Source organism: Nuphar pumila, chromosome 1 (assembly GCF_984573655.1).
Source record: "Nuphar pumila chromosome 1, dmNupPumi1.hap1.1, whole genome shotgun sequence".
In the NCBI taxonomy this organism is placed as follows: Eukaryota; Viridiplantae; Streptophyta; class Magnoliopsida; order Nymphaeales; family Nymphaeaceae; genus Nuphar; species Nuphar pumila.
The window spans coordinates 4,568,414-4,640,502 of NC_143249.1; the positions used below are offsets into that span (position 1 = coordinate 4,568,414).

Sequence of the window (72,089 nt, forward strand, 5' to 3'; positions counted from 1 at the left end):
ATGCTAAGAATATTCGAACACTCTCACTTTTCATAGACATCCTTTTAAGCTCTCTCACTTTTCATATACAACCTTTAGAGTGATTGCTCTATTCTCCGTATGAGTGAGAGATAAATCATTGTATACGAGATTCATATTGAAAAGGTAAATGTGAGACCCCTTATTATTCACCTTTTCTGAGACAAACATAATTGGGTCATTATCCTTACACTTTGGTGGAAACAATAATACTCATAGTTGATTTGTCTCCTCAATTCACAAGGAATTGACTTTAATTGGTAAAACTAGCATATCATGTAATTAGAGGCAATTCAACACTATACTTTTTTGGTATAAACATGCTTCATGGGCTGATATACACATCTATTATTGCACCCTGTGTGAATTTGAAACACAACGACCTACCTTTGGGTAAAATCACTGTTTTATAAAGTCACATACAATCATAATACTGAATCCTAACACAGTCATGAGAATCCTCAACCAGCAAAACTCAGATCACGTTGATGATTACATGAGTTAGTTGATCGAGATCTTTTATTGCAAATATATTCGTATTACGGAGCATGTCCATGCACACATGATAATGCATCTATATTCATGACGAAATATGCATTATATCATAAAAAATATGGGTTCATGCTTTAATTTATATGCATAAACTAATTTTGATGAAAACACATCACAAATGTCATAAATTTAGTCATAATTCATGCTTAAAATATTATGCATAACTTTAAATAACATAAAACACACGTATTAGACATGCATAAGTCATGCTTCCTTAATATTAAACACTTATAAATCATGGAAATTAATAAAATATACTCTTATGGGTAAAACCCGGGGTTCTCAAGCTGGAACCGGTCTAAAAGTACCCTTAACCGGTCTGAAACAACCCCAAACTGGTCATCTAAGGGTCTGAACTGGTTCTGAAACTTATGAACCAATCTAAAATATAAACAAAAGCTCATAAAACCCTATAACTGAATGAGAAAATCCTTGTTCCTTCACATATTCATGAAAACATGATCTTTATATCTCGAAACCAGTGCAAACCCGATAAGAACCAATCAAATATGGCTTTGAACCGATGTCAAAAGGTGCCGTATCGGTCACAAAACTGGTTCAAGTGTAAATAATGCCTGGACCCCTTTTCGGATCTAATTTGATTCAATATAGATCCAAATCCAATTACAATGGGTCTTGTGTTGGGTCCCTTGGTCAGGATCTAATATGAATCCAGACCCATAATGATCGTGTCTTGGGTTAGATCCCACGATCCAAAACTCAATTTGGATCAAGAAACTTGTTCAGATTTGGACCCAGTCCAAACAGAACCCAAGTCAAATCCAGATCTCAATCCAATCTCGGTTTGGATCCTGTCCATGCATGACCTAGGTCAGATCCTGTAATATGACCTGGTCTAGAACCAAACTCAATCCAAACAGAGCATAGGTCGGATCTAAGAACCCAACTCACACAAGATTCAGACCCGATCCAAACAAGACTTGATTTGGATCCAGAAATCCAACATGGTCTAGACTCGGACCCTGTCCAAACAAGACCCGGTTTGGATCCAGAAATCTGACACGATCTAGACCTGGACCTGGTCCAAGCAGGACCCGGGTCGGATCCAGGAAGTGGATCCAGTGTAGACTCAGATGAGATTCGGGAACATGACCTCGTCCGACCTAGACCCGGAACCTTAAAGGGGTCCAGATCGGATTTGAATTCAGTTGCCGGTCTAGAAAAGGATCCGATCTATAATGGATTTGGTTCTGATTCGGATTATGGGTCCAACAAACTAGATTAGACCCAGACCCAGAACCAACATGGGTCTGGGTCCGATCCAGGACCCTAGGTCCGATTCGAGCATCAGGAGCAGACCTGATCCTTGTTCCTTCACATATTCATGAAAACATGATCTTTATATCTCGAAACCAGTGCAAACCCGATAAGAACCAATCAAATATGGCTTTGAACCGATGTCAAAAGGTGCCGTATCGGTCACAAAACTGGTTCAAGTGTAAATAATGCCTGGACCCCTTTTCGGATCTAATCTGATTCAATATAGATCCAAATCCAATTACAATGGGTCTTGTGTTGGGTCCCTTGGTCAGGATCTAATATGAATCCAGACCCATAATGATCGTGTCTTGGGTTAGATCCCACGATCCAAAACTCAATTTGGATCAAGAAACTTGTTCAGATTTGGACCCAGTCCAAACAGAACCCAAGTCAAATCCAGATCTCAATCCAATCTCGGTTTGGATCCTGTCCATGCATGACCTAGGTCAGATCCTGTAATATGACCTGGTCTAGAACCAAACTCAATCCAAACAGAGCATAGGTCGGATCTAAGAACCCAACTCACACAAGATTCAGACCCGATCCAAACAAGACTTGATTTGGATCCAGAAATCCAACATGGTCTAGACTCGGACCCTGTCCAAACAAGACCCGGTTTGGATCCAGAAATCTGACACGATCTAGACCTGGACCTGGTCCAAGCAGGACCCGGGTCGGATCCAGGAAGTGGATCCAGTGTAGACTCAGATGAGATTCGGGAACATGACCTCGTCCGACCTAGACCCGGAACCTTAAAGGGGTCCAGATCGGATTTGAATTCAGTTGCCGGTCTAGAAAAGGATCCGATCTGTAATGGATTTGGTTCTGATTCGGATTATGGGTCCAACAAACTAGATTAGACCCAGACCCAGAACCAACATGGGTCTGGGTCCGATCCAGGACCCTAGGTCCGATTCGAGCATCAGGAGCAGACCTGATCCACCCGGTCCTGAGAATTCGGGTCCGAATTGGGCCTTCAGACTTAGTTTCGATACCCGATCGGCACACTGTCCGGGTCGGTTCACGTCCAAAACCGACCCGCACAGGAACAGTAACCACCTGATAAAAATGGATGCATTAGGTTTCTGAGAAACTGAAGCCTTCGGTTTCTTAGAAACCGAAAGGCTCATACTCACCCCCACGTCGCCATACAGTGACTGACACTGGCGACTGGCCGATGAACGTCACCCCCCGTCATTTATGCTACTGGCAACAACCACTCAATGTCGACAACATTTGTAGAAATGGAAAATCAACCGACGACGACATGGTCCCATGTACCTGCAAAAACAAATGTGATCGACCGTTCTGTTATATGCACCAGTGGCCTCTGGTGGCCAAACGCCGACAGAAAACAACCCGTTGCTCAGTGTAAAAGAGGGAATCATTCGGTAAACAAAAATCTGGTGAGTACCGTAAGAACATCAGCGCTCCTATATATGCAGCGGAATGAGCCCATAACCCAATGATGGCGTATACTTCAAAATTAGAACCAGAATATTAATCCAACACATACGGGTAGCTGTCATGATCGATGCGACATGCGAGTGCTTGACGTTCTCCTCAACCTATCGACACCCAGGATGAGCTCAGGCCTTCAAGTTAATGATGAGCAGAACCTTGAACGAGGACACAGGCTATATATAAGCTTATTCTTGTAACCCCTACCTTACTAAATCCTACTAATTGCCAATTAATCACCCACTAACCTCTCATTAATGTCAAACCTGGTCATACAATGAATTAGACCCAAACCTAAATATTCAATAAGATATGTTTTTATAGACAAGCTTGGTGATAACGAGTTTTAGAAAGAGAGAAAGAAACCTATGATAGGAGAATACACCCAGTCCTTACACAACGAGAATTTGCTAGTAAGAAAGCCTTATATATTCACGATTCTGCAGAAATCCTCCTTCCAAGATCTCGTTAAAGTTAGATACCCTTTTAATTCTTATAACTAAGGGTCGGCAATCAGGGGCGGCTCAAGAGAAGTTGAGGCCTGAGGCATATTTCATTGGATGCCCATATTTTTCCATATTTTTTTTTCATAGAAGGACTTCTGCATGAGGCACATTGCCATGTTTCAAGGGAGGCCCTCAGCATGTGAAATATAAGCGTTATATATTTTTTTCATTTAAGGCCCTAGGAGGTAGCTTCAAACATCATAAAGGCCAGCCAGACCGTGGGCCATAAGCTGGGCAGCTCGATGGGCCAAGCTGACCTAGTTTGGGTCAAGCTTTTAGGCTCTGACCCATTAGTTATCATGTCAAACCCAGCCTATCATATACATGGGTCGGGCCTGGGTTGACTCATGGGTTAACAGGCCGATCCGATGGACCTGAGCTACCTCATTAATTTTTCAGTAGCTGGTTGTATAGTAACTTGATAACTATTAGTATGAATTCAATTAGTTGCATTGATTATATAGAAAACAAAAAGATAATTAGATGGGTGCATTAATCTTTCATTTAATTTATTGCTTTTGGTATTATATGAATTAATTTGTGAACTTCATTGAAAAATAATCTACAAATGGGTTTGGATCTCCAGCTGAACCGACCTGTTTGGCTTATTGGGTTAATGGGCCGGGTCATGGGCTGCTCTTCAAACCCAATGGGCCCAGCTCTAAACGGGCCTAGGCCCGATGCCCACCCCTAACTGTAACCGCCTTGGACACCCCGTTTTTGTCCATAGTCGGATTTTGTTTTTTCACCGAATCCGACCCAGTCGAAATAGGGTTGAATATCGGATAACATCCCTCCCTATCAGAGAGAGAGAGAGAGAGACGTATACGACGGCATAAAAAATGCATTAATCTGTACAAATCACCGACTCTCAAACGTGCGCGCTAGAAAGAACCCGATCCGGTTCGTTCATGTTTCATGAACCGTACCGCTTTGCGCTTGGCCTTTTTGAGCGTGCCAAGGATCCGACGCAGGTCTATCCGAACATCCTGGTCTCCCAATTTTGCCTTATTCACGGCAGGCCACCCTTGCCTGTGGATCTCGCCCTGGTCTCTTCTCTCCGTGCCGTTCGGATCGAACTTGTTCCTCAACGTGGTCTCGTTCGCCAATGATGCGTTGTGGCTCAGATACTGCAGCCGCAGCCTCCTTGCTGGGTCTGCGTAGCGGATCTCAGATTGCCGGTCGGTCCCGATCAAGGCGATCTGCACAAACACAGCACCGGGTCGCATGAAGATCATATGGGTCAGACCCGCCCCGTTAACCCCCAACATAGCATGGCACCGGTTCAGAATCAGATACGCGTCCTTCAACTCGGTCATCCAAACTGGTTTCCAAACCGTGACATTGAACCCGATCTGAGTCGCGAGGGACACCAGCCCGTACAGGTTAAGTATCCGCCTGGAGTTGTCGCGCACGAGGATCACGAGCTCAGGCATCCGGCGCTTCGGCAGCCGCATTCTGGCCGTCTCCGGCGAGTAGGCTTGGCGGAGCATCGCCTGGAAGTCGGCGAGGCCCTCGCCGGCCGGCATCCGCGAGGCATTGACGGCCACATCGCCGTGGATGACGAGGCCTACCGTCGCCTCCGGGAAGCAGCCGCGCTGCCGGTCTCCAGCGAAGTCGACGACGTCGTAGCGGCTGAGCTGCCGGAGGATCTCTCGGTACTTCGCCATCCACCACTGGTGGTAGTCCACAATGACCAAAATGACCTCGCCCCGGAGGTGCTGCGTCGTTATAAACAGAGGAATAATTCCGTCATTTACGTCGTGGAAGAAGTTCCCGGTGTACCCCCCGGTGCTGAACACCACCGCCGGAACCCGGTGGACCACGTCGCATTCCCACGACGCCTCGCCGTCCCTCAGGCCCCTCACTACCACCTCCGATACGGTCTTCTCCATCATCCCCACCTGGAACTTGCGTGTATAGGGCCGCACGCGCTCTTCAACCCCGCACCGAATCGGGACTCTGAGGATGACCGAGCCGGACTCCGGATCAATGACGGTCTCGCCGACGGCCGAGCATAAGTCAGTCTGCCTATCGGATCCGTCGCAGAAGATTCCCTCAGTGTCCGGGTCGTACATTCCGGGGAATCGGAGACCGTCTCGGCTCTCTGCAAGAAATCCAAGAAACGATGATCTTGGAACGTAAACATAAACGAGGGAGTGCTAAAGCAAAATTCTTACCGGAGCAGTTTTCTCCGTTAAGCTGTTTCGGATCAGTCAAGTTGGTGGAGTTGTGTGCAATCTTCGGGAGCTCAATTTTGAGAACGGTTGTCGCCGGAAATTCAGAACTCCCTGAAATGCGATAGATGGGAGCATCAAGAAACGTATGGAATGGAGAAAGAAGGAAGAGAAAGATAGAGAAGTAAGAGAGGAGGAAACCGACTCTGAGAGGAGGCGAGAAGGGCCATCTGGTAGCCGAGTAGCGCGAAGAAACCCAGCGTGATGATGCCGGCGGCCACCTGAATCGGATCCGGCCACCCGCTCCCCTTCATCCTGAAGTTTCTTTTCATCTCTCTCTCTCTCTCTCAGGTTCTTGAGGATTTCTTGTTTCCGCTGCGCGTGAGAAACTGTTCTTGTTTCGCGTTTTCCTAGTTTTTATCTCTGTGCTGACGTTACTTCTGTCACCCTCGTTGGAATTTTGTTTACATATTGAATGAAACAGTAAAATAACTGAAAATCAAGCCAGCGATACTATGCTACCGCGTAACCATAGTTCGGGCCATTTAAAAAATAGTAATAATAATAACTGGAGAGAAACCTTGGATTTTTAAAAAATAGTAAAAAATAGTAGAGGAGCTTGTTTTAGATATACTACTAGATAACTAGTGGCATTCCCTTTCCTTTTTGTTTATGACGATATGAGACCGGTGGTTCTGTAGATTGCTCAAGCTGTGGCCTATAGGTTTGGGTCGCAACTGGCCGCACCAGATCAGGACCCATGTGGATCCAAACTCGGATCAAACTTTGATGTAGTTGTACACTTGTCTTACAGGATCTGGCTTCAACAGATGAGATCTGGGTCCGACTTCATATTGCAAGAACCTGGCTTCCCTATTTGTGCGAGTCAATGCTAACGTGAATTTGAGATGAATAGAACATTATTGTAATACTTTCGATAAAATGTGTGGATATATATATATATATATATATATATATATATATATATATATATATATATATATATATATATATATATATATATATATATATATATATATATATATATATCAATAATAGTTTTTTATTAAGTAAAAATTTTAAAAATCTCAGTCATTGTATCTTATTTTTCAAAAAATTCTGAATTTGCATGATGAACTCTACTAGTGTCAACTGGTCAGATCTAGGCATTAGCAAATCCGGCTTAGTTGGGAAAGGGTTCCGATTAGAAGTCGGACAGAATCAAATAAAACTAGGGGTGTCAATGGGTCGGGTTTGGTTCAAGCCCAGGTAGAACCAGACTTGAACCATATTTTCGGGTACGGTATGGGGTTTGAGTCTAATCGGGTCCATTATAAGAAAAGTCATACCCCGACCCGATAAGAACTACACGAACCAAACTCGATAAAATCATATTTTTTTATCATTTTTACATTGAAAATTTGTGGGTCTTAATTGAAACTTGGGTCGGGTCTAGGTTTGGTATAAAATTTCACAAACTATACCCAGGTCCATGTATTAACAGAACCTGGGTCCCCGTCAGGTGGGGCCGGCTGGCAGGGCCCGTCCCAGACCAGGGCACTTGCGATGCGACGCCAGCAGCTATGGCAGGTGGCCATTGCCAGCCTCACCCACACCATGAAACCCTAAAACAGTTTCCTGATGTGGGTTGGACAGGCCACCTGTCGGGTGACCAAACCGGTTCGGGCAGTAAACCAGCTCCCAACCCGTTTTCCAGCATCTATACTCGGATTCGAACCAGTTTCAACTGGTTCCAAACTACATCACTCTGGTTCCATGTTCTATGGGTCTGGTCTAGGGGGTACCATCTCTCGATTGGGCCCAATGCTTTGATTCTTGTTCGAATTTTCAGATCCAAACAAAAAATGGACCTAATCGGACCTGGACAGAGCTCCAGCTTCAATCTGGACTCGGTCAAAACCAGACCCATACATGTTTTAGATCTGGGTCAGGGTAATGGGTTAAACCAGACTCATCCCCATCAAACCCCAATCCAGTATCCGACCCAATCCATTCTGGGTCCGATGAATCAATATATTCTTGATCTAGTAGACAGATATTTCCAGTGACCATGAACCTGAGAGGTCGCCCCTGAGACATGCGGATCAAGGAGATTTTTTGAAGCAGTTTATGGATTTTGATGATGATAAAGATTTTTGGTACGAGCACCCTCAAAGACCAGTTATGTGGCAATATGGGCAGATGACTGGCCAAATGAACACTTACAAGACTAGGTTGGACCTTCCTGAGTTCGCAGGCCAACTTGATCTCAATGCTTACTTTGACTGGAGGATGGTCATGGACGTTTTCTTTTCTGCTCATCGAGTTCCAGATCACCGGCGGGAAGAGTTTGCACTGACTCGTCTACGAGGATTGCCCTTGTTGTGGTGGACAAATCTATAGCAGATTCGAGAGGGCCAAGGTCTTGAGCCCATTGAGACATAGGAAGAGATGCGGCAGGCCATGGAAGCCAAGTTCGTCCCCCCTCATCTACTCCCAATAGGCATATCGGCAGTGCCTCTTACTTCGACAGGGTTCAAAGTTCATTGATTGAAAACTTGTTTTTTGCTCAATAAACATTGCAGATGATATTTATAGGTTTCTTTGACCGTTTGATCATATGTGTGTGGAGAGAGAGAGAGAGAGAGGGGGGAGTCGCATTTTTATACTTAGCTGGTATTACGCTTTACATACAAGCGTGAGGATGTCTCGGGAGATTCAAATTTGCATTGGAAACAGTATCTGAACAGTGATTTTCACTGTACTGCACAAACTTTTTTTATTCGAAATTTCAACTAAAGGTGAAAGGAAAAAGACAATTATTTTGAGTAGTTGCAATGTCAATTGGTCAAGTTTTTTCTTTATGAAGACGGTGGTGGAGAATTGCAAAAAGGAGAGTTTCCTTGGACTGGGTTTTTTGGTTCGCAACTTGAACGGTCCTCCTTGCAGTTGAAATGCCAAGCATACTTGGAAAAAGGATTCTCAGATTCGGAAGGCTATTTCTAAGTCTTTTCAAGTTTTTTTAAGAATTTCTGGTTCTTTCTGAAAATGATGACATTTAAATGGGCGTCAGAATCGGATGATTTTTTTTTTCAGTTGCGTCTTGTTATAAGGCTTTTGATGAACTGGGTATGGACTAGTTACCAAAGGGTCTGATTTGGGGTAAAGGCACATCTCATCGTGCACAGTTCCTAGTCTGGTTGTTGTTGGCTGGGCACGTTAACACACTTGATCGGATTTAGTAGTACACACTTACATGTAATAATCAAGAGATGTGAAGGGATTTCTCCTAGGAATGTGCCCCAACAGTCAACACTTGCCGGCTTATAAATATGGCTCCCTGAAGCCAAGAACTTACGAGAAATCATATGCAAACAATACAGTGCAGAAGAGAGAATTCTCTGGGTTTACAGAGAATCACTGCACTCTGTGAGAGGGTTTAAAAACTGATCTCTCTGGCGATTTCGAACGTAACACGGCACACTTCAACCCACCATTTCCGCTTTCTTGCTTTTACACTTTTGCATACGTAGGTTCTTACATTGGTATCAAAGCGGGTTCGACAAAACTCTGCCGATGATCCTATGTGTCAGTCGGCATTGTGTAAATCATTCGAAAATCAAAATCCAAAACAAAGAGCAAATTCAAAAAGAAAATTTTGGCGAAGAAAGGTCAATTATATATATTTATAATTCTAGAAAACAAACAACGATCGAAATCACTGTTTCTAAAACCGAACAAGGTTTTTTTTTTTCTGTAATTAAAAAAAAAATTTAAGAGTCAAGAATACCCTGTTTCTCAGATTTCTCAAATTCGGTAGATGGCACCCTGCGGTGACTCACCAGAATTAGAAAGAGGAGAAAGAAGAAGATCCAGCGCACTATACTGTCCCCACCAAAGTTTTTTTTTGCACATAATATATATATAGTGGCGATAAAAAACTCTGAGCCTACGCCGACGAGCAAGCGGTCTTCCTCTTGATCCCTGCACGGTGTGAATCACCAAAAAATCCTTTAGAGAAACCCCAAAACCACAAACTCCATTTGAGAAGGGAAAACAAAGAAAAAAAGGAAAGGAAACCCTTTCTCATTTTGAGGGTTTCGACTCATCTCATGAACAAGAAAATCTCTTGGCCACAAATCAACAAAATCCGGCTAAATCGGACGAATAATCCCCAAATCCAAGCACCTAGGGCTGAGATCGGCTTGAATCTCCGACCTGCAAAGTGTTGACCGATACTTTGGTGGAGGATTCATCAGTGATGGAAAGCGCTCGTTCTCTCTGATAGGCTGCCAAAAAATCCTTAGTGGTGGAGGCACATGTAGGGTGCTTAGGGACAAGGAGTCGTCAATTGGAAAACCCTCCACCATTGTGAAATCAGACTCGTCCCCACCGGCGGATTATTGTCAGAAAATTACTAAAAGCAGAAGTGTGAGGACACAATTTCCTTGAAAGAGCGCCACTGTCGGACCACCTTCTCTCAGCTAGTTCCATCGCGGAAAAGGTCGCCCAAAGAGAGAGAAAGAAAATATGAAAAAAAAAGTAAAAGAAAGAAGAAGGGTTGAGACCCTTCTTTGATTCTTTAAAAATGAATATTTTTATATAATTTAGGGATGGCAGTGGGGCGGGGCGGGGGACAATGTCTCCACCCCTGCCCTGCCTCAAGATTTTATCCTCCACCCCCGCCTCCATCCCAGGCGGGGAATGGATTTTATCCTCCATCCCCGCCTTCATCCCCGTTTCATGTCCTCCATCCCCGGTTCAAACGGGGACGAGGCAAGGCGGGTCGGGGGACAATGTCTCCACCCCTGCCCTGCCTCAAGATTTTATCCTCCACCCCCGCCTCCATCCCAGGCGGGGAATGGATTTTATCCTCCATCCCCGTTTCATGTCCTCCATCCCCGGTTCAAACGGGGATGAGGCAAGGCGGGTCGGGGCGGGGAAAAGTGCATGTCCATCCTCGCCTCCACCCCCAGACGGGGATGGATTTTAACCTTTTCATCCCTGGTCCAAATGGGGCGAGGCAGGGCGGGGCCCCGCTTTCCCCCGGTCCACTGCCATCCCTAATATAATTTGTTACTTTTTTAGTTTAGCACAAATTATCTTATATATTCCATTTAAGGGCCCCCTTAAAATTTTGAACAAAGGTTTTTTTTCTGGAAATTCTAGAAAGAGATTGATTGATTTTTTTTTTTAAATAAGGATTTTGCTTATCATTTTTTTGAAATAGGTTTTGTACTTTTTTTGAAATTACAAAAAGGCACTTTATTCTTTTTATTTAACATAGAAAATTACCAAAATAGGGTTCTATGTCTGTTTTATTTTTACTACGCAGAACCATTTTTTCTGCTTTCTAAAAATTACAGAAAGGGGTCTTTGGCCTACAAAATACCTTCTTAAAGTTCGTATTAATTTCAATTTGTTTATTATTTGTTAGATTATATTATAAATTTTATTGCATGCCTAAACTTTCATAAGTAACATAGAATAATCTTTGTATTTCTATTTGAAAATTAGTTTAATATTAATCCTAGCATCTCTAAATTATTTAGGCATATGAAAAATTGTATCATCGTGGCTGAACTTTTCAAAATTGAAAAACTTAACGAAATAGATTTTGGAATGTGGAGAAGAAAAATGAAATACTTGTTGACATGTGACAAGACCCTGTATGTGATAACAAAAGTAAAAACTTCTCTAACTAATAAGTCTAGTGAAGAAGAGAATAAAACTTATAATAAGTTTATAGAAGATAATCAACTTGCTCGAGCAACTCTCTTCACTTTTATGCAAGATGACCTCATATGTGTATTTGAAGATTATGACACCACAAAGAACATGATGGAGGCAGTTAAAAAAAAGTATGATATGATTCCAGAAACTCACATTCAACTCCTCTTGAAACAATACAACTCATGCAGAATGAAGAAGTCAGACAACGTAGTCGATCATGTAAATCGTATGTTGGTAATGGCTAAGGACTTAGCCATAGTTGGAAATGATATTCTTGAGAGAATGCAAATTTTTACCATATTGAACAGTCTTCCTTCATCATAGAAAATGATGTCAATTGCCATGAGACTAAACCAAAAAAGTATATCTCCAACTGAGCCCCTTCTGCAACTGTCTCTTGAGCAAGAACACATTAACAAAGACAATAAGAAAGAAATCATGAACACACAATAGTTCTTTCCTGTAACTTCTCGTAGGCTCAAGCCTAAGGGCATATTTTTCAAGAAATTCAAGAAGAATAAGTTTAACAAGAGGCGTCCAGTGCAAACTAAAAACCCTAAGAATACAACCAATGGTGCAAGCTTCTCTTATGAAAAAGTTAGGCATTTCAAGAAAGATTATCCAAATAAATCCAAGAAAACAAGGAATTGAAGAACATGAAATTGTGTGTATTATATTCAGGGTGAACCGAGCCATCACAAGCTGCTTGGTTCATTTACCAGCCCTTGGTGATATATTTCTTCCGTTTATTACACAGGAAAACATGCAGTGGATCAAGACCTGCCACACTGAAAAAACCTAACTATAAGGGTGTCAACCGGTCGGGTTTGGTTCGGACCAGGTAGAACCAAATCAGACTTGATTTGAGATAATGGTAAGAGTTCGAAGTCACCATAAGAGAAACCATATCTGGATCCTATAAGGATTCCATGAACCAGTCCCGGACTATATATACTCGATAAAAAAAATTATCTTTTTTTACATTGAAAATTTGCAGATCTTATTAGTCGGAACTCAGGTCGGGCCCAGGTTTGGTATAAAATTTCGCAAACCATACCCTGCTTCATATATTAATCTGACCTTTCGGGCAGGACCTAGATTCTAATCAGACCTTCATGTTTATCACCAAACCCTAACCCTATAGAGTATCTTACTGGTCAAACCCGATCCATTGACACCCCAGCCTGGCGTGATGACTTAAAATTCCGAGCCGGCTCTCCTTTACCACCAAAAAGTTTACTGTTTCTGCTTGCAACAACGGATGCACACTCCAAGCATTGAGCATTTAATTCTTGACATCCTTATGCTTGAAGGTCTTAATCTATCCCATTTAACCAAACATGCGAAGCTCCTGTGGGCTTATGGTGGCAATGCATAAATTTTGAAAAGTTGATTTCACAGTTGTAAAATATGTAAAACATGGTCAGTGTATTTGTGATTTTGCTAAAATTCAATAGGCCAATCCCAATTACTCGTAGTCATAGGGTTGAGAAAAGATGAAGAAGGTGAAAAGAGAAGAGCAATATGACAGTGCTGCTGGAAGGATTAGAAGAAAATTAAATATAAAAAAAAAAAACAGGAGGAAAATTGGCGTGTGAAATTGTTTTCAGGTGCAATAAACAGACTGGCAAAATGATAGGTAAAAGAAGGTACGGGTGGATGTTGCAGGCAGAGAGACAGCAAGACAAGACCCCGCCATTATGTTCAACTAGGCCCACCCTTTGAGAGTGAGAAACAACCTGAAAATGACCCCCACAGACACCGACACACACTGCCCTCTCCCTCTCCCTCTCCCTCTCTCTCTCTTCAATCCCCATTACCCCCACACATTAGCCTCTCTCGGAGTAGTGTTATATGTTTACATGGTAGACATATATGATATGCATCATGCATCTGCAAATGATGTGAGCTTTTCTGTCTTCAAGATGGAATAGTTCTCATTTGTAATGTTCCATAAAAAACATTTTGCCGTGGGCAGGTACTAGGGAGCAAAGAGAAGATGAGGAGGGCGGATCAGCAAGAGGATCCTTCCTTCACCCCCCTCATCTTTTCTCAAGCCTCTTTCTTTTCTTTCCCATTCCGAGTTATTTCCATGGGCCCGGCTAGCTCGGTCTGTGTGCCTGAATCCTGACCAAGGACAAAAAGCAGACTCCACAGTCCACAACAGTGTCACGCTAACACTCTTTATCATCATAGTCTTGAGGCATGCGTATGCTCATGCTATGTTAACATACCACATACGTATATGGTGATTATCATCAAATAATATTACATTCCTTTAGCCAATATATGCTAAGACATGGCATGTATGTACAAAATCTTGTGTATATTGTCATCAATAATATGCAAAGACATGGCATGTATGTACAAAAGCTTTGGTAAATGTGGCCCAAGTGGTGCATCATTGTACTGTTTGGAGCTTAGTGAAATGCATCAAACGGATGGTTTGTCTGTGTTATGTGTGATGTCTCATGTGGTCTCTGTAATTGTAATGAGCGTGAAAAAAGGCTGTTTTTGGTACTAAGTAGCGAATTAAAGACCAAATGCAAATAAAATTTTGTTTTTTTGCTTCCTTTGTTGCATGGTTCGGAAATTCAGCGTGGTGACTTTTCTTCTGTTCCTTCTTTTCCCCTTTTGGTTTTATTTAATTCTCTCTGACCTCTGCAGCTAGAGAGAGCGAGAGAAGCAAAAATGCCTTAAAAACGAGTACTCTTCTTCTACACAGAGGACGATGGCTCAATTCAATCTCTACTGTGCAGAGGATGGTTGGGATGAGGAGGACGACTACCAAGAAGAGACTTTCTCTCAAGGCAGCCAAGCCCATCTTCTTCACAACCATGTTTTTAGTCAGTTGGACGAGCAACTCTCATGGGAGCACCATGAGTTGGTCTCTCTGGCATCAAAAGAGAAATCCCAAAAAAGAGTTGGCCAAGAATACCTTCAGTCTCTAAGATATGACCATCTTTTGGCCTCTGCTCGTAGAGAAGCGGTTGAATGGATCCTGTCTGTGAATGCCCACTACAGTTTCACACCAAACACAGCTGTTCTCTCTGTTACTTTTCTCGATCTCTTCCTCTCTTCTCTGCAGTTTCAGGTATGCCATTAAAAACGAATCTTTGTTTTCTCTATTTTACTTCTTCTAATGGACTTGAAGTGATGATTGTATCGAGATGGTGTTGTTCTTGTAGAGGGAGAAGCCATGGATGACACAGTTGGCTGCTGTGACTTGTCTCTCTCTGGCCGCCAAGGTAGAAGAGACCCAAGTCCCTTTACTTCTAGACCTACAGGTGGAAGGAACCAAGTACATATTTGAAGCCAAAACCATTCAGAGAATGGAGCTTCTGATTCTCTCAGCTTTAGAATGGAAGATGCACCCTGTCACCCCTCTCTCCTTCATCGATCATATAGTTAGAAGGTTGGGGTTCAGAATGGATCGGCATTGGGAGTTCTTTAGGAGATGCGAGCAGCTGCTTGTCTCTTTGATCAGGGGTACCATAACAGAACAGAGTCCTTCGTTTCTTGGTGTTTTCTTTATTTTTTTTGTGATTTTCTTCACTGAGTTGCATCTTTTCTTTCTTCTGTTAATCATAATCAGATTCCAGATTTGTGGGTTATATGCCATCGATTGTAGCAGCGTCCATAATGTTATATGTGATCAATCAGCTGGAGCCTTTCAATCCTATAGAATATGAGAATCAGCTTCTGGATGTCATGGAGATTAGCAAGGTAATAAAAACTGAAACATGCACACGAGTGTTTTTAAAATCTGAAGAAAACCACGAAAAAGTTAGGTGGCCACATGAATTTATATGTTAATATCTGAGGAAAACCATGGGAAAAGTAGATGCCTACATGAATTTTATCTGTTAGTATCTGAAAGAATCCAATGAAAAAGTAGGGGATGTTTTTGTTCTGCAATTGAAATACCCTGAAATCTACTGCTTTTAAGCAGGAGGACGTGAGAGAATGCCTCCAACTCATCAAGGAGTCGGCAATGATGGGGCACAAACGCAAGTCCCCTTCATCACCAGGTAGCCCAACGGGAGTTTTTGATCTATCCTTCAACTCTGATAACACAAACGATTCATGGGCATCGTCTTCCTCCTCTTTATCACCATCATCGCAAGAGAAGGTATTAAAGGCAGGCAGGCTGGATGATCCACAACTCCACGTTTCTCCTTTTAACCAAGTATTTGTCGACATCCATAAAAGCCCGTAGCCAATAAAAAGGAGAAAAGAAGGTATCAGCTCGGTCGTTTGTGTATTTTCATAAGGAAAAAAAATCCTTGGTTATATATACGAGCTGCATATAAGTGTTTATAATTTTTATTCCGTTTTTCACTTTGATGCTGCTCTCTCTCTCTCTCTCTCTCTCTCTCTGTATATATATATATATATATAAGCTTCAAATGTTCAAAATTTGGTTGCTTTTTTCGTTGATATCTAGTGGAAAACAAGTTTTGGATAATGTGATTGTAATACATGTAGGTGACTTAAGATCTTCAAAAATCAGTTCACAATATACCAAAATTTCATGACTTAAAAAAAGCAAAAAACATGGTTCCTATCAAATAAACTATGTTAAGTAATGATGTAACCTACATGTATGATTTCTAGGTGATCTCGTAGAGCACTGTAGCATTACTTATATATATATGTGTGTTGGAGAAACCACCACCAGTGAAATGAGAAAACTAACCTTCCCGTCAAATCCATGCCTCTTTTTTCTGTCTCTGCTACATTGATCGAAAGCAGATTGTAATAGAAAATCATTTTTTTGTTCTCATGTGCAGTGCAAAGATATGCTGTCGGCCATTAGGCTTTCGTAATTTGTAATTGAGTTGACCTCCTACCGGGGCCCCTAGTCTTGGCATCTCTTGTTTTTTTGGCTTGGCATTGTGTGTGTGCGCGCGCGCGCATGTCCACCTCTTTGTTAGGAAACCCCTCCAGGGATTGCAGCCAAAACTAGGGATGCAAACCGTTTATATCCGAAACAGCTAAATACATGGAGTCTGCCATGTATTTAGTTTGGAAAGGGAAATTCGCAGATTTGTAAGAAATAGAATACCCTTTTTTTTCCTACTTTGTTTTCCTTTTGATAAAAAGAGGAGAGGTATTTTCTAAAAATCTTTTTCTCTAGAAGATTCCAGTTGAAATGAGTTTCCGGTCAATAAATAAGGGTGTCCAAATCTTTACTATTTACCAATCCTCATCTGGTTTACTTGGTACTCTTTTTTCTCATTTTATATGGCCCTCCAAACAACATAAAGCATTAAAAAGAATTGTTTAAGCGTGAATACTTGGAAGAATTGAAGGTGCTGCCAAACATGATGGATTCTTCAAATTCTTTCCAATTTCATTTCTTTTATTTCCCACCAACTCATTTCCATCAAACCTGCCCAATTACTATCTCCCGCACAAAGATTTTCCACAAATCCTCTTACTCTTTTGGCCTTGTGATTACCCGGTCCCAAACAGAAGCTTTTGGTTGCTGATCCAATTATCCTTTGCCATCCATTTATCACTCGTCCCATTCTCGTTAACCAATCAATCATACAACATCATTGTAAAAGGAGCCATCTGAGGAGGGCATTTTGGTCATACTGGTGGCCTCTTTAAAGCTCCCCCTTCCTCTACTGGTACACTGTCGAATTCCAATATGGATCCATGTGTCGTAGCGCTAAGATCTCCCAGTATCAATGAATGTTTACTAAAATGCCCCTTGGCATTAGCCAGACTAACTTGCATGTCTTTGTAAGGTGGACACCATAGTGACAAATGTTTTTTTCTGCAAAATCTCGTTTTTCAAAAACACGTGAGAAATTGAACTTTTTTCACAAATCCTGCATTTTTTTTTTGCAAAATCTCATCCATAAAAAACTTAATAATATAAATATAAAAACTATTTTTTTATAAGAAATTATTAATAAAATTTATTTAAAAATAACAATACATGGTTTTTTCATGATAAATTACAGTTTAAAATATAAATATCCCGTTTAAATTATGGTATTTATGTTTTTTCATAAAATCTTAAGATATTTTGAAAATCTCGTGAGAAATTGGAGTTTTAAACTTTCTTGTGCAATATATCTCGAAATTTTCATAAATCTCGCGATATTTGTTACTATGAGGTGGAAGCCGTGGCCGTCTATACTGTGTGGTTTCTGGCTTCTATTTTATAGACCAATGTTGTCAGTATCGCTGTCGGCTCTGTATCCTTTGGCACCTGAATCGGCTGATAAAGATATTCAAGTGAATGGTTCTGAATGGGCCAAAAAAATAATTTTACAATTTTAACATATAGATCAGAACGTGACACGTGTTAAAACTATTAAAATAATAAGAAAATAATTTTATGTATTTTTTATATTTATTAAAAAGTAATCGATTCAGGAGTCCGGATCTGGGTCTGTCAAAAGAAAAACTATACCCCAGTTTTATAAGGATTACAAGAACTAGACTTGATCTATACCCGATAAAATAATTTTTTTAATTGTTTTTAAAATTGAAAAATCGTAGGTCTTAATCGGAACTTGGGTTAGACCCGAGTCTAGTATGAAATTTCACAAACCATACCTAGCTCTGTGTACTAATCGGGCTCTTTGAATCTGACCCTGGTTTTAATCCAACTTTCTTCTTTATCACCATAACCTAACCCTATAGAGTTTGATAAGGATCGGGTTGGGGTCAAACCCGATCCATTGACAGCTCAAATGTCAGGGATAAGCCACGGTTGACGGCAAAGGCAGAGCAAAGTTGATTGCGGTTCGGGGAGTGAAATGATTTAATTTGAAGCGGGGGGGAGGTGGGAGCCTTTTCCCAAGATTCAACAAGGCTGAATGCAGGGGGTCCCCCTAAATAATTGCCGAATAATATATATGATGGCAAAGCCTCTTTTTTGACCAATTCCCTCACCTGTCTGATGAGAAAATTAATAGAATATCAAATGAACATAAAGACAGACCAATATGAGTGCCTCATGCATGCACGCGTGCATGCATAGCTCAGAGATTTTTCTAGATGCAATCCGATGGTGGATGTGTTGCCTGCCCACTTTTCTCCTGATAGAAATGATGGGTTTTGATTCTCTGCTTTTAAAAACCAAGAAATGCCGTCACAGTGGAAACGCATGCCCGTCGATGCATTTCTGTGTGGCTCACAGCGGCAATACAAACGACGGGTTCTCTTTTCGTAAGGAAAGGAAGCCCCCTTTCAATGGAAATGTTTCCCATTGGAGGGAGGATTCCTTTTCAATGAAAGACAGACTCAGCGGAAGATGTGCTACGGAGCCCTCTTTCTCGGCACACAAACGCCCCTAGTGAAAAACTGATCAAAGATAATGTGTCTAGTGCTTTTTTAGGGCGTGTCCATGTGATTAGTATGGGTTACAACTTGATTGCTTTTTTTTCCATATGCATGGAATTGGGGAAAGGGTATAGTTCTCTTTTAAAAGGCATTGGGCAGCGGGTACTAGTTATCTTTGTTAAAGGGGTTTTGATGATAGAGAGTGACCAAGAGTGGTCGTACACTGATTGGTCCCCGGCCATCCATCTCTGAGATGGACAGCGATGGTGGGGACACCTTGGCAGGTTCTGACTGTGGTCATGAAGCTATGAATAAGAGTGGTACTGAGGGCCTTCTTTCATTAAATCTCATAAAGTGTTGTTTTCAATCTCTCTCTCTCTCTCTCTCTCCCTTCCATTTTCTATACCAATGTCGCCTGTTCCAGTATCTGCTCTCTCTCTCTCTCTCTCTCTCTCTCTCTCTCTCTATATATATATATATATATATATATATATATATATATATATATATATATATATATATATATATATATATATATGTGGAATTTGGCTCAACCCATTTTTGAACCAAGGGGTTAATGTGTAAGCAATTAAGGAGGCAGAGAGGTGGGAGTTGAGAAGAGTAACTGGTGCTTTAAAAAGCTTTTTGATAAGTGATGGCCACCACATTGCCTGGGCAGGGTTGCCAACCGGTTCCTAAAAAAGCTTGTCTCAGTTTTGTTTACAGACCGACTTGGTCTGAGTTTTCTAGAGCACTCGATATGAGTTTTCTAGATCGAGTCTGGTCATTTTCAAGCGAAAGTGAGAGTTGGGTCTTTATGCCTCGGCCCATGGGACAAACATACTCGGTTTGGGTTTCACCCAGACCCAGCCGAGTCACCTAAACAAGGCAAGACAGAGAGTCGAACTCTCTGTCCTGACCTATAATATCGATCGTCTCAATCTGGACTTTTGTTTTCAGATCGTGTCAGGCCGGATAGAGGCAAGACATAGAGTTAGGCAAAGAGTTTGAGATCAGAGTTTGGTAAAGAGGTTTAGGGGTATTTTTATAATTTTACACAAGCAAAGATTTTAATTATATTGATTGTTGAGATTTTTTGTTCATTTCATATTAGGATTTGCAAAAATGATATGGTTGATTCTTAGTTTGAAACTTAGGTGATTCGAGGTAAGTGAACATTTGCAAATAACTCACTAGATAAATAAGATAGATAATTGTTTGTAAATACATCTTGTTATGTGATTTTATGTACTTTATAAGTATGTTGATTATTTCATTTATATAAATAGATTGTTTGAATTGCATCTATATTTGTGATGCTTTCAATAAGATGCATGAGGATTGTGGTACATATTACATGTTTATTTTTAGTACTTTATCATGTCATATAAATGTTAACGGATGATATGATTTGTATCATGCTTGTGTTTGTTGTGGAAATGAGGATAATGGTTGTATATATGTAATATGTTGTAAACAGTAAAAAATAAATGTTAGGCTTTGAGAAAAGAAAGTAGAGATGAAAGGTTATCAGAAAAATGATTTATTATAAGAGTGTCATGGTTATACTTTGGGAGGGGTATCGTAAGTATAGTGACATGATTAATTGATAATGTGTCTCTGTGATGGATTGATATCCATATAACTATAGCATATATATTTGATTATATGCTGAACATTAATTAGTAAACATATATTTAAAACTTTATAATATATTAATATTAGAAAATAAAAGAAAATAAAAAAAACAATGCATTTAAGGTAACAATACAAAAAATGATAAAGAACTAAGGATATGGTCTATGGCTTTGTTAGAGTTGCGTGTAATTTGTTTGTGCCTGAGATTTTTTAGGAATTCCTAAGTAACCCTTAAGGAGTTTAAAATAGAGTCTATTAGACACATGTACGAAATAACATGAACCATAAAGGCGGCAGGTATAACTTCTCAGGTTTTTTTGCTTGCTATCGATGAACATATTGGGCTCTCGAGTTTGCAATTGATGAGCAAAGTTACAATGATTGAAAGTCCATAGACTGGACCAGTTTGAAATATATTGTTTGTAGAATGGTTCATATGTTTGGCCAATAATCGTAGATTTTGAAGTTGTCTACATGAGTTGCTATGTCTTAGGAGACTATTTCTAGAATATTCAAATTAGTGTATAGTATGACATTTGGAATGTCTACTCTAAAAATAAAGATGATTTAAGAAAAGGTAAAAAATAATAAAAAAGAAGAATAAAATATATAAACTTGTGTGATGGTTAGAGAACTAAACTAAAACTAAGAATTTAAAGCTCACTATAGTTGTAATGTTTGTGTCTTATATTTGTAAATGAAATCTTATTAAGTTTTAGACTCACTTTCGCTTGGTTACAACTATATGATCGAGAAACGTAGATACCCACATGAATTTTCTGTTGGTATCTGAAAAAATCTAATGAAAAAGTACGTAATGTTTTTGGAGTGAAGAAAACCAGCCCCCTAAATGCTGAAGGTGTCCTTGGAGTGATCTTGTAGACTTCCTATGTGGTGTATATGATGGGGGTAGGTCCATAAAAAAAAATTGCCACATTTTGCTAGAAAATATTGTTTAAATACAAACATAACAAAAACAATCGAAAATTTTGCCAAAAACACGAATGACACTTTGTTCAAAAATTTGTCAAAAAAGTAAAATTTTCCTTTAAATCAAATTATTATGATCTTTAAATGTCTGAAAAGGGTGAGAAAATATTCAACCTCGTTGGTATAAAATAACAAAAAATAAAATCTGGCATGGTGGTGTCCAAGCAGTACCTAGGGTAGCAAGTGAATGGGTTCCCAACCATGCTGCACATTGAGCTGTCATTGAACCCATTTAGGGAGTGCCCACTTGAGATGTGCTGCTTCACCAACGTATTGATAAAGGCTACAAAATACGGCCATTGACGTTTTTCATGGTGTACTCTAGGGATGGCAGTGGACCGGGGGAAAGCGGGGCCCCGCCTTGCCCCGCCTCGCCCCGTTTGGACCGGGGATGAAGGGTATGAAACGGGGATGGAGGCGGGGGTGGAGGATAAAATCCATCCCCGCCGCGGAGGCGGGGCGGGGGTGGACGTGCACTTTTCCCCGCCCCAACCCCGCCCCGACCACTTTTCCCCGCAATATCCCCGCCCCGCCCCGCCTCATCCCCGTTTGGACCGGGGATGAAGGGTATGAAACGGGGATGGAGGCGGGGGTGGAGGATAAAATCCATCCCCGCCGCGGAGGCGGGGCGGGGGTGGAAACCTTGTCCCCCGCCCCGCCCCGCCCCACTGCCATCCCTAGTGTACTCTTTACATAACAAGTAGGGTAGGAAAGTAAAGTTAGAGCTACCCGGTAACATAGCTTCATTACTTTGTCAAAAAAGTGCATTTAGCCCCAACGGCTTCACACACCTGGCTAGGTGGATTAACTTAAAATTGTTCAAGTTGAAGGACATCCCAAGTTCGATATCAGGACGTGGCCTCCTTTGTTGACCAAGGTTTTAAAACCTAGTGACTCGTCACTCGGCTGTCTTTGAGTGACTCTTGACTAGAGCGGGTCACGTTAATTATATATATATATATATATATATATATATATATATATATATATATATGCATGACTTGCCTATGACTTGGTCGAGTTTTGTTGAAGTCGAGTTAAACTTAGTTTTTGACCAAGTGATTGGGTGATTTGGGCCAAGTCAACAGAGTTACTGAATCAACCTAACGAGTTTTAAAAACTATGGTTGAGATTACTGCACAGTAAACCTGAATGATTTAATAGGCATAGGAATGCAGTAGGACCAGTTGACACCCATCAAGTTTAGGCTGATGAGAATTGGGTTTGATCTTACCTTACCAAAAAGAACCGACGGGGGCTCCGCTTGTCTGGTAGGAGCAGCTAGTGCACTATAGCTTGTGTTGGTAGGTTGCAGGTTCAAAACCCAATGGTATAGTTGTATAACTGGTAGGAGTCCGCCTAACCCCAGTTTGCCCTTAAAAAAAGAAAAGCAAAGATTCACCTGAATCTTTGTAAATAAGATATATGCCAATGAGGTGAGGGTTTGACAAATTGAAGAAGTAAAACTTAAATAAAGGCAATTTGGAAACGGTATTTTCGCATGGTACTTTGAGGACAAAATATTGTGAGAATTGCAGTCTTTGTTAGTATTGTATTTGGTATTTTATGTTGGATCTTTTTGCATAGTCACATCCAACGTGAGAAAACATGGCCTAGATGTGAGAAATTGAGCAACTTAACTCGGTCTAATCTCAGATATCTTAGATGGGAGGTTACTCGTCATAAAGAAAAAAAAAAGCAGCAGGGTCTCAAGATGTTCATTTTGCTTATAATTTGTTGTAGCATTCCATAGGAGTGCAAGCGCCATAAATGGTTTCCAGGAGTTAGTTTGAGATCACGCCTCACATTGATTTTTCCCAACGTTAAGAGAATTGCAGACAACATTTATATCATTGAAAAGTCTCATAAAAGGCTTGCTAAGGGAATTTTTAGTATTGTATAGGAACTGAAAAACCACCCCAGAGGAGTGTAAACCCGGGCGCCGCCACCGGGCTCCGCAAGGGGAACACAACTCCCGCAGGAATCGAATCCCAACTGCCCGTCTAAGTGTCGAGGTCCGTTCCAACTAAGCTACCCTCTTGGGTCTCACCGGAATTTCAAGTTAAAATTAGAAATTTCTTCACTGGATTATTTGAAGTATGGGGAGTTGGGGCATTATTGTGGCTGTACTGCAAAAGCGTACATTATAGAATGAGGGGCCAGCGTCATTCATGATCAGAAGATTTTGTACCTTCATTTTTGTTGGGTTCACTTCACGAGTGCTGTTCCCTTTTTCTTTCCCTTGCGGTTAGGATTTGGTGAGAATCACTGGGAAATCTTTTCTCAAAGAGGTAGGTGGAAATTCCTTTGAAGACAATTAGAAAGGGTTTGAAGATCGCAGGAATATTTTGTCCCTACATGGCATGGGTCCCATGGGCGCTATCAAACACGCCAAAAAAAAAAGTCCTGCTCGGGAACGCCATAGGGGGGGGGGGGGGGGGGGGAGGGATAAAATATACTCAAAATTGAGGGGAAAAAAGTCTCTGACCCCCAAGGGTCCAACTTTTTTCCACTGACAATTTATCGAGTAACTTTTCGGTGCCACCTTTTTTTTGGCGAATCAAATGCCGTTTGGAAGCAAGAAGAAATTCTCATAGGAAAAAAATTTCCTATGAGAAGCGTTTGCATAGGCGCGTGGGACACGTGTAGAGCCCACACTTTGTGCTTCCCCTGGAGAAGCTCGAATGGGGAATCAAACGCTTATTCCTTGTTCAATAAAGATAGTTTGTTGGCTTATTCCTTCCAAACCTTCTATTTCATCTATAAGTTTTAGAGTGCTCTCTCTCTCTCTCTCTCTCTCTCTCTCTCTCTCTCTCTCTCTCTCTCTCATGTTAAAGAAACTTGAAACAACCCACCCTGTGAAAAATTCCATGTGCCAATGCCAGTGCCAATGATATGTGATCTGTGTATTGAATCTGACGTGGGATCCACACCAAATTTATGTTTTCTTACAAAATGCCACCTCAGACCTATGAATTTGAGATTCAAAAGTAACCCTAGCCTTATGAATATTTAGCCTGAATGAGGGTGTGATGAATCTCAAATCCATTTCATCTCTTTTTATCTCTCAACAATCATTGTAATTGCCAACAAGGGCTCCGGTCATCTGGCAGGGGCAACTTGTGAATGTCACGAAGTTAAAGGTGTTGCATAAAATTTCAAAATAATAATAATTAGTTAATTTTTGTATATTTATTTTAAAAAGTCCTGACTCTTGATATTAGGATTTTTTACTAAAGGTATTTTATGGTGAGTCATGAAACCAATGTTGTCAGTATCGGTGCGTATCCTCTGGTAGATATAGTATGGCAGATAATCGATATGATTCACCCCTGAATCGGTTATTTTTTAATAAATATAAAATTATTTAAAATTATTTTAATAGCTTTAACACATGCCACATTTTGATTGATATTCAATATTTTTAATTGTTTTTTAGCTGATTCAGCACGATTCACGTGAGTATCAGTATCGGCCTGAATGGTTGGCCAAACGATACATTGCTGAAACTTGCATGAGACATAACCTTTCATAAAAGGATTTGTATGGAGGGTCATGTTGCTAAAGGGTATGACTTTTCATTGCAACCTCTCTTTCTATTTAAGGGTTATAAATGGGTTATTGGCATCATTCTTAAAAATTAATATCATTCCTTATTTTAAATATTTTAAGCATGGTTTAAAAACTCGCCAATTTGACCCAGTGACTCGGTTCGGATCGCCCAATCACCGGGACAAAAACTAGATGCAACTCGGCTTTTACAAAACTCAGCCGAGTCATGAGCTGACTCGGTGGTCATGGGCGTGTCATGCATATATATACATATATAATATAATATAATTATTATGTATATTATATATAAAAATAATGATACATGTATTAATAAAATTATATATTAAATATATTATAAAAATATCATATCATATATATTATATATAATATATTGATAAAATACTATAAAATATAGATAATATATTTATATATTCTATATAAAATATAAAGTTAACATGACCCAGCAGAGTCACGAGTCACTCAAAGAGGGAGCGATGAATCACCGGGTTTTAAAACCTTGATTTTAAGTGTTCTTTTGTGACCTGACTGCAGTAGGAAGATCATTTTATGTATTTTAGAGCTCAAAACAAATCAAGTTCTCTTTGTCATAGTTATTTATGATTTGAATTGTCGTGCAAGCTTACTAGAAGTACAACAAAAAGAGCTAGCTGCCAAAGTCATCTCACCAATGGGGTAAGAATAGATTTTTTAGTTATATCTAGAAAGTGCTTAATATGATGCATTTTAATAAGTTGATTCATTATGTTGTTTTCTTCAAAATTCTTTGAAATTTGTTTAGTCTCGTATCTAAGGAAAGAAATTTTAAGTGGTTTAAGTAGAGTCCTTTCTCTTTTTTTTAATACTTCGGAAACCCATATGTTTTAGGGTGGCTTGTGGAAGTTTTAGGAATGGAGTTGACAGCCTCAAAGCCGCATTTCAACACCATTCACAAGAGGATGTTTATGACAACTCCATCCTCAATGGCACGTTTTGGGAAAACCATATTTTTGCGTCACATGGAAATGGTGCTTCCATCTCAATGCAAAGTGAGCCAAGTGCACCCAAAAGCCCTCCGTGACATTAGTAATTCCAGCCACTTGATGCCTTCGATTATTCCAATTTCCCAATTCCCTCCAACTCCCAGTTCTCAAACAGACAAACGAAACAGCATGGTATGCTATGGGGATCTACATTTCGTTGGAAAAACATCAATATAACTGGCTCATTCAGCATACAGGAGGATGGTCTGAACGTGCTTGAAGAATGAAAATGCAATTCTCTAGAAAACTGACTTGTAAACATACTCTAACATAACCAACAGCCTTAAAATGGCAAATTGATCCAAGGAAAGCATAAGATCAAGTTTTCTGGTACTTGATGCCTTCGATTATTTCAATTTCCCAATTCCCTCCAACTCCCACTTCTCAAACAGACAAACAAAACAGCATGGTATGCTATGGGGATCTACATTTCGTTGGAAAACATCAATATAACTGGCTCATTCAGCATACAGGAGGATGGTCTGAACGTGCTTGAAGAATGAAAATGCAATTCTCTAGAAAACTGACTTGTAAACATACTCTAACATAACCAACAGCCTTAAAATGGCAAATTGATCCAAGGAAAGCATAAGATCAAGTTTTCTGGTACTTGATGCCTTCGATTATTCCAATTTCCCAATTCCCTCCAACTCCCAGTTCTCAAACAGACAAACAAAACAGCATGGTATGCTATGGGGATCTACATTTCGTTGGAAAAACATCAATATAACTGGCTCATTCAGCATACAGGAGGATGGTCTGAACGTGCTTGAAGAATGAAAATGCAATTCTCTAGAAAACTGACTTGTAAACATACTCTAACATAACCAACAGCCTTAAAATGGCAAATTGATCCAAGGAAAGCATAAGATCAAGTTTTCTGGTACTTGATGCCTTCGATTATTCCAATTTCCCAATTCCCTCCAACTCCCAGTTCTCAAACAGAAAAACAAAACAGCATGGTATGCTATGGGGATCTACATTTCCTTGGAAAAACATCAATATAACTGGCTCATTCAGCATACAGGAGGATGGTCTGAACGTGCTTGAAGAATGAAAATGCAATTCTCTAGAAAACTGACTTGTAAACATACTCTAACATAACCAACAGCCTTAAAATGGCAAATTGATCCAAGGAAAGCATAAGATCAAGTTTTCTGGTACAGACTTGGCAACAACCTGACCATCAGCAAAATCATGCTTCTACTCCTTCCTTCTTGGGGAGCCTGTTTCCAGGAAATGCATTGCGGGAAATGTCAACGAGAGCCTTAAAGCTGTAGGGCTCATGCATGGATATTTCTGACAGAACCTTCCTGTTGAGCTGGATGTTCTCCTTTATCAACCCATGGATGAAAGTACTATAATTCACCTGCATATAAAAGACGATCATTAACATTAATAGCAATCTCTCTCTCACACACCAACGGGGCTCTGCTTGTCTGGTAGGAGCAATGAGTGCAGATAACCTTGTATCCCAATGGTATGGTTGTATATCTGATGGGTTCCGCCTAACCCCAGCTTGCCTATCGAAAATCTCTCTCTCTCTCTCTCTCTCTCTCTCTCTCTCTCTCTCTCTCTCTCTCTCTCGTGCCAGACCCTTAAGGTGAATAAATTGTTTTTTCTTTTGTCATCTAGGTTTCTTCTTTCATGATTCTTTCTCTAATGATTCTTTTGTAAAGAAATCAAATTCAGTATATCTAGCCTTATGTTTATCATTAATCTCAAAGTGGGTTTGCCGGGCAAGGTCAGTATACCCATGTCATTTGTTATCTATATCTCCCAATGTACACAAGAACATAGAAGCACATATACTATGTGCTTGTGTCATCAACAAGAAAGGATGGGGGAACGAGATGTCGGCCTCAGTAGACCCATACGTCAAATTTGTTATACCTCCCAATGTGCATAAGAACATAGAAGCACACACACTGTGCTTGTGTAATCAACAAGAGGGGACGGAGGGAATGTGATGTTGGCCTTAAACACTTGCATCATTATGTAAACCATGCAAATGCTAGACAATAACTCACTGCATTAGTTGTTTAGGGCAATGCCAGCAAATAAGGCTAAAAAGATGCACAGGCGGTTGGCTCCCTGAACATTTACTAAAAATTAAAGGTCAACCACAAGATGGACTGTGAAAACCAAAAAAGGTCTTACCTTCTCAAGAAGGTAACCAGAACCCATGAGGGTTGTAATCAGCCATCTTTGGTGGTACGTCCTAGTAATGATGCAATCTTGAGCTATGAACTATCAACTTTGGAAATTGGCATACTGGGATCTAAACAAGCCTTCATCTACAACTAAACACACACCTACTTTTCTCAGCAATCGTGCCTTGCACACTAACACAAGGACTCAATAAACAAAGATCAAGAATGATTGAATTGATGCTCTAATTCAACTAAACACTTTGAGAAAGAGCTAAAACCAGAAAACAATAAGCATTCTTGCAAGCCAGTCAAGAAACTCAAGCATGACACACAAAGAGGGCATTTTGTTCATATCCTAATAAGGGTTTAAACTTTAAACATCACAGCGCTGCTGCAGTAATTAGATGCAGGTTCAAGTGGGAAAAAGGAAGACCATTCTTCCAAAACTTAACAGAAGTTAACTAGAGGTGGTATATCAATGTGGCCATGTGCTTATCCCTAAAAAGTGAATAAAGAATTGGAATTCACAAGCCAACCTCATGCAGATGAGATGTGTTCTGATAATGATGATACAAGGGTTAGCCAGTGAACATGTACAACATGGAGGAGGTGGGAGTATGGAGACTTACACAAAAACCCTATGTTAACCAGGAACTAAAATACTTTTTTAATTGATAGAATAGTTTTAAAGCATCAACGTCACCAGAAAGCCAAATACACTGATAGAATGTTTTTAAAGCATTGATTCTCGAAGTTGAAAACATCAAATACATTCAAACACTGTGCGTTATAACTTATCAAGACAGGTGTTCATTATGTGGGAGTTTAATCGCCAAAGGTCCCTTAAGTGGTCCTCAAGAACAGACAAGGAAGAAATCTTAAAACATCAGTCACAGAGATTGCTATTAGTTCAGCATGATGATTAAATGCTGGTTTAGTTATAGAAGTGCTCTTGAAACATCAAAAATAGCAATTTCAGATAAGAGGCACATTTAAAATGCATAAAAGCAGGAGAATATTAATAACAGCATTATCAATTTTATATAGGAGATCCTAACAACATGTGTCTGATACATATTCACTGGAAGCATTTTGCTTTATGGGGAAACTTGCTTCCCCAGAAGCTAGCTTCGGATGCGGGAAACTCCTCACTTCCCCGAAAGGAGGGGAAGCCTTGGGAAACCTGCTTCTAAAATATGGGAAATTTGATTCCCTTTAGTGGGAAGCCTACTTGAATAAATGATTTCATTCATAATGAACGAAAATACATAAAAGAAATAAATACATAAGAGTCTCACTACAATACACTAAAAAACACACAAAAGAATCTAAAACTACCAATCACTCTATCACCCACAATAGACACACACACCCCATATATAGAGAGAAAAGAAAGAAAGAGATAGAGTAAAGGGAGGAGAGAGAAAGTTCTCTCTAGCCATTGGACTAGAAATCTAGTTGTTGGGCTTAGTTCCCAACACAAATCTAGCTATTTGGCTGAGTTCCCAATAACTAGACTGTTGGGCTTAGTTCCCAACATAAATCTAGTTGTTGGCCTGAGTTCCCAACAACTAGTGTAAAGTCAACTCAATGAATATATATGTATATATATATAATATATTATATATTTACAAAAAGGATAGAGTAATTCTAACACCGCCCTCAAACTTACTGTGACACATGGTGAGTTTGCAATTACAAAGAAAGAACCCATTACATAAAATGTCTTCATTTACTTCATCAAGTTATTGCATTTGTTACAACAATAGCAACAACAACAACAATAACAACGCCTTCATCCCAAACAATTGGGGTTGGCGATATGAACCAAAAAGAAAATCATTTTGGGTCCTCCACATGAATCCTTCTCCTCCAATCATTTCTATCCAATGTCATGTCCTCGGTGAGGTTCAAAGCATTCATATCCTTTCTTATCATCTCCATCCAAGTCTTCTTAGGCGTACCCCGACCTCTTTTAGCTAATAGATTTTCCCATTTCTCCATCCTTCTAACCGGAGCATCATAAGGCCTTCGCCGAATATGCCCAAACCATCGTAAACGATTCTCACTCATCTTATTTTCAATGGATGCAACGCCTACCTTCTTACGTATTTCCTCGTTCTGAATCTTATCTTTTAGTGTATTTCCACACATCCATCGAATCATACGCATCTCAGTTACACTCATTTCTCCATTCCATTTGTTGCTTCCTTAAATTATGCTCTTGATCTTCAATCATATGCTCCATTATATAAAGGGTCTTTAGGATCTTCAATATTTGAGAACCAGTAAATAAAGCTAACAAAACATCTCAACTATATACATATATATCATAAAACATAAAAGATTTCAAAAATAAACTCTATCAGTTATATATTATGGAGAGAGGATGGCCAAATGCACCAAAAATATAATATATAAAAAATATTTAATTAGACAAATTAACATTTTAAAAAATTATGTTAAAAAATCAAAATTTTCAAACACAATAGTCATTGAGTGACTCACTTCAATTAGATCATTTTAAGATATCATAGTTCTTAATTCATAAGAGAACATAATCGCATATTATCAAAAAGATAAATGCTGCATAAAATATCTCAAAGATAAGCTCATAAATCATTAATTACTTCAAAAATGTATGAAAACATGCATTATTCAATGTCAATACTCATCGATCACGATTAAAAGGCATCGATTTTCAACCACCATCAATACCATGAAAAAATAACTCACAAAAGAGTTTAAATCCCACAAAGAAGAGTAAATTACTCAAATTTTCTTTCAAGAACAAATTATTTTACACAGCGGAAGATATAAGAAATGATTCATGTTATTCAATAAAGATTTAAGAAGATACAAATAATCATGGATCAATTAACTATTACATTTTAGAAGCCATATTAACCATACAACTAATACATATATGAATGAAGCATGCAATAGTTTCGAATCAATGAGAGCAGGGAGAGACGAGAAAGTAGAGAGCAAGGAGAGACAACAACAACTATGCCTTCATCCCAAAACAATTGGGGTCAGCGATATGAACCAACACAGAAAATCATTCTGGGTCTTCCACATGAATCCTTCTCCTCCAATCATTTTTATCCAATGCCATGTCCTCGGTGAGGTTTAAAGCATTCATATCCTTTCCTATCATCTCCATCCAAATCTTCCTAGGCCTACCCCGACCTCTTTTAACTAATATATTTTCACATTTCTCCATCCTTCTAACTGGAGCATCATTAGGCCTTCGCCGAATATGTCCAAACCACCGTAAACGATTCTCTCTCATCTTATTTTCAATGGGTGCAACGCCTACCTTCTTACGTATCTCCTCGTTCTGAATCTTATCTTTTATTGTATTTCCACACATCCATCTAAGCATACGCATCTCAGCTACACTCATTTTTTTAATATGATGTCTCTTGGCAGCCCAACATTTCGTACCATATAGTAAAGCGGGCCTAATAGTCGTTCTATAAAACTTTCCCTTCAACCGCAATGGCATTCTACGATCGCACAACACTCCAGTTGCATTTTTCCATTTCATCCACCCAACCTTTATCCTATGATTTACATCTCCATCAATTTCTCCATACTTTTGAATGATAGATCCCAAATATTTGAAACAATCATTCACCTGTATTTCATGCTCACCAAGCTTCACTACACTCCCATCACTACTTTGTTGCTTACTAAACCGACATTCCATAAATTTTGTCTTACTCTTACTTAACTTAAAACCTCTTGCTTCCAATGTCTGTCTCTATAATTCTAACTTAGCATTAACCCCAACTCTAGACTCATCAATCAAAACAATATCATCAGCAAACAACATACACCACGACACATTTTCTTGAATTGATCTCGTAAGCTCATCCATCACTATAGCAAATAGGAAAGGGCTTAAAGCAGATCCTTGATGTAACCCAACCGTTATAGAAAAATTGGTTGTCACCCCTCCACAAGTGCGGACATTGGTTACTACTCCTTCATACATATCTTTAATTATACTAATGTACTTGAGAGAAACACCTTTCTTCATCATAGTCCACCAGAGAACATCCCTAGGTACTCTATCGTATGCCTTCTCCAAATCAATAAAAACCATATGCAAATTTTTGTTCCTCTCTCTATTTCTCTCAATAAGTTGTCTAAGAAGATGTATAGCTTTCATAGTTGATCTTTCAGGCATAAAACCAAATTGATTCTCCGATATCATGACAACCTTCCTCAACCTAGACTCAATCACCCTCTCCCAAAGTTTCATAGTATGACTCATGAGTTTTATACCACGATAGTTTGTGCAATCTTGTATATCACCCTTATTCTTATATAGAGGCACCAAAGTACTCTTCCTCCACTCATTAGGCATCTTATTTGTCCGCCAAATCTTGTTAAAAAGATTTGTCAACCATTCTAAACCTTTCTCTCCTAAGCATTTCCAAGCCTCGATATGTATACCATCTGGGCCAACTGCCCTTCTTGATTTCATTTTCTTCAAAGCCTCTGCAATTTCTTTCTTTTGAATCTTGCGCATGAAGTCACGATTCATCTCATGAAAAGGAATGGACAAGTCTCCAAGATACTGAGCATGACTTCCATTAAATAGCTGATCAAAATAATCTTTCCATCTCTCCTAAATCTTCTCATCTTTGACTAAAACCCTTTGTGTTTCGTCTTTGATACATCTAATCATACCCAGATCCCTCGATTTCCTATCTCTCATCTTTGCAAGCCTATAAATATCCTTCTCCCCCTCTTTGGTATCTAACTTGTCATAAACCTCCTTATATACCTTATCCCTCGCGTTTCGAACTACTTTTTTAGCTTCCTTCTTTGCTATCATATACTTTTCCAAATTCTCATTATCACGACTCTTACTTAGATTTCTATAACACTCTCTTTTAACCTTAATAGCTAATTTGACATCCTCGTTCCACCATGTTGTATCCTTACTTAACGGTGCACCGCCTTTAGACTCACCCAATACCTCCTTAGCCACCTTTCTCATGCCACTCGCTATCTTATTCCACATTGATTCTGAATCCTCCTCGAGACACCAATCAGCTTTCTTAATTACCTGCCCTACAAACATTCCTTGTTTAGCTTCTTTCAGTGCCCACTACTTAATTTTAGGATCTATCCTATGTCTATCCCTTTTGCGGCATTGTTTAATTCTAAGATCTAAAATTAAGACTTTATGTTGTGTAGCTACACTTTCTCCCGGTATAACCTTACAATCGATGCAGCAAGGAGAGACAAGAGACAAAAAAAAGGAAGGTCCTCGACCCTAATTATGGTTAGGGCCTCCCTATTTTCCCCAAAAAATTGGTCAAATGGGGGCTTTGATCCCCATTTGACCATTTAAAAAAATGGGTGTTGAAGTGTATACCTCAAGGCGTATGAGGCGTGAACCTCAAGGGCTTTGCGCTTTTTACATGTGCCTCAAGGCACAAGAGGCCTCGCCTTGAGGCGATACGCGCATTTGGAGCCTTGTGGTGCATTTATAACAACATTCATAGTATTTAAAATTTTAAGAAACCATATATTCTTGCAAAATATAATTCTCATTATGATATTTTTCAAAAATATATATATTCACAATTGAAATATATATTTCAAGTAAACATGTTTACGTAAAAACATATGTCAAAAGACAATAATTTCCACAAATTCTAATTTTAATTAATTTAAAAACATATTCATTTTTAATAAATAGCCACAATATTTCAAATATATTTTTAAATATAAGTCATAAAGTCTAAAGTAGATAAACCAAAGAAAAATACATACGGAATACAAGAGTCTTGAGTCCAAGCCATACATCATTTCAAATCTTTATTTTGAAGCACAAACACGAACAAGATGCCAAGATGCCTTGTTCTGATACCATGTCACGAAATAGCATGAAACCCAAGGCATTCCAAATCGTAGTCCAAATGTCAATCAAAATGTATTTGAATACTAACAATATGCAAAACTTGATACAAGTTGTATGAATAAATGATTTCATTCATAATGAATAAAAATACATAAAAATAAATAAATAAATAAGGGACTAACTACAATACACACAAAAGAACCTAAAACTACATATCACTCTCTCACCCATAATAGGCACACACACACCATATATAGAGAAAGAAAAGAGAGGAAGAGATAAAGTAAAGAGAGGAGAGAGAAAGTCATCTCTAACCACTAGACTAGAAATCTAGTTGTTGGGCTGAGTTCCCAACAACTAGTGTAAAGACAACTTTAGTTGACTTTACAATGAATATGTATGTATATAAATATATATATATATATACAAATATATAATATATACATATATATGTATATTATATACATACAAAAGGATATAGTAATCTTAACATTTATATCACTTCATATTTGTCTACATGTCATTTCTTATTTGCTTCTGTATGTGCTTCATATTACTTTCTATGGGTTTCATTTTCATTTTTCATGCACTTGCATAATCGCATCCTACTTCCCGTTTAGCACTTGTTTCCATGCCTCCGCTTCATGCATCACTTCTTGTATCCATTTCTTTTCCTGGTAACTATGGTCTGATATAGATCATCTATTGGACCAACTATTCAATAAATAGTTACACAATTCTGACACAAAGAAGAAACTTATGAAAGCCATCAAATTTCTATCAAATCCATTTCATAGTCAGGAGGTCTAATGAAAATGCAGAAACTGTTCATGTGGCAGAAGAGAAAGATGAATCAGCCCTCATGAGTTGTAGAACTTAACCTACTGTAACAGTTCCCTTCAACTCCCAAGTCTGTTTCACGCTGCTTAAGGAGTACAAAATTATCTTTTGATGACGATATGGCTGAAATTGCCTAATCATGGATCCCTAGTTGTTTGAACCCCTTAGATTCTCTACTGTGTCACATTCACCATGCATTCACTAGAACTGATGCTAGCATGCATGCAGATGGCAGAGAGAGAGATGACATTTCATACATCCATTTTGCACATACGATTATTTGTTCAATGCATTTAAAACACAAGCCTTTGGTTGAATAAATAACCCAGTCAGCTAGTCTAATGCAATCTAAATCAAGAATTGAGATAAGCCGTTGACCAAACGAGCTTCATTCAACAATGTCACAAGGAGCCTTTGCTTAGCTTCGCATAACAGTGTCCACATGACACTGCTACTGTACATGGCATAACACATCATGGACACATCTAAAAAAAAGTTGAACATAGTCAAAGACATGTCCATGTCTGTGTTTGAGCTTTCTTAATGATATTACATCTTAACCTTGCTGAAGACTGATATTTTTTTAGTAACTAATCTCACCAAAATATACAACTATAATACAAGTTCCTTGTGAAAGCATTAGATATAAACAGAAGCCACATGAAGCTGCCAAAAGCTATTATTAGCAACCATTCACAAACTGTATAGACTTCAAAAGGGATAGCATAAGATAAGTTATTGGAGTTAAACCCATAACGACTTCCCATAACTTGGGAGTCCCCAAAACTAAATTGAGGCCGAATCCAAAAAACTTCAAATAACCAAGGGAGCTGTAATGTTCCATCTAATTGGATCTTAGGTCACTGAGACATGCTTCTTGGATAACCCAGTTATTGAATTACTTTCATCAAATTACAAGAAAAATAGTCTCTTAAAAGGGATAGATAATCTATTATTTTGGACTTCCACAAGCATCATCAGCATCTCCAATTAAGCAATCAAATCAATTGTTTAACTAGACGATATGTGGTCTCATTCAAATAGCAATCATTACTAACTACATTGGGTATCTAACAGGACTTGTAAGATTAACCTTCCAAAACCAAGAACTATCTTCTCATAGTCAACAATACTCTACACCACAAAAATCTCAAATTCTTTGAATCGACAAACATCTAGAAAATTTCTATCAGACTCGAACCCATAACAGATAAGCAATCTAAATAAACATTAAAAGACAACCCATTACCTTTCCACACCCTAATCACACGAAAACCAAAAAGATAAAAACGAGCAAATCGGATTCTACACCAAGAAAACTGAAATTTCTTAAGACAAGCAGGAACCCAAGGTGGAAACCACACCTTTTGAGCATAGAGTTCGAGTTCAATGCGTCAAGAAGGACAAGCTAGCCCATGAAAAAACCCACAAAAAGGCAACCTCGCACCCCATAAGGCATGTTTGGGGAGCCAAGGAGTAGAGGATGGTCCAAGAAAAGTGTAATTCCATTGCTAGTGAGAGACCAAAAAATTGTGTCCTCATGATGTGAGAGAGAGAAGCTCAATAAGAAAGCCATCCATTGTTGATAAGCCAAATTTGAGGGCTCTCTACACAATACAATGTCCTACATGTCTCCCGTGGCAGACCAAAAATCACACACCAAACTATATTTGTCTCTATCAAGAGCATACACCAAAGGATAAAAGTCTCTTAGTTTGATGTCACCTTACCAAACATCTTGCCAAAACAAAGTATGTTAATCATTACCAAATTTTACCCTCTCCGTACACACCGGAACACGTGAATTTGTCTTCCGGGGAAAACACACAACACCCTCTCGAGTAATAGTTACAGCAAATCAGCAGAAAACAGAGTGGAAGGGGAGGGGTGATGAGATATCACTGTCCCCATTTACGATGAGATCAACTAGAATAGAAGAATAACATAAGAGAAACCAGAAAAAAAAAACATAAAAATAAGAAACTGCATTAAGAGTGGAGCGCAAAATCAGCCCTGCACTCCCTTATCCAATCCATTGGAAGACTAGGCCACTTGAGGCGAGCCCTCCCACTAAGTTTCATTGCAGCTGGTTGTAAATGCCCTCAATGTCACAAACATTGCTGCGGAAGATATGATTGTTATGCTCTAACCATACGAGCCTCTAAGCCATGAAGACCCAAGTTCACCAAAGAAATTGCCAACGGATGCCCTTGGGGCTGGTATGCGGTGCGTTGAGGACTTCCTTAGGAAAGTATCCCAATCCGAGAAGACATCACTCCAAGCATGGATCAACAAAGTGCAGAAACAACACTTCCAAAATAGTTGATATGTGGACTCTTCCTCACAAAGGCAAAGCTAACAATGGCACCGTCAAACTAGTACCAACATTACCAATCCAGCAACAGTTACACCAAAATACCAAAATGGAAGAACCCAGTACAAAAAATCCCGAAAGAAAAGTAACCAACGAATGCAGAGAGATCATATTGAAAGCAAATAGAATAAGGAGGGAGTGGTGTACACATACCCCATGCAGGCGGGTGCCGGCGTTGATCCTCTCAATCCAGAGGGAACGCATGTCCCTCTTCTTGTTCCTGCGGTCTCTGTAGGAATACTGAAGCGCCTTCTCAACGCGCTCCCTCGCTATGCGTATGCAATTTTTCGCCCTCCCTCTGAACCCTTTGGCGAGCTTGAAGATCTTGTCCTTGTTCATCCTTCTCTCTCTCAATAAAAACATGATATTCAATCACATAAACCATCAGTTATTGCATGACATTCATAATTACATCACTCGTGTGCATTAAAACATCAAAGTCATTCTTATTTTAATTCATGGCATTCCATTTCACATTCATTCATATACATGATAATCAATTGCATAAATGAATGAAACTAACAAGTTATAACATACTCTAAAGTGAAGCAAGAATACAAGCTATCATGCAATGCTATCATTCACTTTCTTTATACTCAAAAGAAAACATGCACATGTCCAACATATGACTAAGGCATGTATTATTTCAAATACGTATTCACATGTCATTTATCAGAATATTTATGTACTTTGCAATTCAAATATCATAATAGAATTGGTCATATCTTGACTCTTCCCGTGTGCCTCGCACACACAAGCACCTCACGTGCATCAACCAAGCCTTTGGCTTGTAATAACAGGTCAAATCATATGACTAAGCATAAGCATACCTTTTTCATTCACATGGAACAAGATTCATATGCAATAATCATGTAAACATAAAAGTCTCTACATATTCACAATATATGATTATGCATATGGAAGCAGTTATCCTAAAAATCTAATTAATTGTTCTCATCTGGTACAAAAGAGGGTATAGACATCCAGAAACAACCATAGGAGTATTCATTATTCTATGTAATTTTTAACACCCTCGTATGACTTAACTAGGTCTTTCCCGAGCGATTCAACCCTGCAGTGCAGCGGTTGGGAGAACAAACTCATGGTCCCAGGTCTTAGACTACGTTAAACCAAAATCGCCAACGAAGAAGTCGGGCATGCATCTCTAACTCTAAAGAGTTGTGGTACTACCACCTAGGACTCACTCGTAGACCTGTCCCCTAACCTCCGTGGGACAGAGACAAGAGGCACCCTCAACCCTCGAAACTCAACATGTCCCACGAGGGTTGTACTGCCCTTCCCTCTCCCGAGAAGACACGAGATCGGAACGGATCCAGCTATCCCAGAGAGCTCAGCCTTGTTGGCGCCTCAAAATGGACCCATGGTCCGGGGTTATCTTCATTATTAAGTCATAGATCAGAGCCAAGCATTATATTCTCACAAGAAAACCCTATCATGCCCTCATGCATGAATTCAAAAGTCTATGTCACTTGCATAACTTAAACTTATATGCTCTCATGCATGATATCAAAGTCTATGCTACTTGCATAATTCAAATTTACATACTCACGCATGATATCAAAAATTTATGTCACTTGTATAATTCAAATTTACATACTCATGCATGATATCAAAAATCTATGTCACTTGAATAATTCAAATTCATATGCTCTCATGAATGTTCATAACAAATTTGTATTCATTTTCATGCATGACTCTATCATGTCATAATCTACTATACATGCTCACATGCATGATTCATTTTTTAACACGATTGCATGCATAGTTTAATCTCAATTATGCTTAACATAAAATGCAATCACATAAACTATTATAATTTCAGGTGTAAAACCATCATATCATATTTGCACACATCACAAGGATATTTAGAAAGATGAAATCACATTCATAAACACGATACATTCATTTTAAACATGTTTTCGCAAAGTAATCATAGATATCTACAACTAAGTGAGCGTGTGAACAGAAAAGTGTTGCATCCAATAAGGTAAATAACATATGATGTGTTTGCATCACTTACTCACCACGGGAATTTACCCGATTTGCATGCTTTTGCATTTGTATTTTTCTTATTTATTTTTGCATGGCATTTTTAGCCGCATGCGATGCTTAGTACTAAGCATCACGCAATTAGCTCAGTTACGTACCTGCAAAGCACAAATATACAAAACAATACAATACATTTCTACGTTGTGCATGTGGTTCGAATTTAATGTACGTACAAACTAACTTTGAGAATCCATCATACAACATGAATAACGTTCTGAAACTTTAGTTTAGAAATCCTACCTTTTCAACGCGACGAAAAGTAAAGCGAAACTCGGTGTCCTGGAAGTCCAGTGCGAGTGCTACTCGACACGATCTACTCGTCCCTCTCACAAGCAGAGAACGCTATAGCTGCACTCACACAACGACCAGCTTATTTAAATACGATCTTGTATATGAGCGATAAAAACAAAAACAAACTTTCGTAACCCGATTTTCAAAAACCTCACAGCGATACCCTAACAAGTTCAAAGTAAGTTTGGAGAGCACCCTAAGGTCGCACACTACCCGCGCATCAACCCAGTGATGGCACACACATCGAGTTACCCGATTCTAATGAAATGTACATATATACACTCATTAGAATCGAATCCAAACCAATAGAACAAAATGGAAACCGACGACGCAAGGGATACCCCTGCTGCCATGCAACAACAACCCTGCACAATTTCCAATGCTGGGAATCGGCACACAAATGAGCCGTTCGCCAAAAACCTATAAGCAAAAACAAACTCAAAAGAGGGTTAAAGCAGCTAAACAGTAAACTATAATTCAAAACTAACGCATATATGCAGTTCAACACGAAAATAAAATGATCCCGATTAGTTAGGGACTCGGATTTGTAAACGGGTAACATGCAAACATTCGAGAAAACCCCGATTAGGGTCATGCGGCTAAGAAACAGAAGGATAATCTAAATGATTTTTTTACGAAGCAATGAACCCCTGGCTGGGGCCATTCTTCCGGCAAAAACAAATGTCCAGCCACCTACGGTGGCTCGGGTTCTACCCATATTAGTGAAATCAAACCCCAAAGAAAACGAAAATTATGATTCACCGGCATGCTTTGCTGAACAGAGGAGGGAAAAAGAGTAGGGGCATTTGGATAGGGGTAGTGGCTTACCAAAAATCAAGGCGTCGGTGGTGGATACGCAGGGAAACACAACGGCAGGGGTGGCCAACACAGTGACCGGCCGCAATGGGTGGTGGCTGCCTCCGGTCGATGCTCGGACAGAGGGGAATGCGGCGACAGATCAGAAAGGGGAGAAGAAGAAAGAAGGGGAAGAAGAAAAAGAAGGTGAGGAAGATGGGAAGAGGAGGGGCGTCGGCGATGGCCGGCGTTCGGATGAAAGGGAGAGAGAATAAGGTGAGGAGAGGGGTCGGCTGGGGGTGTCAGCGACGACGCTGCTCCGGCGAGGCCACAGACGGGTAAAGGAAAAAGAGAAGAGGGAGGAGGTGGCACCCCAGACGAGGCTCACGGCAGCGGCACGGGGCGGCGACAGAGATGGAGTGAGGGAAGAAGGAAGGAAGGAGGGATAGATGGCGTCGGCCAACGGAGGTCGGCGACGGCCCGGCTCCAGCGAGACTGCAGATGGGGAAGGGAAAGAGGCGGAGGCGGTGGTGGTTACGGCGATAGCACCCGGCTCCGGCCGGCTGCGGACGGGGAAGGGGAGGAGGCGTCACGACGGCAGTGAAAGAACAAAATGAAAGGGGAAGGGAGAAGGCTCGATTAAGGCTTTTACGGGGGAAAGGGGGTTTAACGGGTCCGGAGCGGACCCGGTTCGGACCGACCCGATGAACTAAAAAGAACTTTATAAAAACAATAAAATAAAATAAAAATAATGATAATAATAACAAACAAAAAATAATCTATGTAAAAATCAAAGCAAAAATAAATAAAAAGCTAAACTAAAATTAAGTGTATTTAGCGAATAACAATCTTATTTTAGACGAAAGTTTGGGTCTAAACAATCTTTTATTTATCGCAATTGTTAAAATGACCATTTTATCCTTTTTTTGTAAGAAAGATAAATTAAACATATAAAACACACAAAATTGAAAACAGATAAAAACATGTTTTAACTCGAATTAAAGCAATTCCTTTATTTATTTTCTCTTAAAAATTTATAGGTTTTGCATCATACCCTCCTTAAAAGAAATTTTGTCCGCGAAATTTTTACTCAGATACAAATAACTGAGGGTACTTCTCTCTCATTCATGCTTCGGGTTCTCAAGTGCACTCCTTGGTACCATGATGCTGCCAAAGAACCTTGGCAAAGGGGATGGTTATAGTCTGTAGAACCTATTCTTTCTTGTCAACAATGCAAATAGGCCTCTTGACAATAGATAGGTCCTCTTGAATATCCATATCCTCATACTGAATGATGTGAGAAGGGTTGTGGACATATTTCCTGAGCATAGAAACGTGAAAAACATCATGAATCTGCGAGTACTGCGGTGGTAACTCCACGCGATAGGCTACCTTGCCAATCTTTTCTAAAACCCTGAAAGGACCGACATACCTTGGACTAAGTTTACCCTTCTTTCCAAAACGAAAAACGCTCTTGGTAGGAGAGATTTTGACGAACACAAGGTTATCAACCTCGAAAGTAAGCTCTCTACGACGATGATCTGTGTAGCTCTTTTGATGACTCTGTGTTGTGTGCAAACGATCACAAATAATTGGTATATTGGTGAACTGCCATAGACGACTCCACGCTGCGGTTATCGACATCATCACAGTAAATAGTCGATCTACACGGCCTCCCATGGAGTGCCTCATAGGGTGACATGCCAATGCTTGCATGATAGCTAGAACTCAGCGAGAATCATGTGACTATCCCAATCGCCTCTCCAATCTAAAGTGCATGCTCGAAGCATATCCTCGAAGGTCTGAATGGTCATCTCAGACTGACCATTAGTCTGAGGGTGAAATGTCGTGCTAAACTTTAACCTCGTACTCAAAGCTTGTTGAAACTGACCCAAAAAATGTGAGGTAAAATGAGTATCGTGATCAAATATAATCGATATAGGCACACATGCAAACAAACTACCTCTTTAATATATAGATCTGTCAGACTCTCACGAGTCTGAGTCACACAAATAGGCAAGAAATGCACTGACTTGATCAATCTATCAACGATTATTCAAATGGCATCGTGTTGCCGACGAGTCTTAGGTAGTCCCACGATAAAATTCATAGTGATCTCTTTTTATTTTCACTGTGGGATCTCTATACGCTGCAATAGACCATCAGGTCTTTGATGCTCAATCTTGACTTGCTGGCAAGTCAAACACTTCAAAACGTAATCTGCAACATCTTTCTTCATGCCATTCCACCAACACCTCTTATGAAGGTCTTTAAACATCTTGGTCGTACCAGGGTGAATGGTATATCAAGATTTGTGAGCTTCGTCAAGGAGCTCATGCCTCAAATCAAGATCGTTGGGTACCCAAATACGGCCTCTCATACGAATACCTCCATCCTCTCCAAGGTGGAAAGAGGTGTTGCTCACTAAGGTAAGGGCCTTCAATTTCTCAAACCGAGGATCCTTCAATTGCGTTGTGATGATCCTATCAAAGATATTTGGTTGCACGACTAGGCTAGCAAGCTTAATCATGCCCTGACCCATAGCAAAAGGCTTCCACGCAATAAAATCCTCTAGTAGCTTTCATCCTCCACTAAGGCAACTGGATATAACACTACTAGTTTTTCTGCTAAGCGCATCATATACTATGTTTGCCTTACCTTGATGATAAGATAAAGAAAAATCATAATCCTTAATAAATTCCAACCATCTACGCTATCGCATATTTAGCTCTTTCAACAAAAACAAATACTTTAAATTCTTGTGATTGATAAACACTTCGAACTACTCGCCATACAAATAATGTCATCATATCTTTAACGCGAAAACTATAACGACCAACTCGAGGTCGTGTGTCGGGTAATTGCGCTTGTGAACCTTCAATTGACGTGATGCGTAAACTATAACCTTACCATTCTGCATTAGGATACAACCCAACGTGCCAGATGTGTTCGAGAAAACCACAAAACTGCCACTACCTGATGGCAAAGACAAAACTGGAGCTGAAGTGAGCTTCTGCTTAAGCATCTGAAAGCTCTCTTTGCACTTATCTGATCACTCGAACTTGACTCTCTTTCTCAGAAGTTTTGTCAACGGTAAAGCAATACGAGAGAAACCCTGAATAAATCGTCGGTAGTAACCAGCCTGACCAAGGAAACTCCTAATATCTCGAACATTCTGCAGTTGTTGCCAACCTAACACTGCCTCAACTTTGGCATGGCGGGTCGGATCAAGGGTTTTCCGGCTGGGCTCATTCACATCAAGCTACTACTCAACTCTGCTTGTCTGGCTCGAGCAAGTCGAGCCGAGCTCAAGCTCATACGAGGGCGAGTTGAGTCACAAGCTGACTTGTTAAATAAAAAAAACAATTTTTATAAGGTCCATAGTAAAAATGAAAACCCTAACCTCTTGGTCACCTACGTACCCAGCTAAATCAAATTGAGCTTCCATATTTTTTTTTAACATGTATCACGCATAAATCCTATATATAACTTCATCTAAACGAGCTTAAACCCACCCGGTTGGTATCCCATGTGGCAAGCCGGGTCTTGTGCCAAGCTTAAGGCCAAGGATCGAATTCCTGGGCTTAAGAGATATCTGGTAGGGGCCTGCCTAACCTCTTAACCCCAACTTGCCTTTCAGAAAAAAAAAAAAACTTAAGTGGCTTGTCTTGCTGAGCCAACAATCGAACGAGCTCCAAATGAGCTAAACTGAGTCGAGCCACGAGCTGCTGAGTTCTTTACCTGCCCTACCCGATGTTATCAGTGTCGGTGAGTATCGGCAAATAATTGATAGGCTTTTTTACCATTGAATCGGCTACCTTGTAAAAAAAATACTAAAAAATAAATTTTTAATATTATTTTAATAGTTTTAACATATGTCTTGTTATGATTGATCCATAATAACTTTTTATTGTTTTTGGGTCGATGCAGAACGATTCAATTAAGTATTGATATCAGAATACGGCTGAATTGGTGGCCGAACAATTCAGGGCTAAAACCGATACTGACAACATTGGCCCTACCCATGGTGGCTCATTGGATCGGGGCTCTGGTTGAGACTTGGCCCACTTCATAGCCCAAAATAAAATCCAACTGTAGAATACTACGTCTGGTACTTTATCAGCCTACTACCAGCATTTACCGAAAAATATTAGCTACCCTCGATTCCACCTTGCCCTCTGCTACAAATAGTCATTCCATCACTTTTTGGTGTTTTTTTAGATCAAACCAAGTAGATTTTTTAAACGTTCTAAAATTCAATGATACACAATGTGTAAAAATTTCATGATTAATAAATCAATCAAAAGTGCATTCCCTATTTAAAGGGTCATGTTCAATATATCAACCGGTTCAAATTGATGAAATAAAACTCGCACCCATGACTAGGAGTGTCAACGGGTTGGGTTGGGTTGGGTTTGGTTCGGAACCAAGTGGAACTAATCTTACACCTGATTTGAGATAATGGTATTAGGTCCAGACCCGGTCCACTCGGATGCACCATAAGAGAAACGATACCTTAATTCCATAAGGATTACATGAACCAAACCCCCAGCTGGTAAAACAATATTTTTTTTTCTTTTTTACATTGAAATTTTATAGTTCTTAGATAGTACTTGTGTTGGGCCCGGGTCTGGTATGAAATTTCACAAACCATATCCAGCTCTATATATTAATTGAACCCTTCTGGTCTGACTATGATTCTAATCGGACCTTCTTATTTATCACCAAACCCTGTCCCTATAGGGTTTGGCATATGTCGGGTCGGGGTAAAGCTCGACCCGTTGACACTTGTACCCATGAGCCTTAGACAGAGTGTAACCAATATTCTTCCAATTAATTACAAGCCCAACAACTATCAATGCATTCAACTCCAAAAAGTGTCAGGTTGTTAACCTCTTAAAAATATTCTAACAACCCTAAACCCCAATTATTCAACAAATTTCAGTGTATTATAAAAACTTGATGCAAAACAAATATATAGAAGAAATAATCTTACTCCCTAGTATTCTTATGGCACTAAATCGCTATGTAAAATGGTCAGTAAGACCGTCCAAGGAAAATCACATAGAAAATCATGTGCAACAAGGAATTAAAACCGGTTGCTTCTTAAATGGTTCAAATAATTAATTTGCACCCTTTAGACTTAAATGAAATAATCAATCTCAATACAGCATGCATATCTTAATTTTTATTAAAGAATATCTGTAAATAAGAAAAACACCTACAAAGTATAGAGAAAAAAATGTTAAAAGATAGGTTCAAGTAAACTTACAAAGGTTGCTATTACTAAATGTGAGAGGGAAAGGAAATAAGAAAAAAAAAACTGAAATAGAGAGGCAGTTTTGCTTCTAACAATAGAATAATACCAGAATTTCTCTATTCAAATTTCACTGATTTGTTTGAAAAAATCTATCTTTCTATCCTTTTTTTTTAGAGGAAACGCGGAAGACTGTGCTCCAAAACCTATTAATAATATCAAACTTTATATAGGATGATTGGAAAAGATCTAAAAAATAACCTATAAACTTTATGAATTTTAAATACTACAATGAATATTATCAAATCAAATATGGCATATCCATGTATGATTGCAATTAAGTATAAAATTTTATCATTTTGCTTTTTGAGAAACAATCACATCCTTTTTTTTATTTAAAATAATCATAGTATGAGATTAGCTTTACACTTATATACATGATCTATATGATATGGCAATTAAAATATATAAATGAAATCTTCATGACCTAATCAATGTTTTAAATTATAATTTATGATCATAAATAATGGACTAAAATACCTAAGCTTATTTAGATAGACAGTTGTAACTATAAACAAACATGTAATCATAATCAACAATCATAAATATAATTTTATTTAATATCATAAATAAGATCAAGCTTATTTAAATAAGCAACTGAATCTGCCAAAACAAAAACAGATTGACTATCATAAAATTTTGGAAATGAAAGAAAAGAAATTTGTTTTTGACTTAAAAAGAAAGGATTTAGAAAATTAAATAAGCTTTCAAACGCATAAAAAATCATTAAATTATGATATATGGTTGCAAAGTTATTGATTTTAAAGGTTTACTATGTCAAGTGTTATCTGATTTCGAGTATGATCAGACCTAAGTATATGTACAAGATCTAAGCATGAATTTGAATAAATAATATATATAAATCAATAACGATATTAAAAAAAGAGAAAAAAATGTATCTTTCACCTATCAAAGTTCTCAAATCTATGTTGATTGAAAAAAAAATAAGAGACAAGGATATATCAACTTACTTTAATTTGAACCACCATCAAATTTGAATTGGGTGAAAACTTTTGTGTTCACCCTAGGTTTAGGAGCACATTGAATAAGGTGGGCTTTGGCCTGTTTCTTGGATACATGGTACATGGTTACCCAAAAAGATTTCTTTATTACTCCTACATGGGGTGAGACCCTCTATTTATAGAGTATTGGGACTTCAGTCTCTGATTAAAAAAAGAAGTTTCAGTTGATGCCAACTTTTAGCCACACTTTCTTAATTGATAAGGTCATCCCTCATTAGGTAATATTTTTAATTAAAATAAAAATCTAAAAGTTTTAGAGACTTTAGGAATACCAAAAATAAAATTTAACAAATATAATAATTACAAACATGTCTCTAAAACAATATTTACAAAATTTTTGTCTGGCAAATCATGACTTTTACTCAATATATGTATATTTGCTAGCATACTAACTGAGACCACGTTGAAAGATGTACTAGAGGCCTGGTCTTAATATAATGTGCTAACATCATTTACCATTATGAGTATAAAAAAAACTTTGCTCACCTAGTATGTAAATATACGGTACCAATATAGAACACATAGATTGTCTAATACCAAAGTTCACGTAGTCAATCCTATTTCGAAGGCTACTAATAACTATGGTTATTATTATTGCCTTTCAATAAAGCTATTTGCCCCTGAGCATTTCAAATTTCTTAAATGATAGAAAGACAATGTTAGGTCTAATGCAAGCATGTGTATTGCATGCTCTATGATCTTTGTCGGGTCCTCATGTAATTTTTCCATATTGGCATCGTGAGTAGGTATATTTCTTCAATGTCTCATCTTCAAGAGACCCTATTGTAGAAAAATAATAAGATACACTGCATCACCCCAACTCACTCAGGCTTATACCCCTAACCTGATTCGTGAGATATCAAAAGAAATGTATTCAAAGTTCCGAGGCTGACATTTTTTTTATCAAAATTGACACAACTTATATAAGTGTTCAGATTAGTTCATCCTGCAACCAAAACTAGTAAAGCCATGATAAGATGTTCCACAAGTCATAATTGCATGCAATACCAAAACAACCGTTCATAAATATAGTTATGGTCATATTTGAATATCCATGGATTTTATCAAAAGTTATGCAAGGCAATATAAAATATTCAACATCTTCCACTTGACCTAAATAACTTTTTCAAGACAACATAATTTCACTTTATCAATTTCTATAGTTAGCAAAACTATAAGCATTACTTTTGTGCTTAGAGAAAATAGGACAACTTCTTTCTCATAAATCTAATTAACGAATAGCAACATGTCATATGTTTTGACATAAAATCATAAAATTTCATGAATATTATCTTGCCCATTCACAACCTTATGAGGAAAAAATTATGCTTAATTTTTATATCAAGGATTATGTTGAACTTTAGTGTTTATAACAAGGAGCATGTCAAACTTTAGCGCTTATAACAAGGAGCATGCATCTGTAAGTTTCAAACTTGTGACTTGAACTTGATGATATTCACATATTTTTCTACCGGGAGACAATTCTATATGAATTATCACAAAAGAATGATGCATATAAATACATCTCGTAGATTTTCATGTCAATCATTTGGTTCTCAATTCATGCAAGTAGATGTGTTCATAATTTCTAGAATGCATGATTTTTTACTCTTATAGTAGATAAAACAATATTAGATTGCAAGAAAACATACATTCACCACAGAAATATACATACTGAATAAAAGGGAAAAAGACATATCTCAATGACTCTACCACTATCATTTATATGACCACACAATAAAAGATTTCATACCTTATATACAAAACATATGATATGATATCTTGTATGCATTGCCACTTGATTGCAGTCAAATGTTATAATTTTGTCTTACTTAAATATTGATTGATGATCGTATACAAACTTCTTTTTAATAGAAAAAATTTCAAGTGTGACATATATTGAACCTTCCGAATTAGCCTAACTGACTTAGTCCACTGACATTCTTTTTCCTTCTAGGTGGAATCAACTAAAGATCTTTGATAGCCTTTTTAGTGTGTTGTACCTAAGGGTGTCAATGGGTCAAGTTTATCCAAACCCGACCTGTACCAAACCCTATAAAGTTTGGGTATGGTGATAAATAAGAAGACCCAGTTCCTGACTGAAGGTCCAATTAATACATGAATTCAAGTATAGTTCATGAAATTTTATACCTGACTCAATATAAAATTCAAGAATTTTCTATGAATTTTCCATGATTATTCAGAAATAAAGTAGAATTTTACCAAAATATGGTATGCAATTTTAATTGACATTTGAATAGCATTTAAGTTTTTATTTGGCATTTAATTATTGATTTTAAATAGACATTTAAATAATATTTTATAATTAATTTATATTTTAAAATTTAATTAAGGTTTTCAAAACTATTAAAAATATTAAATTGGGTCTAAATAATAGATTTGGATCTTAATGGGGACCCAAGTGTAAGTCGGCCCATGTGAGAGGATTTAGATCCACTTGGGAGGATCATATGCTTAAGTGGGAGCAAGTAGTGGAAGGGATAACCAATGAGGCATCCTAAATGAAAATGAGGGAGAAGCTTAGAAAAGCTTCTTCTCCTCTCCTTTCCCTATTTGGAGTGTGGTGGTGCGGACACCAATTAGGAAAACCCTAGTAGATGAGTGAATAAGCTTTTAGAAGTTTCTCTCTCTCTCTCTCTCCACCCCCTAGTCATCACCCCTAGCTCTCTCCCTCTTCACAAAAGTTTACCTCCCTTCTTTCTCTCTTTTCCCATACTACAAACCCTAATCCTGGCTAATTTCTTCACTATTTGTAACCCCTTATCTCACCTTCAATTTCACTTATCTCTGAATCTCAAGATCAAGGCATACACTCTTCCCTAGTTTATGATTTTTGAGTGCCTTCTCATTGTTCTCTCTCACTCACATATTGAAGAAGAATATATCCACTCACCCATCTCTCCTTCTCATTGGTATTTTGAAGGAGGAGACCATCTCTCAACTCACTAATTTGGAGAGAGGTTATCTTTCTTCTCTCATTCAAGTTTTTATGAAGAGGCCCCCACACCCTCTCATTCATCTCTTATTCATGAATTTGGTAGAGGAGGTTTTCTCTTTTACAAGTTTGAGAATTCTCGCTTAGTGTAAAGTCCAGAAAAAAGTGTGTCGTGTCTAACACATGTCGTGTTAGACACGTGACTGACGCGTGTCCGGCACACAAGACACGGTGTGTCATCCGGGTTCGCTTTAGCGAATTTGGATCAGGCTCGCTGGCTATCGGACCCAGATCGGGCCCGCCAGCTGATGGGTCCTGATCAGATCGGGTCTGACCCGGACCCGGGTTTCAAGACCTTCGCCTGAGCCTTTAAAAGTCTCAGGTCTGGTTACATAATGACCCCTTGCCTTTTTCTCTCCTCTCTGCTCTCTCTCACTCCCATCCCCGTCGATGACCTCCCTGCCACCATCTCTCTCTCTTCCCGTTCTCGTTTCCCTTACCGACAACTGGAGCCGTTGGCAACCACAGCTGCTGCCTCCCTCAGGTAAACCCTCACCCCTCTTCTCTCTCTTTTCGGCAGGGGGCGAGCCCCCTGCCTTTGTTGCTTTTCGGCAGGGGGCGAGCCCTTTGCCTTCATTTTTTCGGCAGGGGGAGAGCCTCCCTGCCTTCGTTGCTTTCCGGCAGGAGGCGAGCCCCTGCCTTCGTTGCTTTCTGGCAGAGGGCGAGCCCTTCTGCCTTCATTTTTTTGGCAGGGGGCGAGCCCCTGCCTTCGTTTTCCGGCAAGAGGCTCGCTCTCATGCCTTCATTTTTTTGGCAGGGAGCTTGCCCCTCTGCCTTCGTATTTCCGACAGGGGGGCTTGCCCCTCTGCCTTTGTTGTTTCCGACAGGGTGGGCTCGCTCCCTGCCTTTGCCATTTCCGGCAGGGGGGCGAGCCCCCTACCTTCGTTGTTTCTGGTAGGGAGCCCCTGCTCCCTACCTCTGTTTCGCATGTTAGGTGGGGCCATGAGGGCAGAACCTCTGTCACCCTTGTTGGAGGGCGCCTGCAGGGTGCCCCAGCAGCCTGCAGGGTGCCCTCGTTATCCTCTGATGTTTGAGAATACATAGATATATATTTGTGCATTATATGCTAACATATTCATTTATGTAGGTTGCACCATAAATCCTTCTCGTGCCCCGTTGCCCGAGTTTGAGTTCACTTACGCTCGCAGACGTACGAACTCTCGCACCCCTTCGAGGTAGGGGATTGTGCGCAAAAAGGACAGAGGAATAAATGTCAATTAAAAAAAACAACCTTAAAATGGAAAGAACTGTTATATATATATATATATATATATATATATATATATATATATATATATATATATATATATATATATATATATATATATATATATATGCTTTTATTTTCAGGGTGTGGTTTCGCGATCCTGGTCCTCTTTCCTATATGTACTTTACTTTTCTGTTGTCGTCGTTCTGGATGTGTCAAGACTTTTTACCTTTTGCGGTCTTTTCTTTTCTTGCTTTACTTTTAGGATGCGGTTTCACGAGCCCGGTCCTTCTTTACTGTTTCACAGTTTTCCTTTCCGTCTTTCATTCTTTTTAGTCCCGCGCATTGCGTCATGACAATTACGAATATATATATATATATATATATATATATGCTCTTTACTTCCAGGATGCGGTTTCGTGATCCTAGTTCTTTTTACTTTCTGTATGTTACTTCATGCACTTTATATGTCAGTACTTTATTGTCGTTTAGTTTCCTATTCTCAACTCACGCCATCGTTGTTGTTGCTAAGATAATTACCATTCGTTGTTTGTGGTGTAAGCAAAGCCCTGCAAGGGATGAAAGCGCAAGTATTAATGTTCACACTTTTCGATAAGATGTGAAATTGAATACTGACATCTCTTTTCTGAGAAAAAACACTCTTATGAGTGAACTGCAATTTTTCTCGATTAGGCAGGCAAAATGTGAGATTGACTTCTACTATTGCAGTGCTAGGATGCCTAGTATGGTGCGATGAGTACGTTAAGGTACACGGATCCTCAGAGCATGCATTATAGCACAAGTGTTGCATTATGGCACAATTGTGGGAGAACATATAAATTAACTTTGCGCCTTCACAGGCAAGATGCTCTTGAGAGTCTACTGGACTAGAGAATGAAGAATGAGGTGGCGGGTAAGAAACTTTTTGTCATGATCATTCGCACGGTTCGCCAAGAGAGAGGATAGATGGGACAAAAACTCTGATGGACAAGCCATTAATGGCTATTTCGGGCAAAAGACCTGACTTCTTCAGTCATCGGATGTTAGGGGAAAGAGGCTATAAAAGTTAACTCGACACTGTTGTAGGAGTTGGATGCATCCATAGGCTATTCATGCATTTGAGGATTTACTCTCTTGACCATTGGTCGTCTCCTTAGGAGCGAACTCAGTCAGTCATCCGGGTTATCATAAAATATATTATATAATAAACCTTCAGAGTGATCTCGGTTGTTTCTACGTTTAGTTTTATGCGCGTACCGTATAGCCAATTAACAAGTGATAACTAAAGTAAGCATGCTCACATATCAGTTGGCTATTTCCTGTTAATGCACTTGTTTAGATACTTCTTGCTAGGTTATATGCTTACCATGCTTGCTGATAGCGTACTTGTCCATTTACTTTCTGCTTAGTATGCTTGCTGCTAGCGTACTTGTTACGCATACTTGTTACTTGTTGTTCGCCTTTTGTTTCGCCTACTTGTTGATGGTTCGCTTATTATCTCCTTAAATAACTGTGGTTTTGTTCGTTCTAGTTCCTTTGCACCCCTACTAGTTTTTTGCGAAACTGGCCCGTTTTATGGGCATGTGACGAGTAGAAGTTACATACAGTCGTTGGCAAAATGTGACATGGCTCGAGACCCTACTCTTTCTTCCAGCATTCTGGTTGTGGTTGCGGACTTTTGCACTTTTTGTTTTGTCTGGGGAGGGCCCTTCGTTTACTGTATATTTTGCACACTACAACAACAACAACTACTCCTTCATCCCAAAACAATTGGGGTTGGCAATATGAACCGACAAAGAAAATCATTCTGGGTCTTCCACATGAATCCTTCTCCTCCAATAATTTCTATCCAATGCCATGTCCTTGGTGAGGTTCAAAGCATTCATATCCTTTCCTATCATCTCCATCCAAGTCTTCCTAGGCCTACCCCGACCTCTTTTAACTAATATATTTTCCCATTTCTCCATCCTTCTAACTGGGGTATCATTAGGCCTTCGTCGAATATGTCCAAGCCGTAAATGATTCTCTCTCATCTTATTTTCAATGGGTGCAACACCTACCTTCTTACGTATCTCCTCGTTCTGAATCTTATCTTTTATTGTATTTTCACACATCCATCTAAGCATACACATCTCAGCTACACTCATTTTTTGAATATGATGTCTCTTGGCAGCCCAACATTCCGTACCATATTCATAGGGTATGACTAAGTTTTTATGATGGCTGCCACTGGCCTACCACAACTCTCCTCTTTTATCCGGGCTTGGGACCGACAGTGTATATTTTGCACACTAAATGAGAAAAATCAAAATCTTATCCGGATTTTATCACTATTGATCATCAAAGCGTGTTTTGGATTCTTGAGCTAACGTGCCCAAAGTTTGGCTTGTTTTTTGAACAAAAAGGGTGTTTCCATTGGCATTTAAAAGACAAAGTTTAAGTTTTGAGAAGGTTTCTAAGTGCTTGTTTCAAGTTTTACAAGTTGAAAATTTTGGGGCGTTACACTTAGTCTTTTTGAGAATTCAATTTCTACATACTCTAACTTTGTATAGTTGTAGAGATTTAAAAACATGCTAACTCTCAATTCTAAATGCATGTTATAATTAGTTTTTTGTATAAATCTATGTTTTAAATGCATGTTATAATCAAATTCTAAAGAAATTAGAAGTAATTCATGTATTAGAATTGGATATTTTCTCAAATTTGATTTTTATATGCATGTTAGAATTAAGAATTTTGTTAATCCTAATTTTAAATGTATATTGGAATGAGGTTTCATGCAAATTAAAATCAATTTCTGTGTTAGAATTGAGGATTTTTCTCAATTCAATTTCTATATGCATGTTAGAATTAAGGATTTTATTAATCTTAATTTTAAATGCATATTGAAATGATATTTCATGAAAATTAGAATCAATTCATGTATTAAAATTGAGGGTTCTCCCAAATTGAGATTCTATATGCATGTTAGAATTAAGAATTATGTTAATCTTAATTTTAAATACATATTGGAATGATGTCTCATGCAAATTAGAATAAACTAATGTGTTGTGCTTGGTTTTTTCTCAAATATGGATTATATACGCAGGTTAGAGCTAAGTTATATGTGAATTTTAATTTATTCATGTGTTACAATCGTGCTTATATAAAATAAAATTTTTTATATGTTAGAATAATGATCATATGTAAATCCGAACTTATATATACATTAGAAATATATTTTATGCAAATCTAAATTTGTACATGCATTAGAAATGTGTTTATATGCATAACTAAATTTATACATGGGTTAAAATCGTGTTGTTATGCAAGTATGAAATTATTTAAGCATTGAGATGATGCCTCATGCAAATCTAAAATTAATTATATGTTTAGATTTTTAATTCATGCAAATATGAAATTAACATGGTGTTTAATTTCATATTTGGTGATGTGTATATGTTCGTAGAAATTTTAGATTTGATGAAATGTATATGACAATTAAAAATCAATTTTGATAATATGTTCATGTGCATACAAATTTTATATTTGTTAGAATTCATATAAATGGTAAAATTCAGTTTTGATAGTGTGCTTATATGCACATACTTTTCATATTTTATAGATTAAATGTTTGTGATAAATTTTTAGATTTGAATATGTGCAAGTGTGTGCAGAATTTTCAAATTTGAATATGTTATGCATAGAATTTTTATTTTTGAATATGTGTAAGAATGCACAAAATTTTTAGATTTGAATGTGTAAGAATGCATCAATTTTTTAGATTTTATTATGTGCAAGTGTGCACAAAATTTTCAGACTCTAATATGTGCAAGTGTGCATAAAATTTTCAGAATTGAATATGTGCAAGTGAGCACAAAATTTTCAGAATTGAATATGTGCAAGTGAGCACAAAATTTTCAGATTTGAATATGTGAAACTATGTACAAAAATTTCATATTTATATAGGTGAAAGAGTGCACCAAAATTTCGAATTTGAATTAGTATTCATGTGTACATAAATTGCATATTGAAATTGGTGTTTGTATGCACATAAATTTTTGAATTTATATGGTGTTCATTTGCGCAAAAATTTCTAGATTTGTTGTGATGTTTATATACATAAAATTTTCAAATTTGGTAAGTATGTTGGTGCTATGGTTATAAACACATAAATTCAAATATTATATATGAATTCATGCAATACTTATATACACATAAAATCTGATTTGTTGTAAATAATTGTGCAATATTTATGTGCATATAAAATCAAATTTGAGATGTATGGATTGTGTCATGCCTATGTGTACCGAAAATCAAAATTTATATGTATGATTGTGGAAAACTTGTGTGTATAGAAAATCAGATTTATTGTATATGATTGTGCAATGTGTACGTGCACATAAAATCATATTTGATACGTGAAAAATTATATATCAAAAGATCAGATATATATATGATTGTGTAAGATCCATGAATTTCCTGAATTATAAAAATTATATTGTTCTTATGTGTTCTTTGTTGCGCAATAACCGACTCTTCCAATTGTGTGTGTTCTTTGTTGCACGGAGGGTATGGATTTCAGAAGACATCTCTTGGTTAGGACCATTCATTCTTGGCTCTCTTGCTAATGTAGCTCAACCTGCTTGCAAACTTTTTGTAAAAAAACAAAAAATATTAACTTACTAGATATGGTTCAGGTTTGGTTCATGTAATTTAAGTTCCAGATATGGTTTCTCTTATGATAGATCTATTTGAACCTAAGTCTAGACCCAGTACTAGATCTCAAATCAGATCACAGTTTGGTCTAACTTGGTTCCAAGCCAAACACACCCCTACATGGGAGAGATGTATTTGTTGTATTTTATCAATCAATACCTAACAAAGAATCAATTTGGTTTTATGCCTGAAATATCAACTATGGAAGCTATACATCTTTTTAGACAACTTATTGAGAGATATAGAGAGAGGAACAAAGATTTGCATATGGTTTTTATTGATTTGGAGAAGGCATATGATAGAGTACCTAGGGATGTTCTCTGGTGGACAATGACGAAGAAAGGTGTTTCTCTCAAGCACATTAGTATAATTAAAGATATGTACGAAGGAGTAGTAACCAATGTCCGCATTTGTGGAGGGGTGACAACCAATTTTCCAATGGATGACTGTTTTAAGTTGAGTAAGAGTAAGACAACAGGAATCCAACTGTTTGCACCCTTACTTCTTAGGGTTATTTTTTACCTTTTCAACTTAAAAAAAAACCATCGAGAAAAGGGGAAAGGGGCATAATGTTCCAACCCATCGAGAAGATGGTGCTTCCTTGTCCAAACTATAGAGAATGGCCTAAAAATCGATAGCTATGAAAGTACCTGGTCCAAACGAGGGGACAAGGTCTTTACTCCTGCCCCGTCTCAAAATTATGACCTCCATCTCCACAAGGATTTTGATTTTAACCTTCATCCCCGGTCCAAACGAGGCGAGGTGGGGCCCCATTTTTCTTTGGCCCACTGCCATCCCTAAAGAAGGAAGTAGAACTGTCAAAGGGTATTTTAGTTACTTTACTAACGGAGATCAGGGACAGGGCGAGGCGGGGGAACACGTAAGTCCATCCCCACACAGGTTTTGATTTTAACCTCCTTTCCCACCTCTATCCCTGCTTCATGTCCTCCATCCCTGGTCAAAATGGGGTGAGGCGGGGCTGGGCTCGTTTTCTCCCGGTCCACGGCTATCCCTAAACAGTAGAATGAAAGAAACAATAGTTGGTGGCAAAAGTTTATTCTATACATATTTCATCATTAAGATATATTCAGCATATATGTGTGTGTTCACACACACACATATATAGTAATGTGCTGCTTCTGCACACCTTCTCTTTTTGCTCATTTCTGCCCCCCTCAAAATTCATCAATTTTGGCATTTTTTTTCTCACATCTAACACCATAGATGTGATCTATAGGTTTTGTTTAGTGGAAACCGGCTTTTGGAACACCGGAATCTCCGGAATCCGACCTGTATGCAGGTTTTTTCAGTGATCCAAAGTCAATAGCTATGAAAGTACCAGTTTTTTCATGGCTCATAAAAACAATTTTTCGTTCAAAAAAACATGATCCAAGAGTAGATTCCCACTAAATTAAGCATGCTAAACATATCTAACTCTTCAGATCTACCATAAAATACTTCAAAACTATAGGGCAGAACAGTGAAGAAAAAGAAATGGGACCTATTATGTTCATCTCTCTCTCTCTCTCTCTCTCTCTCTCTCTCTCTCTCTCTATCTATATATATATATATATATATATATATATATATATATATATATATATATATATATATATATATATATATATATATATCGGAATGCCTGACCCATGTTGGATGCACGTGAGACACATGTCCAGGGGCGTAGCTAGGATTCATGTGAGGGGGGGGGGGGGGGGCGGGGGCACACAAGGGTGTAGAAAAAAAAATTGGTGTGATAGCCTGGGGTTCGGGGGCAGCACCCCCGATTTTTTTTGTTTGAGATAAAATAAAAAATGGCTACAATTATTAATAAAAATCTATTTCATATGGACAAATCAAACTATTTGCTGCAGTCAGGGCTGGGCTAGGACTCGGCTGATCAGCTAGGACTAGGCTACAAAAATGGATAAAAATCTATTTCATATGGAATCAGGGCTGGGCTAGGACTGGGCTTTTAAAATATATATATTTTTTAACTGGGCCGGGAGGCAGGACTGGGCTACAGCCCAGTTCTGCCCCCCCCCCCAGCTCCGCCCATGCACATGTCTGCATACTTTTGCAAAGAAAAAGAACCTTTAGTGGCGTGCAAAAGTGTTAGTAAAGGTTGGGGCCCTATAATGGTGCTTCCAGACCTTAGCGGTGCTTTTGCGCGCCACTGATGGTTTTTTTTTAACTTGCACACACCACTGATTGTATGTGTGATCAATGGTGCATGTGCGAACTATCTACTGTTCAACATTACTTGGAGAGAGAGAGAGAGATACTAGGGGATGGTTCTCTTGGCACTTCGGTCAAGATGGTGCAACTCTCCCAGTTCTTCAGCCTTCTTTTCCAAATTTTCCTTCCTTGCTGAAATTGGGAATAATTGGGTCGAAATGTAGGCATTATTAAACCCGACCTTATCGGATATTACTCCATGGGATTCGGATAGATATCAGTCTAGACCTGACTAGTCTAAATAGAGAATAAAAAATATTTCATTACATGTAATTGAATTGGTATATCCGGATTTAGATCTGAATGTAAAGCTCTAATAATCCAAAATCCAATTATTAACAGCATGTTGTTTATTCCAATTTTGACTAAATGGATTCGAACCATTTAACTCCGTAGGCTCACATAACCCCTCCCTCCTATCACGCCTCATACCAAGGTTTGGCATTGAATTGGTCAAACAAAACTTGTTCACCAATTTCCATGTATCTTCTTTTGTAATTTCTTTTACGATTAGATATATCTACGACGACCAACTTGGGAAAGAGTCACATAAAGCAGCTGTCGAGTATATTTCCTTGAAGCTAGCTATCTATATCTGTTGATACATTCAGAACTCCAGCAATGAACCTGTTCAATGTTCTTTAATGCAGCGGGCATCAACTAAGCACTTCACATTTAGTGTCAAGCTCAACATGTCACCACTAGTTCTATTTTTTTTTATTATTCAAGGATAAGTTACTGTTGAGGTGTAAAACTGCTCAAGGTAGGGGTGCCAACCCGTCGGATTCGAGCTGGATCTTGTCAGATCCGAATCTGAAACGAAAATTTAAACAGTAGATCTGAATCTGGTTCCCAATCGAGGTAAGATTGCATCAGAATCCAAAAATACATGTGATAATATTGGATCCAGAAAAAATAGAATAAAAACAAGCTAATCGGGTCAGATTTTGATTTGGATCAACTTCAGATCTAACTTAAAATTCTCATCCGAATGCACTTTCAGATTTTACTTAAAAAAACCATATTCGAAAATAACATGTCTGACTCGGATCAAATATCTAACCATATCTGATCCATTTACAGCCCTAGTTCAAGGTGCCCCCTCCCTGGTTGCCAGGAAAGTCTATTCATCAGTTTGGTTTTATGGTAAAGGACGTGCACCTGAGGTCACCAACTTGCAACCTCATTCAATTCAGATTGGAAGCCGTAAGCCGAAACACCTAACCAATCCACCACCACCTTCCTGTATACACGCACCTAATGTATGGTAGAATTTATGTTTAGTTAAGGATAGCAGTTGAACGGAGGGAAATGGGGCTCCGCCCCGCGCCTTGCCCCGTTTGGAATGAGGATGGAGGACATGAAATGGGGATGGACTTATGCATTCATCCTCAATCCTTCTTTAGGGATGGCAATGGCCGAGGACATGAGGCGAGGATGGAAGTTAAAATCAAAACCTGTGCAGGGATGGAGGGCAGATGGGGCCGGGGTGGAGACCCGGTCCACTGCCATCCCTATTTAGCTGCCTGAGTTTTCAAATATTTAAATTAAAGGCCTTCCTTTCAAAGAAATTACTCAAATGACTGCCGGTGTTAATTTTACCTTCTAAAATTACTTGCTTGCTCTTGACTATAGCTATAACAATGAAAGTTTATGGAAAAAGGCATCCAATAATTTAAAGAAAAAAAAAAAGCTTGAGAGTGTCATTTCAAAGCGCTAAGGTGATATCAAAAAGTAACTCTGGCCAATTTTAGGCACTTATCTTAAATATTTGAAAAGGGAGGGTGCTAAATATAAATCTGTGTCAGTATGTAAATCGTCGCCATTTTTCTTTTCTTGGTAGCTTTCTCTTGCGTTTATTTTGAGGCTCTTCAACTTATTCACTGTGAGCTGGGGATTTCGTTGTGAAATTTCATGAAGCTAGGTATAGTTGTTTGTAGTTCTTCTCATGGAAATCGGTCCTGAGTTGTTGAATTGCATAGCGATAATAGAAAGTTAAATTGGATGCCATTGGCTTGGTTTGCTTCCAACCCTTGCAAGAAACTTTTCTTCTTTTTTTCACTTTTGCTGCAGATCTGAAATTTCCTTCACATATGTACTTACCATCAGTAGGCCACGTAAATACACATGCAATGAGCAGATGTTATAATGGTGTGTTACTTTTTTTTTTAAAGGCAAGCTGGGGTTATTCCGACACCCACAACGTACCATTGGGTTTTGAACCTGCAATGTCCCACTACAAGGAGACCTGCACTGACAGCTCCTACCAACCACGGGGAGCCCCCGTTGGTTCATAATGGTGTGTTAATTATGACTGCTAATTAACTCAGTTTTAGACTGAACTCGTGCATTAGTTGGATTCGTAAGTGTTCTATTCATGCTTTTCTAGAAAGCATAACATACAGGGTTTTATAATCCACTTGAGTGGGCAAAAAATCCTAATGTGGATTTACAAATTGTAATTACACCACAATGAAGTTGTTCAACTAGTACGAACCTAGTATATTTCCACCCGAATGAGGGATTAATGAAGGAATGAATCAAGGAAGAAAGTTGAGTCACCACTTTTTTTAACCTTTTACTAAAGCCTGCGAAGCCACCATTACTAGGGCAGCGTCAAAAGATCAGGTGCAATATGATTGCACAAATATTTGTGCATTAAGCACCTGACCACCCTCAATCTTAGGGACAGGCCTGTCAGTTGTGGGGTAAAGCATGATGGAGAGGGCAATCAGGTGTTTAATGCACAAAATTTGTGCCATGTGATTGCACCCCATCTGACAGGTAGGGATGGCAGTGGACCGGGGCGGGGCGGGGGACAAGGTCTCCACCCCGCCCCGTCTCAACATTCTAATCCCCGTCCTCATCCCCGTCCCCACCCCGCCCCCATCCCCGTCCAACAATCTATTAAAGAACAGTTTTCAATTTGACCAAGACAATGCCCATGGATGCAAGGGACAAAAGCTGAGTAAAGAAGATATCCTAAAGCACAATAAACAAAAATAAAAAAAGAAATCAATTCAAAGTGCAAACCTTCTTAAGCTTCCATAGAAAGGATTCTTCGTAAGCATGGAACCCAACACCAATAAGATTGAAAAGCTCTGAAAGATTATCAACCTCGTCTGACTTCTTCTCAAAAGGGCTCAATGAAACAGTTGCAATAGGGCAAAGAGGGCGAACGTGCAGAGCATTTAAATCATCAAAGCAGGAAAAGAAAAAGAAAAGAGGGAGGAGATGGCACCACAGAGGAGGCTCACGGCAGTGGCACAAGGCAGCGGCAGAGATGGAAGGAGGGAGAGATGGTGTCGGCCAACGGTGGTCGGCGACGACCCGACTCCAACGATAATGCAGATGAGATGGGGAATGGGAAGAGGCGACGACCCGGCTCAGCGGCTCCAGGGTTAGGAACTTAGGGAGTTAGGGTTAGTAAACAGTAAGAGAAAAATATAAAGGGTTGGGGGCGGGGCGGGTACGGGACGGGGATGGGGCGGGGCGGGGGAACGTGCCAGTCCATCCCCGCACGGGGATGAATTTTAACCTTCATCCCCGTTTCATGCCCTCCATCCCCGGTCCAAACGGGGCGAGGCGGGGCCCCACTTTCCCCCGGTCCACTGCCATCCCTACTCCCAAGAGAGCTGCCAAGCAAGTGCTTTATGGGGGATGCACGGTGAAAAAAAGATGATATGCTACCAATGGGGGATTCGCTTGTCTGGCAGGAGCCTGCAAGTCACCTTGTGTTGGAATGTTTCTAATTTGAATTCCATCTCAATGGTATAACTGATAGTCACGGGCGGCCCAAGAGAAGTTGAGGCCTCAGGCGAAACCTCCAAATGAGGCCCTAAATTTTTTTTCATTGTATATAAAAAATCTATTATTTATTAATGATTAAAGGGGTTGCACCTTTTTTTTCTTAAATTCTTAATATCCTTCATGTTTACTAATTAGGTTTATATATATATATATATATATATATATATATATTATACCAAAAAAATATAAAATAGTTTAAAAATATTATCTAAAATCCACATTTCTTGCTTTTAATAATGCAACAATATTGAATAAATCTTTATAGCCAAGCTTTGTCATTATATCTCTTTCAATATATAGCATAGCTAATCCACTTAATCTTTCTTGTGACATAGTTGTTCTTAGATATGACTTAATCAATTTTAATTTTGAAAGGCTTCTTTCAGCAGAAGCAACAATAACATGTATGGTCAAGAGTATTCTATAAGCAATATATGCATTTAGAAAAGAATTTGATCTTTTATCATAGTTAGTGTGTCAATTAGATTCTCTATCTTTTTTTCTGAAATTTCTCTTTAAACTTTTAACTCTAAAAATGAATTTGAGTCATCTATATCTAAATATATATCAAATTTTAAAAAACATGCAAGTTTAACACACCAAACATGTAAACTTCCATCATCTAATGTTAAATAAAAAACCAAAATAAACTTCATATTTTTTAAATTGTTTAAATCTAATATTAACGGAGGAGATGACTTGATTTACATTAAATATAAACTAATTAATTCTAAAAGATTCTTCTATTGATTGCATAGATTCAACACTAACGTTCTCATCAAAATGGTTTTCCCTCAAATTTTACATTTTACCCAAAAAATAGACTCTATCTTCATGTTACTTGCATTAATCTCTTTGGCACGAGTTAAAGATGATTCAAATCTATTTTCTCTAAAAAAATTTAAAAAAAATTAAGAAGGCCTTTTAATTGACGTATGGCAACATCAATATTCATATATTTATATTGCAAATTTTTACTAATTGTATTAACAACAAACATATCATACCAAATAACCATTCCTAATAAAAAATCAAAATCTTCTATGTCATGTGTAGCTAAACTTTATGTCATACCAAATAACCATCCCTAATAAAAATTCAAAATCTTCTATGTCATGTGTAACTAAATTTTCTGCTTCACTTCTTATTTCAACATCTTCACTAATTTATGATAATTTAAATAGTGCATCTCTTATGTATGATATGTGGTAAATTATTGCTTTAACACTTTCAACCTGACTTTCTTATCGTGTTGTGAACAATGGTTTAAGACATAAAAATGAAAAAGTATCTTGTATAATTTTTCATCGTTTTGTAGAAGAAGAAAATAAGAAAAAAATATGTTGTATAATTAAAAAAAAACATCTTTAGGACAAGAATTAACGATATCACTAAGTATTAAGTTAAAATTTTGGCAACCACAGGGTATTTAAAATGCCCTACTATTTAAATCTACTATTCTTTTTTTGCACACCTTGATGTTTTTCATTCAGAAACACATTTTTATGTGGTTCCGCCTTAGAGACCCTATACCCACGATCTCTCTCAATGTTTTTGCATGAGAGGAGGTTCCCTTGAAATAGTTAAGTTTTGTAAGGGAAAGTATACATTCCTAATTCACATGATCTCCAAAATCTTACCCAACTATCAACATCTAGGAAAAACAAAAATATACAAGAAATTAAAGAACTAAATGAATTCAATATCTAATCTACTAAGATCTGAATATTGAATCTAATACATAAATCTAATATAATTTGCAAATTAAACCAAATACAAAAGATTCAAATGATAAAAATCTAAAATATGAATCAGATCCAAATGAATCCTTATGAGCTAGAATCTTCAGCTTCACCCCCGCATCAGTTCCTTTTTTGTGTTGATACCTTTATAATTATAACAATTTAGGCAGCCAGCATGTAAGATGCGATCCAATGACAATCCTACCTAACCCAACATAGAAGAGTCAACCACTCCCGGTTTACCTCAGTTTGGTATATAAAACACTGTTAGGTATCCAAACAATTATGACAATAATAGTTTTGTTTACTTCTCATACGCTTGGTAGACCAACCTTCATCTTTCAATGGGTGCACCAATTCTTTTGTCACCATATTGATGCCTCAAATTTAAGTCAAGTCTTTTGAAAAGGCAAGGGTAGTGTGGTCCAGTATCACTACTATTTCCCATATTGAAAAATTTAGACAGCTTTTCTTGAAAAATATATGGATCTCCTCAATTTAGCCATCCCCACCATCTTTTGGCTATTATAATGACACAACTCTCCTTTTTAACATACTTACAATCATCTTTTCTTCTTTTTTTATTTCCATCAACTATAAGTTTTAGCGGTATGCATAATTAAATCTCTGTCTTGACTTACTTTATTAGAACGACAAGAAACAAAAAGATGGTTTTCTCCATAGGGACACCCTCAAACAAGATGCCCTTTAATTTATAGCAAGGAACAGCTGAGGTCCAGTTAACAAACTGGTTTGGATCTTGATAAGGGTCGCTTGTTTGGTAGGAGCTGTTAGTGCACTTCACCTTGTGTTGGGATGTTGCAAGTTCAAAAACCCAATGGTAATTTGTATAACTGGTGGGGGTCTCTGCCTCACCCTAGCTTACCTATCAAAAAAATAAATAAATACCAATGATCCAGTAACAAGGTCAAACCACATTTGGCTAGATAGTTGGGTGTTCAAATTGAAAGATTTTGTGAGTTTAATAGCAGCTAGGGCAAAGCCAATGGCAAACTATCTCCAATAGATTAAAGGGAAGTACTTTTGGAGTTGTACAGTATTGGTATTGGCCTTGTATCGTTTGACCAATGATTCAGATGAATCGGCCAATACTGGTACTCGAGTGAATAATTCTGAATCAGTCAAAAAATAATTAAAAAATATTACGTGTCAATCAAATTGTGACGTGTTAAATATATTAAAATAATATAAATAATAATAATTTTAACTATTTTTTACATTTATTAAAAAATAGACGATTCAGAGGTGAAGCATAGCGATTTTCTGCCGATACGATACATATTGGACGATACGCACCGATACTTATAACATTGCCTGAAACAACGCCATAATCAACATGGCGGGGCGCCTCTTGGCCTATAACGGAATGTCTGGACCATAATGGTGGTTTCTCTTCCTTATCCCAAAAAACTGCTCCATTGAAACACTAATCATTTTTTTTTTACAGTCATGTCAACAAGTCAAGGAATGAGAAAGGAAGTGAGTGCAAGTGTATTGAAAATATCACGGGATATATATAATGACTTGTTCCAGGTATGGTGATAAATAAGAAGATCCGGATCCGGACCTGAAGGTCCGATTAATACATGGAGCCGGGTATAGTTTGTGAAACTTTATACCAGACCCGCGCCCGACCCAAGTTCCGTTTCATTAAGACCTGTAATTTTTTAATGTAAAAATGATAAAAAAATATTATTTTACCGGGTATGGCCCAGGTCTGGTTCATGCAGTTCTTATCGGGTCTGGGTATAGTTTCTCTTATGGTAGTCAGATCAGACTTGGATCCAGACCCGATACCATACCCAAAAACCAGGGCCAAGTCTGGTTCTACCTGGGTCCGAACCAAACACCCCTACTTACGGTGCATTGGACCATGATTCATGGTCAAGATGAACGGTAACCAAAACCCATAAAAAAGGACTGGCTCCACCCAGATGGGCCATGCAAGAATTTGTGATGTCTTATACTTTCTAGATGAATAGCTTCAATGGCTGAAAATGGACGGCTAAGATTCGTTCAAAACATTAAGCTTTTGGTTGGGTTTGGGTATCTTACATCTTTAACGATGAATGGCATTCAAGGTGCCTTGGACGGTTTTCAGTCTAAGGTTTTTTTTACCTTATCTCATCGAGTGGACGATGGGCCTCCGGACTTGAATTTTTGGAAAGGCTGGACCGGCCCATGGGTCAAAAGTTGGCCGGACTGAGCCGTTGCTCTCTTTTTTGAAAAAAAATTAAACAAGGGCCGGGCCTGCCCATGTCTATTTTTTACCAGGTTTAGACCGGGCCAAAGGTGGGCCACTAGCACCTAAGTTGAAATAGCTTTTTGACAAGGTGTGGGTTTCAAGCAAACTGGTTCAGTCGGGTCCAAATCCAGATGCTACCGTTGAAGAGCATTATACAGATCAGATTTGGATCCATTATATCTACACTTGGTCCAGGTTGCAAATTTCTAAACCCGATTAAATTAGAACCCTCCATGACCGGCTTACCAGTGTCTAAACCTGATTATTTCCTAATGAACCATGTACTATGGGTCCATATCCATTAAAATGGATTCGGGCCAACTAGATAACCATCCAAATTCAAGCATGTGCTGTTCCTGGTTCCAGGAGCCTCCAGTCTAACGACAGAAGGATGCACAACTTGGTCCAATGATCCAAAATCAATGTGCCAAGTTTGGCTATGGGTCTGGACCAAGCAGAATCGGGTCTAGATTTTTTATCAAAGTCTTTGTCAGGAGAGGAGCCAAATTGGATGTACAAAAGGATTGGTTATGGCCCAGGTAATTGCTGATCCAAATTTGATAGGAGTTTTAAGCAACAAGTTCAAATTTGAATTCGAATTTGGAAGATATCCAGTGTGACAGACAATACACATTCAAACTCTCTCTCTCTCTCTCTCTCTATATATATATATATATATATATATATATATATAGAGAGAGAGAGAGAGAGAGAGAGAGAGAGAGAGAGAGAGAGAGGAGATCTGGGAAAACTTAATTGGTTGGAAAAATACTCACGATTATCTATGATATTTGGAAAATATTGCAAATTTATCACTATTTTCCAAAAACCAATGCAATCCTCAGAAAAAATGATATTTCCAAAATATCACTTATTTTTAAATTACCATAATTTTATTGCAATATTTTTTCTAAATTAAGACTATTTTTTTTTTCAAAGTATACTTTTTCTTTATAGGTTTATATTTTTATGGTTTAGAATTTTGTATATGCCTATATTTTAAAAAAAAACTTATCGTGAGACTTTTCCTCGTGCTGGAAATCCTGGTACCAATCTCGTTTGGAAACAAGTATTTCATATGCCAAAATTATTACAAATAAAACCCTCTTGCTCTCTTGTTGGGTCAGCAGGGGAGGGGCCGAGCCCCCCCCTCTCTCTCCCTCTGTTTTCAACAGATGAGGGGCCGAGCCCCCCCCCCCCCCCCCCCCCCGCCCGCCCCTCTCTCGATCTCTTCTTGGGTTGGCAGGGGAGGGGCTGAGCCCCCCCTGCTTCCTCTGTTTTTGGCACAGAAGGGGTCAAGCTCCCCCTTCTGGCTCTCTTTTTGGGTCGATATGGGAGGGGCTGAGCCCCCCCTGCTCCCTCTATTTTCGACAGAGGAGGGGCAAAGCCCCCCCCTCTCGCGCTCTTGTTGGGTCGACAGGGGAGGGGCTGAGCACCCCCTGCTCCCTCTGTTTTCGGTAGGGAAGGGGCTGAGCCCCTCCCTGTTTTTGGCAGGGGAGGGGCCGAGCCCCCACCCTACTCCCTTTGATTTCAGGGGAGGGGCCGAGCCCCCCCTCTCGCTCTCTTGTTGGGTCGGCAGGGTAGGGGCTGAGCCCCCCCCCCCCCCCCCTTCTGCTCCCTCTGTTTTTGGCAGTGGAGGGGCCGAGCCCCCTCGCTATCGCTCTCTTGTTGGGTTGGCAGGGGAGGGGTTGAGCCCCCCCTTTTCTCTGTGTTTTTAACAGGGGGAGGGGGTCGAGTATGATTGATTTGAAAATTTTAATGTATTTTTTTTTTTACGTTTTCAGGATAAAAATGACTGATAAAGGGAAATGACTTGCGTCATCCTCATCCCAACATGTGAGTTCTGCTGCTAGTTTTGCTGATAGTTGCAGTGGGATTGATGATGTGGGGCCACTATGGGTACATGTAGATAAACTTGCAAAAACTGGAGAAGGAGGTGGTGGAAACAAGAGATTTTGATGCAAGCTCTGCGAAAGAGATTTTGTTGGGTCTTACATAAGAGTGAAGGCTCATTTGTTGAAGATATCAGGACATGACATTTCAGCTTGCAGAAAAGTTGATGAGGCAATGCGAAGACAATACAAGAAAATACAAGAAGAATATGAGAAGAGAAAGGCAATGGCCGATTCTTCTGCAGTCAGTGTGTCATTTGCAAGCCACTAAGAAGATGCTGAAAAAAAAAAGTCAATGTAGGAGGTAGAGGAACGATACAAGCAACATTCAATATATATGGAAGAGAAGAATTGGATAAAAAAGTTAGGAGGTATTTTTATTCTGGTTCACTCCCATTTAATGCGGCTAGAAATCCTTATTGAAAGGATTTAGTAACATCCTTGGCAAATTGTACTTTGAGAGGTTATGTGCCTCCAAGTTCAGAAAAAATACAAACCACACTTCTTGCAGAAGAGAGGGCAAATGTGGAGAGGTTGCTAGAGATTAAAAAATATTCATGGGAGCAAAATGAAGTTTCTATTATGTCTGATGGATGGACAGATATTCAAAGACGTCCATTAATCAATTTCATTGCTTGTTCGCTTAGTGACCCAATATTCTTGAAAGCAGTTGATGCATCTGGGGAATATAAAAATGCAGAGTATTTGAAGAGATTATTTATAGAAGTGATAAAAGAAGTGGGTGATCAGAAAGTGATACAAATCATTACAGACAACACTCTAATTTGTAAAAGTGCAGCGTTGAGTTTGGAGAGCGAGTACCCTCATATTTTTTGGACTCCCTGTGTAGCACACAACGTAAATCTAATCCTAAAGAGCATCTGCAACCCCAAAGAAGAAGAAAATTCACAAGCATATGCTTTATGTCCATGGATTGAAGATTTAGAAAGAAATGTCAAAAGCATTAGGAATTTTGTTATTAACCACCATCGTGCTAATGCTATATTTAATAGGCATTCTGATTTGAAATTGTTGAAGGTCGCTGAAACACGTTTTGCGTCAATCATTGTGATGATGAAGAAGATTAAAAGAGTGAAAAATGCTTTGATTAACATGGTGACAGATGAAAATTGGATATTTTATCGTGCTGATGATGATATCAAGGCTCAAGAAATTAAAAAATTCATTCTTGATGATGAGTTTTAGGACAGAGTCATATACTTCCTTCAATTTACGCAACCTATTTGGGAAATGTTAAGAGAAATTGATAAGGATGAGCCCATGCTTCACAAAGTTTATGAAATGTGGGATAATATGATTGAAAAAATATAAGCTATAGTTTTCAAGCATGAAGAAAAAAATCCTGCATTGGATGATTCAAATTTTTTTAATTATATTCATTCAATTTTAGTCAGAAGATGGGATAAGAGCAACACTCATTTGCATTGCATGACACATTCTCTTAATCCAAAATATTATGCAAATAAGTGGCGGGTTGGTGGTATTGGTCATGTCCCTCCAAATTTAGACCCAAAGCTATCAAGACATAAAAACATGTGTATGACAAGACTTTTTCCAGAAGCATATTTTCTACATCAAGTCACACAAGAGTTTGAAAAATTTTCATCTTCGAGATTATATGGATCAACATTATTCGTGAGAGAAGAAGATAATATAGATCCTATCACATGGTGGTCAACATTTGGATCAGAAACACCTCTTCTCCAACATCTTGCATTAAGATTGTTATCGCAGCCTGCTAGTTCATCTTGTTGTGAAAGAAATTGGAGCACATATTCTCAAATCCACAACATGAAGAGAAACAAACTCACCAACAAGCGTGCAAATGATTTAGTATATGTTTATTCAAATCTTCGATTACTTTCGCGAAGCAATGATAAATACAAGTACTAATTTGCTCTCTTAGTTATTTGATTATTTCTTAGTTTTCATTTAAATATACTTGTATTGTATTTATCATTTTCAAATTGGGTTTATAACGCAGACAAGGAACATCCAAATTTTGGGATATAAACCCAGAAGAGTGTGACTTCGAGGGAGAACATGATTTCAACATAACAAACATGGATTTAGCTGAGCCCAATATTCCTTCGAATGATGCATTTGATGATGGAAAAGAAAATTATTAACATTTATTACTTCATCAGAATATACTTTGGTATGTAATTTAGTTCTTTTATACTTTACTTATTTGATTGATATTTAGGTCGATTTATGTAATTGCTTTACATATTTGATTGATAATTTGATATTTAGGTTGATATATTGTATGAATGATGAATCATATTATGACAATGTTAACTGTTAAATGTTAAACAGTTAAAACTATAAAATTATATATATATATATATATATATATATATATATATATATATATATATATATATATATATATATATATATATATATTACATTTTTGCCCCTCCGGCACCCCCGCACCCGGGTTTTTTGGAAGTGCCGCATCCCCGCACCCGTACCCGCACCCATGTGACAGATTCGATCCTGGTTGATTGAAATCACATGACTACTAACTTGCGTTTTAACTAACAAACAAGAAACAAATCCTTTTCTTAAAGAAGTTCCCCCCCAAGCCAAGTCTCCATAGTACATTAGTACAAAGTTGTAATTTTACTACAAACGGATGCATTTGACATATCTAAAACTAATGTTGAATTTACGTCTTTATGTAGAGTTATTTTGTTTCACTTTCCTCACAATATCAAATACCCAATTTGAGGTTGAGCTAAAAGAAGTGCAATAAAACAGGACGAGAGGGACACTTATCAATTGTTTACCAGCCATTTACCAGTTTCACTTACGGGATACTTCAGATTGTTAGTTGTTAAAACAGGACGAGAGGGATGCTTATCAATACATTGGAGATTGAAGGAAAAGAAAAAGAAGGAAGATGCTGCAGGGTTGAACCACTTTCCACTGAAAACTACAAGTTTTATATAGCTTTGAACCAAATCAATAATCCAGGAATTGCATCACTATGGGTCATTTGCAAGAAAAAGTATACAAGCCATCGATACATTTTCTCATACAATCAGTCACAGTAGGTAAAAGTGTTTAGATATGGTTGCCAAGTCATCCGCTACACCAGTTACTGTTTGAAGAAGATTTGTTCCTCATACAATATAACACAAAATAGAAGTGCTTAGGCATGGTTGTCAAAGTGACAATACCAAACTCATGGGTTTGGAAAATGGAACCTTTAACTAATTGATATTGAAAACTAGACAGGTGCATACAGGCTATAGTTAGAATCTCATTCATACAACCAATACATCGAACCCCTGTTCCACATTTCAAATAAGAGTGCAGGACAATTACCTTATCCAGTCCCTGCATTATCCCTAACTAAAACATTATCCTGTTTAAGGAGGAAAAAGAACTAGCTTAAAATAACACTGATCAAGAACGACAAGAGAAGCACATGGAAACAGAAATGATCACCTTTCTCACTGGAATAAATTAAAGCGAACCACCACATACAGCAAATACAAGCTCCAGAGCAATCATGGAACTTACACCAATCAAGAAAACAGACGCTAAACAAGCCAAAGATTCAGAAATAATAAAATAAAGACCAATTCAAAATTCAATTTGATAGAAACACAGCCTAAGAATCAAAGATAAATGAAAACAAGATAGACCCCACAAGAAAAGCATTCAACAGAGGAAATAACCTAAAAAACTAAAATATCAGGGCACTGTAAAACAACTGCATATGCATCATACACAATAGAACCTCGTCTCCATGATAATAATAAAAAAACACAAGGAGAGCTCATAGATATGAACACAATGTAAACTGAAAAAGAAAGATCAGAACAAAGGTACTTCAGATTATAACAACTAACAATTGGATACATTTGCCTTGATTGAAGGAAAAGAAAAACATGATGAGAGGGATGCTTATCAATACATTTGAGATTGAAGGAAAAGCAAAAGAAAAAGAAAGAATAGATGTTGTAGGGTTGCTTTTCATGGCTGTCTACCTGTTATGCAGCGGATTAGAACTATAGGGCACAACCCTCTTCTCATCACCCAGAAGACCATCTCCATCATTTCCTCTATCTGATCCATCAACAATTGGATACATTTGCCTACTTCAGCAACAATGTTTATGTTTTCATAAAAGTGAATGATGATCTCCAGTTCTATCCCCTTCATATTGGAGGCAACAAA

At 38.5% G+C, this 72,089-nt stretch overlaps 3 protein-coding genes across 4 annotated transcripts; 1 reads left to right on the plus strand and 2 right to left on the minus strand.

The window, feature by feature from the left end:
• The first annotated feature begins 14,459 nt into the window (after nucleotides 1–14,459).
• Nucleotides 14,460–15,947, plus strand: LOC149847746 (cyclin-D3-1-like). The gene is made up of 4 exons (XM_090002150.1): nucleotides 14,460–14,822; nucleotides 14,917–15,217; nucleotides 15,324–15,454; nucleotides 15,681–15,947. The coding sequence occupies exons 1-4, from the start codon at nucleotides 14,460–14,462 to the stop codon at nucleotides 15,945–15,947; spliced, it is 1,062 nt and encodes a 353-aa protein (XP_089858276.1).
• Nucleotides 15,948–27,238: 11,291 nt separating this feature from the next.
• LOC149847747 (uncharacterized) lies at nucleotides 27,239–41,283 on the minus strand. Of its 2 annotated transcripts, none has more exons than XM_089998511.1 (4): nucleotides 40,700–41,283; nucleotides 39,821–39,928; nucleotides 37,664–37,850; nucleotides 27,239–27,625 (listed from the first exon to the last, which is right to left on the minus strand). In XM_089998511.1, the coding sequence occupies exons 3-4, from the start codon at nucleotides 37,847–37,849 to the stop codon at nucleotides 27,452–27,454; spliced, it is 360 nt and encodes a 119-aa protein (XP_089854637.1). In that variant the 5' UTR covers nucleotide 37,850; nucleotides 39,821–39,928; nucleotides 40,700–41,283; the 3' UTR covers nucleotides 27,239–27,451. The 2 variants fall into 2 exon arrangements, with proteins under 2 accessions (XP_089854637.1, XP_089854611.1); XM_089998485.1 differs by having other exon boundaries at nucleotides 37,664–37,857.
• Nucleotides 41,284–41,878: 595 nt separating this feature from the next.
• Nucleotides 41,879–42,310, minus strand: LOC149847748 (uncharacterized). The gene is made up of 2 exons (XM_090002161.1): nucleotides 42,099–42,310; nucleotides 41,879–41,987 (listed from the first exon to the last, which is right to left on the minus strand). Exons 1-2 carry the CDS (start codon nucleotides 42,308–42,310, stop codon nucleotides 41,879–41,881), a joined length of 321 nt encoding a protein of 106 aa, XP_089858287.1.
• Nucleotides 42,311–72,089: the final 29,779 nt, after the last annotated feature.

Excerpts from the sequence above, each read along its gene's own strand:
- LOC149847746 (XM_090002150.1), top strand. The coding sequence starts at position 14,460 with ATGGCTCAATTCAATCTCTACTGTGCAGAGGATGGTTGGGATGAGGAG. Across the intron at positions 14,823-14,916 it reads TCTCTTCTCTGCAGTTTCAG|AGGGAGAAGCCATGGATGAC; the intron begins GTATGCCATTAA and ends TTGTTCTTGTAG. Across the intron at positions 15,218-15,323 it reads GCTTGTCTCTTTGATCAGGG|ATTCCAGATTTGTGGGTTAT; the intron begins GTACCATAACAG and ends AATCATAATCAG.
- LOC149847747 (XM_089998511.1), bottom strand. The coding sequence starts at position 37,849 with ATGAACAAGGACAAGATCTTCAAGCTCGCCAAAGGGTTCAGAGGGAGG. Across the intron at positions 27,626-37,663 it reads CCGGCACCCGCCTGCATGGG|GTGAATTATAGTACTTTCAT; the intron begins GTATGTGTACAC and ends TTTTATATGCAG.
- LOC149847748 (XM_090002161.1), bottom strand. The coding sequence starts at position 42,310 with ATGTCGATAACCGCAGCGTGGAGTCGTCTATGGCAGTTCACCAATATA. Across the intron at positions 41,988-42,098 it reads AAGGGTAAACTTAGTCCAAG|GAAATATGTCCACAACCCTT; the intron begins GTATGTCGGTCC and ends TTCTATGCTCAG.